We start from the raw sequence: 72,089 nt of genomic DNA on the forward strand, positions 1-72,089 counted from the left end.
TGGTAACATATCTAAATGCAATTGTAGATTCTTTTTTATAAGACCCTTTGCTGCTGCTACTATTGGAGCTGCCTTAGTATCTTTCTTCCACATTGCTCTCATTTCAGCCTGCATATCCTAATATTTTATGACTTTGTGTCTCTCTATATGCAAGACACTGTAGTCACTGGGTGTGGTGATTTCAATGATCAATGTTACTTTTCTCTCCTTTTCATGGACCACTATATCCAGTTTTCTAGCATCTATCTTTTGAACTCTTGGTAATGGGTGATCCCATGTGATGTAAACTTCATCATTTTCTATGATGCTTTGTGGCTCATCTTTCCAGTGTTTTTCAGCCACTTCAATACCATAATGTTTGCAAAATCCCCGGTGCAACAGTCTTGCCACATTATTATGCCTTTCAGTATACAATCCTTCTGCCATTAGTATAGCACATCCAGAAACAAGGTGTGAAACCATTTCCGGTTCAGTTTTACAAAACCTACATTTGTCTGTTTCTCCCACATGTTTAATGGACTTTATAAACCAGCATGCACAGTTAGAGTGTGCTAAACAATGAATAAAGGTTGAAATAAATTCTGCTACAAAAATGCAAAATAAATAAGGCATACAATAAAGCTTGCTTAAATGTAGGAACAGAGCTTAGCAATATGTAATGAGCATCCATACTATGTGACATAGCTCTGACGGTATCTATTAATAGACATGCTTTTTATAATCTCAGCATTACATGCCCTCTTACAAGCTGTTTCCTAAAAAAATGTTCTTCCACAGTATCAGCAAAGAAGTTGACAGATGAATGGACATGTTTTTATATAAATCAGCAGTATGTGCTTTTTAAAAGATGTTTCCTGAAAAACATGTTTGTCACAAAATTAGAAAAAGCTTGATGTACTTTCTCACAGATAAATGGACATAGTCAGCAAAAAAAACAATTTGTACATGCTTTCTCACAAGATATTCCCTTGAAAAACAAGTCTAATAATACAAGCATCAGCAAACAGATGTTTTGTACAAAGTCCAAAAAGAAGAAAAACAGGATCCAAGAAAAGTATAAATAGACTGTAAAAATCAAGTTGTGTTAGAGGTATTTGTAGGAACACACTTGTTCTGAGGTATTGTGTAGGAGAATAATCATTTATACTGATGGTGAAGTAAAACCTTAAACATCTGTGCTACAAGCTGTCACAGTAGTAAGTGTTGTTTGTTATAAGAATAAGTTATGTATTAGTAACTGTGCTTACAGTAAATTAGTATTGTGCTGCAAAGTATATTTCTTCATCTGTGTGCAATTGCAAGGCTCTGTGCCTTAAACAGACTGTAGATGCAGTCATGCAATCCTCTGTGTAACAACCAGACTCTGATTCAGCAGTAAACAGCCAGCAAGGCTTTGTGTTTTAAGAAGACTTTGGTTTCAGTACAGTATGTACAGCACAGCAGCACCTTCATAAATAATTTTTCACCCACTATCTTGGACCACCAATATTAACCTTTCATCTCTTGGTTTGAATTCATCTCTCCTTAACCATTCCTGCATCCCTTCCTGATCAACATGAGGTTCTTCCAAGTTTTCCATACTTGCAACTATATTTATGCATTTTCCACATTACTTGCCTTCTCATCTGGTCCTTCACCTTATATTTTTTCTTTTTTTTGGCACATTCAGTTGCTGTCTGATTTTTATCTACTTTTGGTTTGATTTCCATTTCTACTTTATGCTAATATGCTTCTGCTAGATTAAGCAGAGAAGTCATCTTGAATTTATTCTCCTCATGTTTCAAAACTTTCACTATGTTTGGGTCTTGTGAGGTCAGCAGATATGTGCAGAGTCCAATGACTGCAGATCTATACATGTAATCAATTTCAAGGAGGTCCATCCCTCCTTTGGAATGGGGAATAGATAATCTTGGTATGCACTGATTTTTATAAATCATTTGGTGAGCATGAAGCATCCTTCTTATTTTCCTATCTAATCTATCTAACATGTTTTGGGGCCAATCAATCACTCCAAAACTGTAAGGACAGGAAGACCAAATTGGTTTATAGATTGGATTTTGTTCCTAGATGTCAATGCTGTTTTCAGGATTAATTTAAGTCTTCTAAAGTGTTCCTTACTAAGTTTTATTCACATTTATTCATGTTTTATTGTTGATCCTTCATCAATTTCCAAATATTTATACACTCCCTCTTGCTCAAGTTTTTTTATATCACATTCTTGTCCCAAACTGATGTTTTCCTGGTGCTGCAGTTTTCCTGTTTTAAAGGTTGCTTTTGCACATTTATCAAGACCAAAGAACACTCTCATATCATCTGAAAAAGTTTTGACAACTTGCAGTTGTACTTTCAGTTCCTCATCTGATGAACTATGCAGTTTTAAATCATCAACAAAGAGAAGATGAGAAGTCTTTGCACTTGGTTATTTTCTAGGAGCCAAATTATAGCCATGGCCTAAGCAGTTAAGTAGACAGATTAATGGGTTAAGTGCAAGGCAGAATAGCAGTGGTGACAGAGAATCACCCTGGAATATCCCCCTTTGAATTTTTATCCCTGGGATAATAATTTGTCCTTTATCATAGCTTAACTGCAAAGTGGTCTACCACTGTTTCATGGTCACTGTAATGTAGTTGATCAGTGTAGAGTGTATCTTATACAGTTTTAAGTACTCTTTTATCCATGAATGTGAGATACTATCAAATGCTTTTTGTACTCAATCAATCCATGCCATACTTAGATTCCTTCCTCTTTTTAAAGTTCTGCACTATGACTTTATATAACAACAAATGATCCTTTGTTCCATATGGCATTCTTTTATTGCCCTTTTGTTCTACTGCCATAATTGAGTTTTCTTCTAAATGACTATAAACTGTGCCGGCATCAATTCCCATGTATAGTTTATACATTGTTGGAAGGCAAGTTATTGGTCTATAATTTTTAGGGTAGCTTGCAGGTTCAGTCTTAAGTGGGAGCATTGTTTTTCCTGTTGTTAGCCAGGTTGGTGTCTGTTTGGGGTGTGCATATAAATAGTTCATACTCATGGCTAAATCTTCGTGCAAAGATGTTAATACTTTTAAAGTTAGGTACTGCATCTGGGCCTGAGGTTTTCCAATTAGAGGCTTTTCTTAACTTTGTTTCAGTCTCTCTGGCTGTTACTTCATTCCATTTCATATCCTGTACATTTAAACTTCTTATTCTTTCTTTTACTTCTTCTATCCATTTAGCATCTTTGTTATGTTCCACAGGAACTTCACAGGTACTTCTCCAAAATGTATCTGTTTTTTTCTTTTTTTGGTGGTCTTTCAATTCCTTTTACCTTGTTTCACAATTCTCTATAAAACTTTTTTGGGTCATCAATAAATTGCTTATTTTGTACTTTATATTTATCTGCATATCTTCTAAGTTTTTTTCACCTGTGCTGTGATTTTTAGTTTGTTATTTGCAATAGTACGTGATAGATCCTGGTCTGTTCTAATACTGTACATTGCTTTTATCACGTCTGTCTTTCTTAGTAATTTTGTTGATCTGTTCCCTCTTCTATATTCTTCTAACAGTGTCACTTCTTGTCTTAATTATTGTATTGTTTTCTCTGCTCGATACTTCCATGATGGTATTTGATTTCTCCTCTTCCTTTCCCTCACTACCCTGTGTTCTCTGCTCAATACTTCCATGATGGTATTCAATTTCTCCCCTTCCTTTCCCTCACTACCCTGTGTTCTTGTGGTTGAACTTTATCAGTTATTAATTTAGCTGCACAGTAATATATCCTATTACTTCTGTTATATTGCATGGATCCCTATGGACAGTCCTAATTACTGTGTTCATTTGTTTCATCAAACTTCTGACTTTTTGGGTTTTATTGACCTTCTGCAGTCTATTTCTTTCATTGATCTTAATATGTCTATCTATGTCTATTAAATCAAGCAACTCTTCTCTTAGCTCATTTTCTTCTAAACTGAGGGCACATTTTTGCTTTTCATTTCCTGTGGGCATTCTATAGAAAGTTCTGTAGCATCTTCCTGTGGCACATTTTCTTCAGTTTCATCCTGTGCCATCCATTGCTCTGTCATATGGAAACTCACTGACCTATCACTCCTCAACATTGACTGCATCAGAGTTTCCACAGTTTCCTGTTCCTTTCCTTGCTGTCCAGCTTCAAGTAAACATTTATACTGGTTTCCTGTAGAAGGCTACAAAATATCTTCATATGGCACCTGCTCAATTCCTTCCCATTCCACTAGTTTCCCCTTAATTTTGATATCCATTGCTCTATCCTGTTGTGGTGCTTTCTAAATTAGATTTTTCTACACTGAATCCTTCACTGAATACTTCGCAGGTACTCCATAACCTCAGTTTCTATTTCTTTAACTTCTCCATTACCAATCTCCTTTTCTACTTTTCCTCTTTGTCTTCATTTTTTTTTTGTATTGTAAAGTTTTCCATGTCCAGATTCCTTTGCCTATATTTCTTTTAGTATTGGTTAGTTTTGCTTTCTCCTTTGCATAAATAATACACCACATTAAATCTATTTTTATTTCCCATGTCCATAATTCTTCTTCAGATGTCTCCTGATCTTCCTTCTTCTCCTTACTTTGGGGACTTGTTCCCTCATGCTGTGATGTAACCTGTGTTAGACCTGCTACACCAAATCCTTCACTTCGCAGGCACTCCATAACTTCAACTTCTATTTTTTAACTTCTACTTTGCTAATCTTCTTTTCTACATTCCCTCTTTGTGATATTATTTTTTATTGTGGAATTTTCCATATCTGGATGCCTTTTCCTGTATTTCTCTTTGAATATCTTCAGGGCTGCCTTATTTATATTAATTAATTTGGCTTTCTCCTTTGCATAAATATTACACCATATCAAATTTCTCTTTCTTTCCCATGTCCATATTTCTTTTCTATACTTTTCAAAAATCTCTAAGTTTTTGTCATTTATGTTTTCACTCTTCCTCAGATGCTTCTTTTTCCAAACAGATCCAAGTTTCTTTCTATATGCTGTTTTTCACAAATCGGTTGTATTAATTCATACAGATTTTCATTTGAAACTTCTGACAGTTTTTCTTGTGGAAGTATTTTTCTTTCCTCTAATTTCTCTCTTAATTGTTTTGTATATCTTGTAAAGTCAAAAAATAGAGGCTAGCACCTTAACAGTGATAACTCGGTTTAATGCAAATAGTAAAAAATCAGACCGGTTTCGGAGTCTTTGCCTTCATCAGTGATTATCATCCATCTCAGAAATTGTTTCATTGTATTCATCCAGCTTCATCAAACATTTAAAGGGATAGTGATTAAATACCTATATACATTCCAAAGAAGTATGTCAAAAATATAACAAAAATATATTCAAAAAAATATATATCAACCAAAAATTACAAATGGTCATTAAGACCTGGGGAAAATAATGCCCCTAGCTTAACTATCCAGCTTTTCTCTTTGTCATTTAGTATACTGTGCCACCCAAGTTTGTGTGATCTCTCTCCCCATATTGTCAATAATGCAAAAATAAAAAGTGGCTGTTTTATGAACACATACATGTCTGTACAATGCATTAGTCATACGTCTGTTCCTAATGTCACCTAAGTGCTCAGAAATCCTTATTCTGAATGGCCTGGAAGTCAGCCCAACATAAAATGAGGAACATGAGCAGGTGGCCAAATAGGCCACCCAGTCCGTTCCACAATTGGAAAATGTTTTATACTATACACCAATTTGGTGTTCATACTAGAAAACTCCTTGGATTTTGGCATATATTTACAAAAGGAGCAGTGTCCACAGGAGAATGATCCCACCAGTTTATCTCCTGTGATAGTTAATTGGTCGCCCATGATTTGTTGTTCAGTCCTGGATTGGTAATGATTGAGGTGAGATCCTAATGTCCTACCTCTACGATATGAAAATTTACACTCATCTGTCAGGAAGCTAGATAATTCCTGATTAGCCATAAGGATATTCCAATTCTTATTAACTGCATTTCTGATGGCATGAATGTTTCTACCATATGTAGTTACAAATCGAATAGTATTGTCTGTTGGCATTTTCTCATGATATCTCAATAAATCCAGTCTATCCTGCCCGGTAACCCAATTGCTAGCTGAAAGGATATGTCCTGATTTGTAACCCCTGGCTTTGAATCGGTGTATCAGGTCATTCTTATGATGTTCATAATCATCATTGGAAGAGCAAATCCTTTTAGTACAAAGGAAATGGGATTTGGGAATATTCCTTATAATATAATTCGGATGTAAACTAGTGGCTTCCAAAAGGCTATTGTACTGCGGATATTTGCAGAACACCTGTGTTGACAATGTGTTGTCCATATTCCTACAAATCTTGACATCTAAGAAATTAATTTCTTGTTGGTGCATATTGAGAGTAAATTCAATACCCCACTTGTTATCGTTGAGGTATTAGACAAACTCTAAAAGATATGCAGTGTCTGCACGCCAAACCAGCCAACAGTCATCAAGGTATTGCCACCAAATGTCCATAACATCCAAAAATATGTTATGATTGTCATCATATATAAGGAATTCCTACAAGTACCCCATAAAGAGGTTTGCATAAATGGGGGCAAATGATGCCCCCATGGCTGTACCTCTCACCTGCCAGTAACATTCCTTCTGAAAATAAAAGATCTTTTTTGTTAGGACATGTTCTGCCATACAGACCAACAATGTATTGAAGCCTGGATGATAAAGATTTGCTTTGTTTAGCCAATATTCAAGGGCCTCAAGCCCAGCCCAGTGTGGAATGTTTGTGTATAGAGCCGTAACATCCAGAGTACACATTATCCATTCTGGTTCTAACTGTGTATCACTTACAATTCTGAGGAATTCCATAGTGTCTTTGATCTTTGATCTGACCATAGTCAGAAGTGGCTGTAGATATTTGGTGAGAAATCCTGATAAAGGTTCCGTGAGTGAGCCCATGCCAGATACTATTGGTCTGCCAGGTGGATTTTGCAAATTTTTATGAATCTTTGGCACAAATACAGTATTTGTTTCTGAGGATCATCCACCCTAGGATGATGTAAAACTGATGTACTAATAATACCTTCCTCAGCAGCCAGCCCTAAGAAGGAATCAATTTCCTTCTTGAAGCGGCTTGTCAGGTCTAGAGGCATTGGCATATAATGAATGGCATTTTTAAGTTGTCTTGTAGGCCTCCGATAAGTAATAAACCATGTCCATAACTATGACTGCTCCTCCTTTATCAGCAGGAATAATAACTATGTTCTGATTGTTCTTAAGTTCCCTAAGGGCTTGTTGTTCAGCCCCTGATAAATTATGGCCTAACATACGAGATTCATAATCATGGAAATGTAGATCTTTGAGAACAGATTTTTGAAATATTGAGACATATTTGTCCATGGGAGGTTGAAACACAGATTTCTTAAACTTGAAATCAGTGGATGTTTGAGAGTTCTCCTGTTGGCCAAAAAATAATTTTAAAATTAACAGCCGACAAAATGAAAGGACATCCTTAACCACAGTGTCTTCATGGACATAAAAAACAGGAACATATGTTAATCCTTTCTTTAGTAGTTTAATAGCAGTTTCAGAAAGAGTTACAGATGAGATGTTAAGTACATTTGAATATTCCACTATTTGGGAATTATCATTTGTAACAATGTTTCCAAATTTTCGACATTTTTGATGTTTTCTCCCACCCCTATGTGTCCTAGATCTAAAGGGGCGGCAACACTTTTCTGTTTTTTGTGGGCTGGGGACCCCTGAGCAAGCCCTTTCTCTGTTTCAGTAATGCATGATTCCTCCCCTGAGGTACTGCTATAGTCCATTGTCGATTTCTTTAAAATCGATCTGGGTCTCTTTCTCCTGGACCTAGCCATCCTATGTTCCCCATCTGAAAAAGCAACATTCTTTCTGAAACCAAAGGGTTTGCCTTGCTCACTGACTGCTGAAACTAGTCTGATGTTTTACTATTTGCATTAAACCGAGTTATCACTCTTAAAGTGCTGGCCTCTATTTTTTGACTTTACATGCATTTTTTGGCCTGGTGCACCTGCCTTATGTGCAAAGTTTGTCTTGGGTCTGGTTTGTACATCTTGTGTCTGGAAATTCTGGGCTTTTTGCATAATAGTAACAATACATAATTTCTTACTTATGCTCAATAGTCCACTTTATTGTCTTTATGGCTCTTCTTTGGCCTATCAGTTTTTGTGATTTTTTGTGGACTACTACTTTCTTCTAAAATGGGGGGGGGGGGGCACCCTCCTCCTGGACCTGGCCTGGCCCTACTGTAGGAATGTTTCCATATTTTGAGGATTCTAGACTGTCATCTTTTCCAGTCCTAGCACCAGTGCACCTTCCAGGATTGGGATTTTTTTAATCCTGGGTCTTGTGTACCCAGCTATCTTTTTTAATGTTTAATCTACTTCTGTCCATGATATATAAATACAGTCTATATATCAGTGTCATCTTGGTGAGATTTTGTGAAAAACAGGGTCTACCTCATGAAGGTACTTACCAAGACTTGAGGATGAATTCAGTTTCAGTAATAATACTCTTCTTTACTTGCTGATTTATAATCTCTCCATTTGGACCCCTATGTGGTATGTTTGGATAATACTCAGATCTGTACGTTTTCCTTGGAATGCTCTCAAGGTTCAAATCCAGATGTATACAAAATTGTTTTTGAATGTCTTGTATGCCTCCTGTGGCTGTAAATGTTGGCTACACCTTTCCTTAACACGCCATTATACTGTTGCTGTATTAATATGCCTGCTCCCTATTGTGAAGCCTATTTTGTACAGATCTTGCCTGAATAAATACGCTGATAAAGCCGAGAGTAACTCAACACAAATATGTGCAGAAAAGAAACATGAACTAATGTGTTATTATGTCTGATTTGTGTATTCTTGTCACCAACTGTCCACCTCTTCCCATCACTTCAGTGTCATCCAATAAACCTCCTTGATTCCAAACTGTTTCATAAACCATGTTTCCATCAGTAGTAACATATTTGGTCCCTTGTGTGCTTTATAATACACCTGCAGCATTTGTATCAGAATTTACTAAGTGCAACTGTCATAACAAATGTGTAAATCATGACACATGAAACATGACTATAACACTTATCTGTTATGTATTCCAACAGAGTCATACATGGTTGTATGTGTATGCTGCTTCTTTGCACAAAAGTCACCAAAGAGCACCACAGACTTTTAATTCCCATTCTAAGTTTAACACTTCAAGATATGATCATGCATGTGCTAATACTTGGCCATCAGCAGCCCGATTGGGCTTGCCAGTGTTGCACTTCAGGCAAGAGAGTACAAAAAAATTTACAACAAATAATTCTTTGTTTAGGTTGCACAATGTTTGTATGTCTGTATTGAATTTTGGCAACAAGTTGCCTTGATTTCAAAGTTATATTGGCTCAATTAATTCAGTCTGTTAATGTATGTCTGCACTACTGAGGTTACACTTGCAACTGTGTTACAGTGTTGGTTAACCTTTTCACACAAAATTCATCACTGCCATATGTAGGAAGTGTCTGTTTGTCTTGTCAAAGCACATTATGCAAGCCTGAGACAAGACAAGTGTGCATTCATCCCACAATGAAGTGGCAAATTGCTTGATTGGTAATCCTCTAGTTTACAGCTATGATTGTCATTGGCATCCCATACTGTGAAACAGGAACATATCCCTCACATTAATACAATGTACACGAAGGACAGTATATAACTCTTCACAGAGAAGTATGTCATTACCCTCTTCAAGAGAAATCTTGATGAGTGGATGGGAAATAGAAAATTCACCCCGGGGATCACTCCAGTTGCTCTGCACGACAGAGGCACTGGGAACTAAGGTTGGGTGGCACTATGCCAGGGTAATCCTATGGACTAGGCTTGTAAAGGATCCAGGGCCATTACCCTAGTACACACTTATGAACCTATGAACCTGTGAACAATCACAGTACTCTTATGTTGTCCTGTGCACACATATATATTTGTCCCAGAACCTGTGATGCACAGTATCAGCTGTTCCAAACAGTACATTTTACCAATTACAAATGTGCTTTTTCACATCATTAAATTCAAACTTCGCCTGTGGCATTTGTGACTAACACTGTGTTCTCTAGCTTGTGTGATTGATAGGTAGGAGGTTCAGTTCTCACAGTGAGAAACGTGTCTGTGTGTGTGTGTGTGTGTGTGTGTGTGTGTGCGCGTGTGTGTGTCTCTGAGGGGGGTATAGTGACAGGTAAGTAACACGTCAGTGTCAAAGGTGCTGTGTCCACCTCCCCTGAGGAAAATACATTTAACTATGTGCACAGCTCCCTTTGCACTTTTTCCCACATTTAACAGAAACATTGTCTCTGTAACATAATGACGAGATCATCCTGTCAAAAGTGTACTCTCTGCCCTTAAGAGTCAAACTTTTCTTGTGACAGTGCTTTCTAGATTGTGTAACTAGATAGGTAGGAGGTTCAGTTTTCAATGTGGGAAACGTGTGTGTGTGTGTGTGTGTGTGTGTGTGTGTGTGTGTGTGTGTGTGTGTGTGTGTGTGTGCACATGTGTGTTCAATCAACTTCCACTCTGGAGAAAAGTTTTAAACTGCTAGATGATTCCACCATCCCCTTATCCCACCTTTCACAACAACATCTTCTCTGCAACGCAGTGATGAGGTCATTTTCATACTATGTAAGTCAGACTTCTCCTGTGGCACTTCCAGTCCATGCAGTGATCTCTATTATGTGTAACTAAATAGGTAGGTGGCTCGAATATAGTAGTCACTTGACTCCCATGTCTGTGTAGAGCTCATAATACATTGTTATGCTTTCACTCACACTTGCAGTTTGCAGCATTCCACTCAAGTGACATGTTTTGCCTAGAACCGTCATCCAACATCAGTGTATTCAGTTTCAACCATAGCAGTGTTTCTAGAAAGAAATGGTGATGTCATCCCCTCAAAGGTGATGCATGCCTCTCTTGTATTCAGACTTCTGCTGTGGAGCATGTGTTTAATGCAATCACCTGTAGATTATATAACTAGATAGGTAGTATGTTTGAATCTTACAGTGATGAACGTATCTGTGTGGGGCTGTAGAGTCAGGTAGGTATAACATCCACAGCAGCAGAAATCAATTCGCTTCTACCTGGCGAAACCTTTACACAGGTAGATGAGTTCCCCATCCCCTTATCCCACTTTTCATAATAGCATCTTTTCTGCATCATACTGATGAAATAATTATTTCTAAAGTGCACTCACATCTTAAACGTCAGACTTCTCCTGTGGGGCTTGCAGTTCTTGTGCTGTTGTCTAGAATGTGTAAAAAGATAAGTAGGAGGCTCAAATACAGCAATGATTACTTTCTAAGAGTGTGTTTGTGACTGTAAATGGATCCAGGATTGGTTTCCACACATTTGTACTGACCAAATTTACAACCCCATATGGCTGTAAAAGTCATTTTAACACACAAAGCTCCTTGGCAATACACTGCTGATGTCATCCCTTCATAGGTGCTGTATGCCTCACTTATACTCAGAATTCTCCAGTGGCACTGGATGCTGATACTGTGGTCTACAGACTGTATAACTAGATAGGTAGGTGGTTCAAGTCCACCCTTGCCTAAATAGTGTGACTGTGATTACTGGCATATGTCTTACACACATACACCCCAACTAGAACCCTCTGGTCTTCAGAAAGGACACTTTTAAATGTAGTTAAACCCAACAAAAGAGCAGGACAATGCCAATATTCCTACAACACTGACAAACTATGGACTAGGCTCCCCTCATACATTACTCAACTTGACTCCCTAATAGCCTTTAAAGCTGCACTAAAAATGCACTATTTAAATAATCCCAGCTGCACCTGTGTAATACAGTGTAAGCCCCCCTAACTTCACACACATAACGGCTCAGATCCCACTCGTTAACCCTGTTATATTATGCACTATTTAAATAATCCCAGCTGTGCCTGTGTAATACAGTGTCAGCCCCCTTAACTTCACACACGTACCTGCTCAGATCCCACTCGTTAACCCTGTTATATTATTCTCTTCCTCCTCTATATGACTGTTTCTCCTACCTACGATGTGTGCAGTTTACTAATGACTATGATTACTTTATTGTGATTGAAAGTATATTATGTATCCATACAGTCTGATAATTATGTATTAACTGTATACCATTAATCCCCACCCTATGATAATGTATGTATATCTCTTTCCCTTTATATTTGTTCTGTACAATATTTGATTACCTGTGGAGCTTTTCTCCCCGGGCCTCCACTGAAAATGGGTTTCTGACCCAGTGGACTTTCCCGGTCAACAAATGTCAATAAATAAATAAACAATACATAAATAATAAATATACATTTGGCTACCTCACACCAACAGTTATGCACACTTCCACCTATGAGATGCATTTTCAATGGCACAGTGTTAAAACTAGTGAATTCTGTCATCTCCAGTGAAAATACATTTTTGGCAACACAGTGATTACATAATGCTTACATAATTGCAATGTCTCACAGTTGTAGTGCAACTCCTCCTGTGGTGCATAACTTTGATACAGTACTTTCTAGATTTTGTACATACACAGGAAAGAGGTTTCAGTCCAGCTGTGATTGTGTCTTTCCCTCTCATACTGTGTAGACTACTCTTCAAATAGATATATGTTGTGCAGCTGTACAGTACTGGTGTGCCTTTTGACCAGTTTTAGCATATACAACCAGCTAATAAACAATGGTGGTGTCATACATTCAACTGTGCACTGTACCACTTGTACAGCAATATGTAGTGTACAGCTTCTGATTCAGGCTCTTCTCTGTAGCTTATGATCTTAGGTAGTTACTTCAAATCCAGGCAGCCAAACACATCTAGGTATTGATTCCTGTTACAAAAAGCTATGATAATTTCTCACATAGTAAAGCTTTTATTCAAAGTAATAGTGACATGTGATAATGTTTTCCTCACATAACAGTTAACGTAAGCTTTCACGTCTGGCACAAGGAAATGAGCCAATATTCTGTATGTTGTTGAATTACTACATCAATTACAGGCACACACATCTCTTGCAGCAGTAACATGATGTAATGCCTTGAAATACCAGCACATCTCTCATTTGTAGTGACACTTCTACCGTGGCACATTCATTCTCTACAAGATCATGTATTTTCTGTAATCAAATGTTCTGGTGTTCAAAACCTGCATTCAGTGACTGGTAGCTTGCGTGACATTCTAATGTAATGTATGAATGGCATCAGCCACAGTAATAATGTGTACATTTACAGTGGGAGAGGCCTCCTCCATCCTTTTATCTTAAAGAGATTGTTTGTAACACAATCATATGACATAATGACTTAGCATAGGTGGATTGTCACACTTGTGTTAAGACTTCCACTGTGGTGCTTGTGTTTCATCCACATGTCACTAGTCAGTGTTCTTACATAGCTTGCTGTTCAGTTCCAGAAAAGGTCAATATTATATGAATGTACTGACATTACATAAAAAAACACTTTACCTAGTTGTACTTATCCATTTTTAAGTTGGACAATGATATATAATCATGTGTTGTGAGTGCATGGTACTGAATCAGTTATTCAGGGCATATCATGCTGTGAGTGCTCCTGTGGTAAGTGCATAGTGTGTTTACTACACTATTGAAACAGCTTCCATGACAAGAAGTATTGATAATGCTCCATGTTGTGTGGCAATAACATCCATAGCTCCTTGTTACCATTCTGATTAAATCAGATTATTCAAATTATATTTGTAACTCCTTTTGTACTTCACACATTGATTTCAGTTATTTGTGATGGCCTCCATTGCTGTCTCCTGTGGCACTTGTAGTCAATACAGAGGCCTATAGAGAGCCTAATATCATAGGCAGGGGTTTCAGTTTGGTAACATCTGTCTGTTAGACAGTCAGACAGCAGTGGCTTACACACAGAAGTAGTTATAGCAGGGTCAGAGGGCCACCTTTATCATGCCTTGCACTACAATGTAGAGCAGCCATACTCCTTATGTTATGTTCAAGGGTGTTCTTCATGACACAACCGATATGTGTATTTCTGTGGTGTCCATGACTGATATGTGCCTCTCTGATATCTGTCCTGCCATGTGTTCAAAAATGACAAGATGTAAATGTTTAGTATGTCATTCATTGCTCACAAACATTACTTAATTTTGAAATAATTATGCTTTGTATTATGTCTTCATCCAAACATTTCTTTATTATTGCCCCAGGATTCCCACTCCTCATTTCTTTATACACTGGAAAATATTAGGGTACAACCCAACACCCTAATAATGGGCGATTTCAACTATCCCACCATTAACTGGGAAAACTACTCATGTACCAACTCTTTTGCTCAACATTTTCTGGAATTCATAAATTCCAATGCCTTGGATCAGCTTATTCACACCCCCACCAGGGGCAGTAATATCCTAGACCTGGTCATTACCAACATGGGCAACTGGTGTTCCACACCAGAGGTCAATTCCTTGTTGGTCAGATCTGAACACAAGCTAATCACCCTAGACATCCACACCCCGCCTCCACCCCCATGAGGGAAACCACTGTAAACGCTTCTTAAGACAGAAGTGGCAAACTTCACGACACCCATACAGATGGACAATAGAGGTACGACCTCTGAATCCTACACAAATGCACTTTATAAGCACTTACACGAGTGCATGGATCATGCTATCCCTAACAGAACCAAGATGTTATCCACCAAAAAAAGGAAGCCAATCTGGTGGTCCTCTGCCATAAACAAACTCTACAACAGAAGAACGAAACTGTTGCAAAAAAGAGTAAAATCCCAAGATTGGAGGAACTCCCTGGTCAGCCTCAGTAAGAAGCTGAGATCCCTCATAAATCCTCCAAAGCTAGTTACGAAAATAAAATCGCCACTGATTCTAAAGACAACCACAAAGCATTCTACAGCTATGTCAAGAATCTCAGTGGCAACACTCAAATCTGCTCTGAGTTACAACACAATGGCACTAAATATACAGAACCAACTGATATTGCCAACATCCTGGCAGATAGGTTCAGTGCTAACTTTATCCCCTCTCACCCCCTAAAGGGCCCATCTCTATATCGGAAGAATGCAAAGTTCCTGTAATCACGACTGCACAGGTAAAAAACACACTCTCCAAAGCCAAGAACACAGCATCCATGGGACCTGACAACATCCCAAGCTGTGTTGTACATGAACTACAGAATAAACTGGCACCTCACCTAAGCACCATGTTCAATCATAGCCTCACCTCAGGCTTTGAGCCCACTGAATGTCGCACAGTGATGGTTCACACTCCACAAAGGGGGGAGCCACCACAGACCCTGGGAACTACCACCCCATTAGTCTAACAAGCCTGGTCTGCAAGGCCATGGAACATATCATCATGGAACTTATAAACAAAGACATTGGTAATCTCCAAACTCTGGACCCCACCCAGTTCAGGTTTGTAAAAGGCAGATCATGTCTCCTAAACCTGATAGACTTCTTTGAAGCAGCCACCAAAGCCGTAGACGAGGGTAATGTGGTTCACACAGCCTATCTAGATCTCACCAAGGCTTTTGATGCCATCCCCCACTCTGGAATTATAGATAAATTCACTAAACTCGGTATAAATCCCTATGTCAGAAGATGGGATGCCAACTGGCTCACTGACAGAGCCTACACTGTGAAAGTAGCAGACTCCAAATCCAAATTCAGACCAGTGACAAGTGGAGTACCACAGGGTTCAGTCCTGAGTCCTCTCCTGTTTGGTATCTACTTTTCTGAAGTACAGGCTAACACAGAAGGTCTTTGGCTAACGAAGTTCGCAGATGACTGTAAACTAGGAGCCATAATTGAAACTCCTAACGATGTGGACATCCTACAAAAGGGCTTCACTGAGACAGATGCCTGGTGTCAAAGCCATGGCCTCAAGCTGAATGCCAAAAAGTGCATTGTCATCCCCTTTGGTAAAAACTGTGTACCCATGAGCTACCACATAGGTGGTAGTCTACTTAACACTAAAAGTGTTATAAGAGACCTTGGGGCACAGGTGGACAGTAGTCTCTCCTTTGATAATAACATCGCCACAGTAGTCAGGAAATCCTTCTACATGGCACACCTCATCACAAAAGGTTTCTCATCCAGGAAAAAAGAGGTCATTGTTCCCCTCTACTCATCACTCTCATTAGACCCATTATAGAGTACAACGCCCCTTTTGGTATGTACCTCACAAGACATCTACAACAACTGGAAAGGCCACAGAAATACCTCACAAAGAGGATTACCAACCTCAAAGAGATGCCCTACGCAGACCGTCTAAAAAAACTCCAGCTTTACTCCATCGCATATCACCTACTCTGAAGTAATCTCTGCCTAACATACAAAGCTATGTCAATCCCAGAGCTGTTGGACATGCTCCACTTAAAGAAATTCCAATCCCTCTAAGCTACACACTCTAGGGACCTAAACCTTGTCACCACAATAAACAGCACATGCTGGAGGGATAGATTCCTGTCCCAGAGACTTCCCATACTCTGGAACAAACTACCTATGTATATCAAAGCTCCTCATTAGCACTCTTCAAGAAAAAATCTTGATGATTGGATGGGAAATAGGAAATTCACCCCAGGGATCACCTCTGTGGCTTTGCTCAACAGGAGCACAGGAAAATAATTGGGTGGCGAAAGCCAGGGTACCTTTTTGGCTAGGCTTATATAGGCCCTAGGGCCAATAGCCTAGTACCTACCTATGAACCTATGAAATACTGTTTCCCATGTCAAAGTCATTATATATGATTTAATATATGTATTTCATAAATTTAGGTATTTCTTTAAATGAAGAATTGTTAATTATTCTACTTAAATCTTGTGAATATGACAGAATACTCTGTAAAGTTAGCCAGTCCTGTTGTGGAATTTTGTATGTTGTTTTTATTACTTGCATATCTAAAACTTTTAGTTCTTTGATACATTGGAGCCAACAAACATATCCTTTCTGTTCCCAGGAATTAATAATTTCTCTATATATTTTATGTGGACAGCTCTTTGTGACTATAAATGGTGTTAAAAGATCAAACAAGATTTTTAAATCTATATTTGCATTAATAACTTTCCTGAATGAGTCAATGTAATAATTAATCATACGAGTTTTAGTGGATTTAGTTATGTTATATTGTATACTAATACATAATATGTGTCATGGCAAATTGTTTTTATCTGTTATTTGAACATTTTTTTTGTAAATCAAATTCATTTATTGATATTACAGTTAGTAATTCTTTTCAATTTGCAGAGTAATTTGGACTTATCCAATCTGAGATTGTTTTAGATATTGATGCTTTAATAAGTATATTCCTTTCTGGTAACAGTTGTATTGCCAAGGCTATATATAGGATCTTGGGCAATAAAACCGTTTTATTAAAAGTCTATCTTCAAATGTTAATATTATTTTGTTCCATTTTTCCACAGAAAGTTTATTGTATTGATAATATTATTGTAGTTTTTTTAGATTAATTCATTATTATAGGTTTATAGGTTCATAGGTGTTTACTAGGCTAACGACCACAAGGGCCTTTCTAAGCCCAGCCTCGTATCCCAAATCTCTGACAAGTTCTGGCACCCTCGACAAGTGTAAGCAGGGGCCTGGAAGGTGAAACATTTACAAGCTAGGACCTAGTAGATGAACCATTTACAGGTTGCCTGTGTCCATTACAGACATAGGTGGCAAACTGGGGATGAATTTCCTGTTCCCCATCCAATTGACCAAGTTGCACTTGAATTGGGTTAGGGAGGATCTCTGCATCACATGGATAGGGAGTCTGTTCCAGAGATGGGGTAATCTCTGTGATACATACCTATCTCTTCAGCAGGTCCTATTTATATTTTAGAAATTCAGTCACAAGCTTTCATACCACCCTCTTAGAGATATTCCTTAATCACACCAATCCTAAAGGAAAACAAATCCTCAAACCTCAGTACCTCATTTAGACTTATATCATTATTAAATAATGACTATAAGATGTTTATGACAATATTAACTAACAGAACTCAATTCCTATATATTTTAAGGTAGATTCTTGTTTCCCTATGATGAGATCCCCCTTAGTCTGCAGTTATTTTTTTATTTAAAAATAAAAAATGTTATTTTGATTTATTGAAATGGAGTCCTGAAGTCATGTGAAATTTGTCAATTAATATATCCAATTCTTTTAATGTCTCTTTTGTATTAGATAATGTTAGTAATATGTCATCAGCAAATAGAATTACTTTAGAATTGTACTGTTCATAAACATCTATTCCTTTGATTTTTATATTGTTACGAATTGAATCTGCCAGTATTTCAATAGCCAGATCAAATAGAATTGGTGACATGGGACATCCTTGTTTAGTACCTTTTGTTATATGTATAGATTCAGAGGTAAAAGGACTTAACTTGACATCCTCAGAATTATTTGTATATAAATTCTTTAGGAGAAGAACAAAAGGATGGAGGAAATTCAAATAACATTAGGATTTTGAATAAATAGTCCCAATTTAGGGAATCAAAGGCTTTCTCTATATCTAAGCCAATTATGAGTGTTTCTTTATTTTCTTTATTACCATAATCTATAAGAGAAATTATCCTTTAAATATTGTCATGTGTGTGTCTATGATATATACAGCCAGTTTGATCATTATTAATTGTTTTGGATAGTGGTATTTTCATTATGTTAGTTAATATTGTCATAAATATCTTATAGTCATTATTTAATAATGATATAGGTCTATATGAGGTACAGAGGTTTGAAGATTTGCTTTCCTTTAGGATTGGTGTGATTAAGGAATATCTCCAAGAGGGTGGTATTAAAGTTTGTGACTGAATTTCTAATAGAGTTTTATGGAAGGGGATAGTATCTTTGAAGGAAAAAGTTTATATATTTCCATAATTCTGCCATTTATACCTGCAGCTTTATTATTTTTACCCTGTTTTATTGTATCTGTAATTTCTTTGTAGGATATGGGTGCTTGAAGATATAGTCTCATTTCTTATTATAAAATGAGTGAAATTATAGGTTAAAAACAACAAATTCACTTATTGTGATTAATGATTACAAGTTCCCTTCCCATATTCATAAATTGCCATTTTATGACATATACTGAAAGTTTTTAGATTTAAATGGCAACATTCTATTTTGTATAATCAGCAAAGGTTAAACTGAGTGATTACTGTCAATTTATACTATTTGTTCAGAATGTGATTGTTACATTCTGTGACATTCCTAGTTCAGGCTTCTATTGTTTCCCTTGAACAACTTTGTCAGATTGATGTCATGTATAAAACATTAGTTACCTTGGTAACAGCTTAAGTATTATGTATGGTCAATATGGGTTACAAAACCACAATTCAAGTTAAAGCAATTATATCACTTGTTATGCACATTTACTTATATGAGAAAATCATCATGTTTCCCCTTGATGTTCAATATAGTGTATGTCATTTATGACAAGTTAAAACAGTAGTGTTATTAGACACAAGCCCATGTTATTAAACTGAGTGTCTGTTGTCAATTTAATACTATTTGTTCAGAATATGATTGTTACATTCTGTGACATTTCAAGTTCAGGCTTCAGTTGTTTCTCTTGAAAAACTTTGTCAGTTTGATGTCATGTATAAACATTAGTTACCTTGGTAACTGCTTAAGTATTATATATGGTCAAGATGGGTTGCAAAAACTACAGTTCAAGTTAAAGGAATTACATGACTTGTTTTGCATATTTACTTATATAAGAAAATCATTATGCTTCCCCTTGATGTTCAATGTAGTGCATGTCATTTATGAGAAGTTAAGACAGTAGTGTTATTATACACAAGCCCATGTTATTACATCCTGTTTTTAATATCTAAATTCAGCAGATTGCTTCATCTTATATGATGATCATATATTTTATGTCTAGCTTTACTAACTAAAATCATAGTGTGTGTGTGTGTGTGTGTGTGTGTGTGTGTGTGTGTGTGTGTGTGTGTGTGTGTGTGTGTGTGTGTGTGTGTTTTTGGTTGTTGCTTAGTTATTTGAGAGATCACAAGCTGTAATGCTTATTCGTATTATTAGCTCCTTCCAAGCATGTTTATACAGTCCATAGACTTTACATTATGAGACCCTTCTAGTTTCTTATTTGTTATAAGTATATTTCCATCCTTACATACACACATATCAGTACTTCAAGCGCAGGCAACAATGCCCATCCAGTTTTGCCAGAACACCATTTGCTAGTTCCCGTGGTGTGTTTCCAGGCTGTTCTTAAAATATCCAAACCAATATTTGTCCTGTTCCATTTTACAAGCCTGTTCCATGCAGTGGCCACTCTGCCAGTGAACCACTCAACACAGCTTCCATTACCACAGAAATTTCCATGAAGGAAATCTGATGACTGTCTAGCACTTCCCAGCAACCCCAAACACCCCTACAATCAGCTGTCCTCATATGCCTAACACGTCCGAGCAAGCTCACCTCCCAGACCACTGCAAAAGGTACTGCACAAGACCAAGTGCTCTTAGTCTTTCACAATAACTCAGACTTCCACTCTTATGTAAATCCTTTATGTGTTTGGACCAAAATACATTTTAAATATAAAATTGTGCCTATTATTTATTTATTTTTTTTTATTAAGAATCAGCTTAATGAGCTAAATGATGTTTTGGGAGACTATCAGTATGTGTACATGTGGTTTAAAACAGCCCCTTTATTATATATTTTTTTTTTAAACCAAAAACTTCATTGCCGAGAATCATCTCAAAGTTTCCTCAGAGCCATTAAGCATTATCGTCACTCTGTCTCCATTACCATAGCAACCTGGGAGCATCTGTTTCTGTTAGTGTGTCTGTGTACTGCATACCAGAGGCTCGCAATGCACCTGAAGCAAAACTTCACTTCACTGCACCTCCAAGCATAAATTCCCTCCCTTTCAGCAATGCAGCAGCCAGGAAAAGAATGGAGAGCAAACAGATCCAAGAAAAAAAAACCCTCCAACAAGCCGCCACAACAACAGATAACACATTCTTCCAGCCTTCCCACCTCTCACTCAGCAGATGTATATATTCTCTGCCAAAATATCCCAAATCACAGTTTTATCCACCACTTCACCTGGATCCAGGCTAAAACACCAAATGTCTCTTCCTAATACACAATCATCAGTAAACCTCGATCACAAGCTGCAACCCACAGCTTCCCAGAGACGAAAACGGGAACATACAACAGCTGACAGGAACAGCTGCATCCACACACACCATGTTAGGCTTAATCAAGCAGCACTTGAAACTATGATACCTGCCATAATTGATATTAACTATGTTTAGACAGAATATTAATGACATTTGTACTAGCTGCCAGACACAGCTGCAGTCACTCACACCATATCAGGATTGATCAAACAGCACTCATAGCTTTGATAGCTGCCATAATTGATATTAACTATATTTAGACAGAATAATGATGACATTTTGTACTAAGAGCTTGATACTATTATTTAACCAGGATATATATGACATTTCTAAATCATACATTAAGAAGGCATTAGTCTCCATGACAGCATTATTTTTTTCAAAACACTCTACTGTTACTGCTATTATATATAGTTAATTTGTTGCATTTGAGTCTGAACTCTGATGAATGGTACCTTATTGAATTAGTTAATTAATTACTTAAATTATTATAAGTAAAACAACGAAAAATGAACAAGATAAGTATTCATGGGTCTATATTAGAAGACTGAATGTTCAGGTGATCGAACACCTAAACATCGATCTTCTAATACCAAACCTAAGAATATCGAACCCCCCCTACGGAAACACGGGCATCAGCCCGTAAAAAAAAAACTTTACATCCAAACTAAGTGGGGGGCTTTGCCCCCCCCCCACACACCCATGTAGGAGGCTCACATTCCCCTAACTAAATATAGCAACTCTGAGATCGCTCAACAGTATGGAAATTACAAAATCTGGTAAACGGCCAAGGGAAATCTTTCCCTGCATTAAATCGGCCATTTGCCATTTTTTGCTTTCGATATTAGAAGAACGATGTTTAGGTGTTTGATCACCTAAACATTTGATCTTCTAATATAGACCCGTATTCACTGAGTTCAAGTTGGGGAATAGAAACTTCCCTGTTTGTATTGTATGTTGCTTTGTTTGGCTTATATATAATGTAAATAGTAACCCATCTTGACCTACCTTGTTTGTTTTATAGGACTCTTTGAACATTTTGAATAAATCATTACTGTTTCTCAGTTGTTTAAGAAACCCTCTTTTTTTTAATAAAAACAGATTACAAGTGATGTACCATATCAGATGATACTTTGAGAGATGTAGTTGTATGTTTTTGGGACAGCTATCTTGGAATCAGTTTTTTGTTTCTTCTTTCTAGCATCAGTCCAAGGATTTGTTTCTTTTACTCTTTTAAGAGTAGGGGACATCCATTCCATTTCTTCTGGGATAGATGCTATGTTGTTGTTTTTGATGAATATAGTAGCTTCTTCTAAGTCATTAAAGGTTCTCATCTCATTGGCAAAAAGTATTTTTAGCTTGGCTGGAAAGGCCAGCTGTGCTTTAATGTTGTTTTGTTTCAATAGTTTTATTATTGGCCAGATTTTTTTTTTCTTTGTTCTAGTATTCTGGAAGAATAATCATTGTCAAACCTTATCAGGCTTTGATTGTATTTTAAGGGTGATTATCTCCAAGCAGATTTTAATAGTTCCTTGTCCAGAAATGAAATAAATTTTATAACTGTGGCTCTAGGTGGAGTATTTGATGAGTTAGAAGTAGGTTTCCTCAGTGCTCCATGCACCCTTTCAATTCCAAATGAAAGTCCCTCTTTCAAGTCTAAAAATTCAGGAATCCAGGTTGTTAAGAATGAAATAATGTTTTCTCCTTCAGTGTTTTCATTCAGACCAAAGATCTTTATGTTGTTTCTCCTTTCCCTGTTTTCTAAGTCATCTATTTTGTTAAGCAGCCATGTATTCTGTTTAAGCAGAAATTCTTTTTGGAATTCTTCCTCTTTGAGTCACCCTTCAATGTCATTCAGAGAAGTCTTTATATTTGTTATTTTTGTATGGTGTTGCTGTAATAATTCCTTAAGAGTATGTCTGTTTTTGAGAATTTAATTTGAGGTTTTCTAAGTCATTTTTAAAGCCATCCATCCTCAAAGATAGTTCCTGTAAGGTAAATGTCATCAATTGCAATTCTTTTTTCAAAGCAGCATCTGGATGAGAATTCCTTGAGTTGTTCATATTCAGTGACTCAATATATCTCCAAGTAACCTGACAGGAAAATTTTTGTATATCTCCACCAAAATTGATATTTATGTAGTTAAGTAGTTTATCCATAGATTTCTGACATTTTAAACTTGAAAATAATAACATTTTCTTATATTATTATACATGGAACTCTCAAAATTCACTGCTCTTGGTTGGCCATCTAGGCTCCGCCATACGTTTCCTTTCTGATGTGCATGACACAACAGCTGTAAGGTTAATTTCTTCTTATGCATATATGCTGAAGTGGAGAACACAGCAGTGGTGTTGGATAGCATACATAAATCCTCTGTTTATACATATTATATGCAATAACTGCAGTATCATTATAAGGTATCTACTGTCCTTGCTAACTGTTATCTCATCTCAGCATTTTATTAACATGTATGTCACATTAACTCCCCTTTGTTACACTGTAGATTTATGTCCCTCTCACATCCTTTGTTAGCATGTCAGTTTTTAAGTGCATATTTCATGTATTGTCATTGAGATTAATTATCATTACATCAATATGGCATTATTTATGTTACAAATGTTTCTTTGACAACTAGCGCATTTATCTGCAGTATATGAGTACATTTTCCCTATTCCCCCTCCCCTCTTAATTAGTTCTTCAGTATAAACAATATTATGTGTATACAAGTCCCCCATTTAATTTTCCCTCCTTCAGAATTCTTTCACTGTTCTTGCCCTTAGCACTTCTGGGCTACAGTGTGTGCTGATACATTAGGTTTGCCTATAGGCAAGCTGTTTTGTTTGCATTCTGTGCTTATGCTTGCAAACACCTTTCCATGGCCATGAAGACTATTTCTGGCCAAGAAAAGGTGCTTGCAAACATTTAGGTACAATAAGCAGCATACATATTCAATTAGCACTATTGCTGTTCATGCTAACATGTTTAAATGAATCTCAGTGACAGTCTAAAAAATGAAACGCAGTTCTCTAGATGGCTTCTTACTAACTCTGTGTTTGAAATGTAATAACGGTGATGATAATAATATTTTAGTACCACAACTACAACAAATAATAATAATAACAATAAAATACTTACATTGCTTCCACTTGATACATCTTTCTGTGTGCTCTACTATCTATACAAACTATTAATTATAGCCTTCTCATGTTGTTAGTTTATTTTTATGTCTTCTGACATGATGATTCCAAAACTCTTTCCATTTTTGTTGCATTTGATAAGCACTTTTCTCCAGCCTGCGCTGATCATCACAGCTATATACATTTTTTCTTGGTTATTCCTTCCACCTGCATTGTTGCATTCTTTGTACTGACTCTGAAATGCCATGTGTCTTGTCATTTTCCTTTACCAGATCTTGACTTATTGTTTCCTCTGCCCCCATACTGCAGAGGCCAGCATTTTTGCAAATCTTTGCACCCTCTGCAAAATATATTTTCATTTCTAATACCGTGATCACATCATTACTGAAGAAAAGAAGAGATGCATGCTATAGCTTACACTACAGGCACCCCACTGTAACTCACCTTTCTTATATGTAACCTTTTTTATTGTTCTCCTCTTTCCTCTTCTCCTATCAGAGTTTAACCCAAAATACTACACTTGAACTCATTCTTAGGCTCTCCAATATGTTTTTGTTTTTACCACAGTATATTGAACATTCCTCTAAAGTCTGAAATAGGCTATGTGTTTAGCCAGCCCATGACCACTCAAAAAAGTCAGACTCACCTGAAATGTCCTTTCAGTTGTAAGGGTTCACTGGTGTCTGTCACACCACTGACCACTATATGGTCAGTGACAGTCTATATACTCAGTGACAGACACCTTCAGCCATCGGCCAGTAGTTCCCTTTGTCTTTCTCCTGCTTCCAAGAAGGATAACCATATCTGTATTCCTCCATGCTCCATTTTACCTTGGTTTGTTACAGTAAGTAATCAGTTGTGCTGTTACTTTTCCGGTTAGATACATAACTTACTTTGAGGTTAAGCTGCTGTGTAAGTTTCTTTTCTACCTGCCAGTTTCTGACACATGCCAGACCAACATGAGTTCAGTGTTTTCACCCTTGGCATCACAGCTCACACTGTGGAATCATAAATTCTAAATCTACTTGTTAACCAGATGAATTAGCTGAACCAAATGATCTCAGCTATGGCATCGACCATAAGGCAAAGAACATACAATTACATACACAGTGATAATTTATGTACAGAGTTATAATTACAACTTTGTTGCAATGCAGATATATCATATAACAGTATAAAGCAGTCTTGAAATACTACTTTCTAAATGTTCATTAACCATTAGCTGTTAATACAATATTAATTAGGAACCAACAAGATCTGTCAATGAACAAAAGTACAAGTAGAACAAATGAAATTTATAAAAAGCCCTAGATGTCCATGAAAGTTTTATTGTTCATAAACTACCAATATTTTTGAAGCACTATAGAATCAGTAATTATGCTACAAATGTTATAAGGGGACTAAAATACTATGATGTTCATTTAGTGTTGTTTCATTACCCACAATCATCCATGCTCATATTTTCTAAACCGTCTTATTCTTTCTCTTTATCTACTGTGTACCATTTTATGAAGCTATCTTTCCTTATGTGTTTTCTATTATATTTTCTGAATATACATTGTTTTCAGTCATTACATGCCATTGTATATGACAATATAATAGCTTTAATGCTAAAGAGATAGCTATAGTGATTTGCATGTCATTTGGTACGAGTTTCTAGAGAATTCAGAATGCATGCATGTATCGAGGCAAGACTACATCCACAGGTTATCTGTGTTATTATTCATCCTGTCATTATATGGTATCAGAACTGAAACAAATACAAGGATTGAATGGTTCTATCTGCAGAAATGAAGAAATATATTTGGTTTCAACAGCATATACATTTACAAATACAGAAATAAAATTCTCAGTGGAATTATGTTCCAACTGCAAACCCCTGTAACTTTGTAAATGCATAGAAACTTGGCAAAACACTAGAATTTTTTGAGTGATATATTTTATTTATTCTTCATGGTGAATGGATAAGAGAGAAGCCTGAAAAAGTGTTTTCTGATTCATTCCTGTGGGTCAGTGGAGGAAAAGCCTTAAAGATATTTAACACTTTTACTTTTCAAGAAGAAGATCAATACACAACAATACAAGAGATGTTCAGATATCATTGTTAGCCAAGAAATAATTTGCTGTTGATTTGCCATTTGTACTTTACAGATGCACAAAGTCATCTGGAGACTGTAGATGTTTATGTTACTGAACTGAACACAGAGCCAACAACTCTAAAATGAGATAAAACTCATGATGGGGAAGAAAGAGATAATCGGTAACATATATTCTGGGAGTGTAATGAATTAGCAGACTTTGGAGATTCCATGCGGACTACTGGGAACTATTGCCCCATTAGCCTGATGAGTCTAATATGCAAAGCTATGGAATGCATCATCATGGACCTAATAAACAAGGATACAGGGAATCTCCAAATTCTGGATCCCATGCAGTTTGGTTTTGTGAAAGGTAGATCATGCCTGGTCAACTTCTTTGAGTCAGTCACCAGAGCTGTGGATGAAGGCAAGGTAGTTCATACAGCCTGGTCTTGGTCTACATGGTCTTGAAATACAATTTCTTTACATTTCATGGTGAATATTACCAACAAATTCAAGGCATAGCAATGGGCGCAGCTTGTGCGCCCACATATGCCAATATAGTTTTAGCTAAATGGGAGGAAGATTTTATAATAAACTCAAAATATAAGGAATGTTGGACATTATATCGTCGTTTTTTGGACGACATAGTTATTTTTTGGATAGCAGGTATAGACAGATTTAAGGAATTTTTTGAATATATAAGTAATTCTACTCAATTTCTGAAATTCACTTATGCCACTTCGAGAGAGAAGTTACAATATTTGGATATAGAGGTGTACAAAACGGAACAGGATTTTGTGACCAAAATCTTTAGAAAAGAAACGTTTTGTAACTCCTTTCTTCATTTCACTAGTGCACACCCCTCACATTGTAAGAAGAACATTGTCAAAGGACAATTTGTGAGGGGTAGTAGAATGACTAGTGCTAGGGAGGATTTCATTGCAGAATGTAATTTACTTGATAAAATGTTTGAAGAAAAGGGGTATCCTAACGAATTTGTGAGGAAATTTAGAACAGAGGTGGAATTAGGTAGAGATACTAGATTTCAACCCATTAAGGGAAAAAGGCTTGTCAATACCTCTACCCACAATACCATTCCTGATACTAAAATTGAAGCTAACTACGAACAGGCTTTAACCATGGAATATAATATTTTTAACATAAGATTAAGTGAGATTTTTCGGAATGAATGGGCAAAATTTTCTAGTTTATCTGATATAACAAATTTAAATAATTTGGTACCTAAAATAGTATATAGAAATTCTTGGAACATCAAAAGGATTTTAGAATCTCATAGTAAATATATTAACATTGGTTATGGGATAGATGGGCAGAAAAGGAAAGGGAGTTTCAAGTGTGGCCACTGTAACCAATGTGAATACATGATTAATGCTAGTGAAATAATTATCCCCAGTCGATGTAAAATAATAAAAAGCAATGGTTTTCACAATTGTGAGACAAAAGGAGTAATATATTTGGCATTATGTAATAAATGCAGTTCATTTTATGTAGGGAAGACCGAACGAGTCCTGAGGAGAAGAATATATGAACATATATACGAAATTTCTAAGGCCAAGGACACCAATGCATTATACAAACACACAAAAGAATGTGAAGGGGGAAAATTTCAATTTTTTGTTATTGAACAAGTGAAAAAAGAACTAAGAGGAGGTTTATGGGAGGAGTGGGTGGGGTATAGGGAGTTATGGTGGCAAATCAAATTAGATGCCACAAAAACACCTGGATTAAATGACAATATCTCCTTAACCCCAGTGTTAAAATTGAGAGCTGCAGACATCTGATAAATTATTTTTTTGCAATATATAAAATGGTCAACAGATGGCAGTATTTGCTTATTTGATGGAACAACTATAAAAAGCAATAGTTCAAGCACTTTATAATGTTTTTCGTTTTTTAATGTGATTTTATACAAACAATTTTAAAATAGAATTAATATATCAGTTTTAAACATTATCAAATATTTCATTATATTATGTTAGCAGTTTATTAATACTAAATATATTGATTTACAATCAATAGTATTAAATCTGATGGAATTTGTTAATATTTATGAGTGGCAGCATTGAGATTGGTTATTTATTGATGCTTTTTATCTGATAGGGTATTTTTGTTTAAATTGTACTATATAAATGACTTAGTTAATTAATTGGATTATTATCTGATGAAGTCCTATCTGGTGAGGACGAAAACGCAATTTGTTTGTCAAGAGCGTTAATGTGGATTTTTTATTTACTTGCTTCCTGGTTTATCGAATAAACGGTCAATTCTGCTGTTGGTGGTTCCTACTTTCGTCCCTTTTTTTTGGATTTACTACCTTGATCTGTCCAAGGCCTTTGATACTGTTCCCCACTCAGGAATCACACAAAAACTCACTAAGCTAGGCATCAACCCCTATATCACTAGGTGGGTTCCAAACTGGCTCACAGATAGAACCCACAATGTTAAGGTAGCTGACTCCAAGTCAGACTGCCCACCAGTCACGAGTGGAGTCCCACAGGGTTCGGTCCTGGACCCTCTCCTGTTTGGTATCTACTTCTCTGAAGTCCAGGCCAACATGAAGGGACTCTAGCTGACAAAGTTTGCAGACAATTGCAAGTTGGGAGCTATTATTAACTCCCCAAGTGATGTTGACATCCTGCATTAAGGCATCACTGAGGCCAACGACTGGTGTGAGAACCATGGCCTTAAGCTCAATGCCAAAAAATGTGTCATCATCCCCTTTGGGAAAAACTCAGTTCCCATGAATTACCACATCGATGATAGTCCCCACTGAACACCGAAGACATGATAAGAGATCTGGGAACACAGCTTGACAGCAACCTCTCTTTTGACCACTACATTGCCACTGTGGTCAGAAAGTCCTTCTATGTGGCACATCTCATTACTAAGGGTTTTGCATCCAGGAAGAAAGAGGTCATTGTCTCCCTCTACTCTTCCCTCATTACGCCAATCATTGAGTACAATCCCCCATTTGGCATGTACCTCACTAGACACCTGCAGCAACTGGAGAGGCCATAAAAGTACCTCACAAAGATTATTCTAGGCGTTAAACAGTTGTCCTATATGGACAGACTCAAAAAATTCCAACTATTCTGTCTTATATTGCCTACTTAGAGGTGATCTCTGCTTGACTTACAAAGCCATGTCTGACCCAGCTCTGTTAGAAATGCTGCATCTAAAGAAATCCCAATCTGTCCACACCACACAATCCAGAGACCACAACCTCATTACCAGAATCAACAGAACATGCTGGAGGGACAGGTTCATAACCCAGAGACTGCCCATGCTATGTAACAGACTTCCCAAACATGTCAAACAGAGCACCTCACTGGCCCTCTTTAAGAGAAATCTTGATGAGTGGATGGGAAATAGAAATTTCACCCCGGGGATCACTCCAGTGGCTCTACTCAACAGAGGCACTGAGAATTAATGTCGGGCGGCACAATGCCATGGTAATCCTATGGGCTAGGCTTGTAAAGGCTCCAGGGCCATTAGCCAAGTACACACCTATGAACCTATGAACCTATGAACAGATGGGATGCTCATCTTATCTATAACCTGAGACAGAGGCATTTGTGTGCTCTAATAATTTTCTAGAAAAGTCTTGGTTCTAAATACAGCATGTATTTTAATTGTCTAAAGGCTTGTTCTGCTTCATCTATCCACTGAATCTTCAAGGTTGTCTTACCCTTGGCCAGATCAGTTAAAGGACAAACAATAACAGCAAAATTAGGAATACATTTATGATAAGAGCTATCCAAGCCTATGAAAACCTTAACCTGTTTCTTAGTTGTTGGCATGGCCCAGATTTGTACTGCATCAGTTTTCTCAGCCTGTAGTTTCACCATCCCTTGGCCTATTGTTGTTTAGTCATTTAGTTGAGTCTGACTCTTTGTGATCTCAAGGACTTTAGCACGCAAGGCATATCTGTCAAGAACCGCTTCTTTTAGTTTTTACAAATTCATATTCATTGTTTTAGTAAAGTTTCTAACCACCTTTGTCTCTGTCTTCCCCTTCTTCATCTTATTCCTTCGATCTTTTACAGCATCAGGTTTCCTCTAGTGAACCCTGTCTTCACATTACATGACCAAAACATATGAGTTTTAGTTTTACTATCAGGCTTTCCAGTGAGCAGTCTGGGTTTATTTCCTTTAGTACTGATTGATTTGATCTTCTTCCATTCCAAGGAATTCTCAAATGTTTTCTGCTGCACCACAGTTCAAAAGCATCAATTCTCTGGCACATACCCTTATTTATAGTCCAGCTCTCGCAGTCATACTTTATTACTGAAAAAAAAAAACAACATAGCATTGACCTTTGTTGACAATGGAAAGATGTCTTCTCTCTTTAGAATCTTATCCAGATTTATCATGGCTTTCCTTCCAAAAAGTAAGAACTTTTTAAGTTCATGGCTATAGTCAATACCTACAGAGATCATTGAGAACAGAGAAACAAAATGCCCCACTGACTGCATTTCTTCCTCATCTGTTTTCAAAGAACTGATGAGACTAGATGACATACTTTTATTTTTTATGTTGAACAGGTCAGGTTTTGCATTTTCTATATTCACCTTCAACAGGCTTTTCCACTCTTCCTCACGTTCAGACATAATAATCTTATCATCTGCTTACCTAAGGTTGTTAATGCTTGTCCCAGCAATTTTGATGCCAGCATCTGATTAATCTAAACCAGCAATTGGCATGATATAGTCAGTGTATAAATTTAACAAATAGGGTGCTAATATACACCCTTGTCCTATTCCTTTTCCAATCCAGATGAAGTCAGTTGTTCTATTTGCAGTTCTAATGGTCACTTCTTGTTCTGTGTACAGATTCCACAGAAGGCAAATAATATGACCTGGTATCCCTATTTCTCTGTGAACTTGATGTAGTTTGTTATGGCTGGCACAGTCAAAGGCTTTAGAGTAGTCTATTTATTTATTTATGTACTTATTTATTCATTTATTTACTGTCTGTTCTTTCAGTAATGGACTCATCTATTGGCCGTTTTCAACGATGACCAGAGCTCAAAGAGCAGTAAATACATCACAGCCTTTCAATCAACAATATTATACACAAAATGTGTACATAGTAACATTCATAACATAATGGTAAGGTTGAATGCAGATAGTGTAAGATTAAAAGATCCAGTCAGAGCACAATGAGAAAAGACAAAATAAATAAATACAAAATGCAAGCTATGCATGAAGTACAGTGCAATCAAACATATAATACATAAACTCCTATATGTATGTGAAATATATGCATATAAGATCCCACATTAAGAGGCTGAGAAAAGTTTCTTAAATGTATTATATTATTCATGGTCTGGGATGGTAAATTACCTAACCATTGTCATGGTCCCAGTTGCAGGTAGATTTAATAAAGAGAGACTGTTTAAATGCATCTTTGAAGCTTTTAATGGTTTCTAGATTTTTGATGTTTGTAGGCAGGTGATTCCAGGTAGCAGGTTCCACTCTCAAGAAAGCTATCACACCTACAACAGTTCTAAATGGAGGGTGTACTAGAGAGAAATTATTGCTCTGTGTACCTATGAGTACACAGGGGTTGTCTTATAAATGTAGTTTCACTCTTAAATGGGGGGGCAGGGACCATGTTTTAGCACCTTGTAAATTACAGTACCTAGACAAAAATGGCCTTATGAGACAATGAAAGCCATTTGGAATTTTTTAACAAATTGCAATGGTGCATCTCAAAGTCTGCTAATAGAATGAATCTGCAGATTTTATTCTCAGAAGTTTGTATCCTGAGAGTATTGTGGGCTGTATGCATAATGAACAAAGGAAGACCATAATCAAGTTTGGGAATTAAACTTTTTTTAGCAATGACCCTGCAAGCAGTGGGTTAAAGGAGGTGACTGATGTAACATAGTTGTAACTGAGCAGGACTTTATTAGTTACAAAATCTGTATATGTGTGGTAAACAAAAGATGGTGTCAAGTGTTCAATGGCACTGGGGGTTACATTGCCATTAATATCCTTTAAGTAAACAAGAGGAATAGTGGGTCATTTCTTGGCTGAGGCAAAAACCACAACATTGGTTTTATTGGGGTTATTTAGTAGTTTGTTAGCAGTGGACCTGGTGCATGCATAAGTGAAACGGTCACAAATAAAGCAGAAGATAACATTTTTCTGGAATTCCCTTGCTTTTTCCATTATTCAACAGATGTTGACAATTTGATCTCTTGCGCATCTGCCACTTCTAAAACCAACTTGTATATCTGACAGCTTTCTGTCCATATATTGCTGGAGTCTAGCTTGCAAGATCTTGAGTATTACATTGTGGCATGAGAAACAAGTGTAATTTTTCGATAATTTGAGCATTCTTTAGCATTGCCCTTTTTGAGATTTGACTATAAACTGAACTTTTTTAGTCTAAGGGCCAGTGTCCTGTTTTCCACATTTGGTAGCAAATTGTAGCCAGCACAGTAACAGCATCATCTTACAGGATTTTAAACAATTCAGCTGGAATTCCATTATTTCCTTCAGCACTGTCATCAAGATTTTCCAATGCCCATTTAACATCCCTCTCCAGGATTTCTGGTTCTAAATCAGTAATACATCATCATATTTGTTAGTGATGTAGGGGGGTCATTGTATTACAATATAATTAATATTAATTATTTTAATTAATAATTATTAAGTAAATAATAATTATTATTAATAAGTTAATTTTATATATATATATATATATATATATATATATATATATATATATATATATAAAATGTTATAATATTTAATAGTACAATATTAAATTACATTACTATAATAATGTTGTTTTGTTGTTTTATATTACTATAATAATGTTTAATTATATTATTTAATATAATCAATACATATATTATTTATGAATAATATCATTATGTAATAATAAATACCTAAATAATGTATATTCCTGCCACCTTTTCTTAATATCTTCTGCTTCTGTTAGGTTCCTCCAATCTTTGTCTTTTATCATGCCCATTTTTATCTGGAAGTTTCCCTTAACATCACCAATTTTCTTGAATAGCTCTATTGTGTTTTTCGTGTTATTGCTTTCTTTCACTTCTTTGTAATTCTCATTTAAATTTGCCTCCTTATCTCCTCTTGCTATTCTTTGAAACTCTGCATTCAGTTTGACATATTGTTTCTATCTCCATTGCATTTTGTTCTCCTTGTTTCCTCAGCCTCCTCTAAAGCTTCCACAGACAGCCATTTTGCCTTCTTAGTCTTTTCATTTGGCATATTTCTGTTGCCACCTCCTGGCCATTATTTTGAACTTCTGTCCACAGTTCTTCAGGTCCTGTCTGTCAAGTCTAACCCCTAAATCTATTCTTCACCTAAAATATATATTCATTTGGAATACTGTCAAGCTCATATGTCTCAGTCCTAGACACTTTTCTTGCTTTTTTAATTTAATTCTAAACTTTGTGATAAGAAGCTGACGGTATGAGCCTCAGTCAGCCCTAGGTCTTGTTTTTGCTAATATGGAACTCTTCCATTTCTGACTACAAGATATACAGTCAATCTGATTTCAGCACTGACTATCTGGTGATATCCATGTGTAAAGCTTTCTCTTAGGTTTCTGAAGGAGTATTTACCGGGACTAATGAATTATCTTGGCGGAATTCTACCAGTCTATTACCCATTTCATTGCACAATCCAAGGCCAAACCTGCTCATTATTCCAGTTGTAATATGACTAACAACTTTAGCATTCCAATCACATATGATGAATGTAATACTACAGATGTGATGTTTGCTCTGAGAGTGTTGATGGAGAAGTACAGAGAAGGTCAAAAGGAGTTGCATTGTGTCTTTGTGGACATAGAGAAAGCATATGACAAGGTGCCTAGAGAGGAGTTGTGGTATTGTATGAGGAAGTCGGGAGTGTCAGAGGAGTTGTGGTATTGTATGAGGAAGTCGGGAGTGTCAGAGAAGTATGTAAGAGTGGTACAGGATATGTACGAGGGTAGTGTGACAGTGGTAGTATCTGCGGTGGGAGTGACAGATGCGTTTAAGGTGGAGGTGGGATTACATCAAGGATCCACTCTGAGCCCTTTCCTATTTGCAATGGAGATGGACAGGTTGACAGATGAGATCAGACAGGAGTCCCTGTGGACTATGATGTTTGCAGATAACATTGTGACTGCGGTGGTGGTGCTACGGTAGCATTGTCGCCTCACAGTTAGACGTTGCCCGTTCGATTCTCAGTTGGAGCGTCTTCTGTCTGGCGAAATGCGTGAATGGGCATTCTGTCGTTGAATGTTGTACATTAGGCCCAGCAAGCCAGTACGTAAAAATCTACTGCCAATCATTAGCGGACCGGAGTTCCACTGTGGCGACCCCTAACCGGGAAAAGCCGAAAGACACAAAACAATTGTGATCTGTAGTGAGAGTAGGGAACAGGTGGAGGGGACCCTGGAGAGATGGAGATATGCTCTAGAGAAAAGAGGAATGAAGGTCAGCAGGACTAAGACAGAATATATGTGTGTGAATGAGAGGGAGGACAGAGGAATGGTGAGGATGCAGGGAGTAGAGTTGACGAAGGTGGATGAGTTTAAATACTTGGGATCAACAGTTCAGAGTAATGGTGAGTGTGGAAGAGAGGTGAAGAAGAGAGTACAGGCAGGGTGGAGTGGGTGGAGAAGAGTGTCAGGAGTGATTTGTCACAGAGTACCAGTAAGAGTGAAAGGGAAGGTGTACAAGAGGGTAGTGAGACCAGCTATGTTATATGGGTTGGAGACGGTGACACTGACAAAAAGGCAGGAGTCGGAGCCAGACGTGGCAGAGTTAAAGATATTAAGATTTGCACTGGGTGTCACGAGGGTGGATAGGATTAGGAATAAGTATATTAGAGGGTCAGCCCAGGTTGGAAGGTTTGGAGACAAAGCCAGAGAGGCAAGATTACGTTGGTTTGGACATGTGCTGAGGAGGGATGCAGAGTATATTGAGAAAATGATGGTAAGGATGAAGCTACCAGGTAACAGGAAAAGAGGAAGCCCTAAGATAAGATGCATGGATGTGGTGAGAGAAGACATGCAGGTGGTTGGTATGACAGATCAAGATGCAGAGGACAGGAAAAAATGGAAACAGATGATCTGCTGTGGTGACCCCTAACGGGAGCAGCCAAAAGAAGAAGAAGAATATCTTTTTTGGTGTTATTTTCAAAAGGTGCTGCAGATTGTCATAAAACAGGTTTATTACAAAATGCATATAGTGGGCTTCTGTCATGCTGGATTTGCACTTAGCTGGGTTAGTAGTTGACCCATCTTGATGCACACCAGCTAAGATGGCTTGAACTTTAGGGAGATGGCATTTCCAATCCTCAGAGCATATTCCCACATCATCCAGGTAAGCTATTGCATATCTGATATGATGCTTTTAGAATTTTGTCCATCAATCTCTGGAATGTATCAGGTACTCTCTGGAGACCAGAAAGCAGGACTCTATAGTAAAAGTGCCCATCTAATGAGGAAAGTTGCTCTTTTTCTTTAGGATCTGGTGCTAGTGGAATATACCAATAGTCTTTCTTTAGGTTCAGTGTAGACAGAAATCTACCCTTGCACAATTTTTCAATTAGTTTGTCCATTTGTAACATGGTATACAAATCAAATTTAGACATGCTATTTAATTTTATGAAAACTGGGAAAAAATCTCAGGCTTAGAAAACTCTGCAGTGAGGTTATTCCACTCACTTCAGGATTCTTCTGTGACCCCAGATGTGAGTATTTTCTGTTCGTCTTCCCTTAACTGCTTGGTGCTGGGATTCTGATGTTCAATATGGTTTCATAATTACCTTTTCATCAAGCATGCTTTTTATGTCGTGCTGTATTAAACTAGCTCTTCTAGACACTTTAAAATACATTTTTATTGCCAAGTACAGATTTCTTTACTACTTGTTTCTGGGACATTGATATGATCTACTTTACCTTTAGTGCATGTTCTAGGAGTCTTAACTTCCTCTGCAAATACTACAGAAATTTCAGTTTCTTTCCACATTTTTGAAGCGTATATGTGGTAAAATTGTTCTGGTGTCTTTTCTCACAATTGTTTCACCCTGTAATTCACTTCACTTACTTTTCTCTGCAGTTTCAGAATGTGCTTGCCTCTGTAGAAGGAATATATTTGTTAAATGAAGGCCTTCCATATCCACAAGCGAAACTGTTGTCATTGTACTGGAAAATATAAATCTGGAATCCAATTTTAACAAAGACAGATATTATTGTCACACTAAACCTCTTCTTCAGTACCCTCAGTTTAAGATAAGTTTCTTTACCAGATTTAGAAGACTAAAAGGGGGTAATATCCCTGGATCAATAGTACTTTAAAATCACAAATGAAAGTAAAAAAATAAGAAAGATCTCATTTGGAGAGAATCTACTTGGGGTTGAGGCTTGGCATAGTGGTTACCTTACAAACACAAGGTACAGGGTCTGATTCTCACCTTTCAGTATTGTTGGGTTCTAGCTAGGTGTGCAATAGTCTGCAAACTGAATGCCTAGTTTGTTCCTATGAACTAATAAAAGGAAGCTCAAGATCATACCAAGTATCCAGAATTCTGCAGCTTAGGAAGTTGCAAAATAAAGTAACAAAAATCTGTGTCAGGAACCCTAACTGTTTTAGAAACCTTTTAATAGCTAACAGGAGAATCTCAATAAAGGGCTCCCCAGTTAATATTATTAGTGATTCCTAGTAATGCACTGCAGCTAGCAAACCTATTAAGAATGCACACTGCCATGACACATAGACTCACTATTAATTTCAATGTTGTTACGGACAGTCATTCACCCATTGTGTCTGGCTCAGCCTGATCATTTTACCTAATGTCCACTTTAAGGTAGTGAAGGTAAAGACAACCCGACAACCACAAAAATAAGCTGTGAGATAAAAGTAAAGCTATGGAAGTTATCCAGTCATACTTTTTGAAACTGGCAACCCCCTGACCCCCTGACTCTATCAGTAATCTGTCTGTCTGTCATATCATATGAAGCACATACTTACAGGTCCTTAGACATGTTAGGTTTATTCCCTTCCATCAATGGTCAACCCTAACAAAGTGCAGGACTTTGGGTCAATTTCATATATAAAGCCATGAGGAAAAATGGTGGAGAAGTTTATTTAAAGTGAATGTTGGTAGTATAATAAGAAATACAGAGTACTCTTCTGTTCTCAGCAGAGTGTTAGGAAGGGTTTCAACAGCTGATTAGCTATATATACTGTCACAGATGACATTATATGAAAATGAAGGAAAAGATCTGCTTAGAAACACATTTGTAGATCTAAATGTGGCATCTGGCTTAGTGGGGCATGCTTTGCTTATAGATAAGTTCAAACAGTTCTGTTTTTGAGATGGACCTATTGCTTAGTTCCAGAGCTACCTAAAAGAGACAGAACATTTTGGGTAATGGTCAATAAAAGTTTTAAATCTAATATAATTTGTGACTACCTTTAAATCTAACATTACTTGTGACTACTTTATTAACTATCTTATATTATAAAAGCAAGGACTCCTACTGTTAACATACTGCTAAGATGTTTGGATTCTGCATGCAATGGTCCCAGTTGCATGTACTTTATAACACTGCAATCGAGTATTCTGGGACTCTTCCCTTAATCTTGAAGTAAACTCAACATGAGACTTTAACTTAACTCTTTAGCTGGTTTCTGTGCCTTATTTGTTTTTGTTTTTTTCTTTTCCTGTGCTGTTACCTTTACATGAAGTAACTCTACACAGCACAGTAAGGTAGTGGGTTGTTCTCACACTGGTAGAATTTGGGTTTCACTTCCCCCTCTCACTGATTGGTTCTGTGAAAATACTCATGGGTGAAACGCCATTTTGCTTAGCCATGCCACGTGTAGTTTCTCTTCACTCTCCACTCTTTTTGCACCCTTCCCCATATAATTTTCTTTACACTTAGTCAATCACACAACCCCCCAACAAGAAATCTTCCAGTTTAAACAAACTTTATCTGCTAGCCAGCTCTCATCCAACCATATACTATGTATTCATTACCTAAGCAATTACATTAGCCCTTCCACGACATCTACCCCATATACTTCCTATATTCCTTAACGCTGACTATATTCCTTTAACTAATACGGGTTAACTTCAGTTTTAATCAACATGGCCCTTCACAATATCTTGTTTGTCACACTTACTACATTTACTTTACTATTATCCTGTGTGTTTCTTACACACACCTTATCACTAAACAGCTATCACACCTCATGTGAGCTAACTACTCCACCCACTGCCACTAACTGTGTTATTGCTCCTGCCACACTCTTCAAAGACTATGCACCAGCTTAACACACATTATTTATAAGTGATACATGGCACAGATAGTGCTCCAAGAGAAGCACAGTATGTCAGCATGTCTATTAATACATTTCTTGCCAGACTATATCACACACTCCTTATAATTCTTAGATCTAGTGACATCCACACCAACCCAGACCCACAAACTTTAACCAAAAACAATCTCTAACCAAACCTCAGTTTCACACCTGTAAATTATCTGTACCAATACTGCAAACACAAATAATAAATGGACTACTCTGAAAGCACAGTTACTAACACAGTTACTAACACAGCAGCCACATATCATAACTTAAACCAAAACCTGGCTTAAAGAACATTTAATTTCAGCCATTTAATACCATGTTAAATGACAACAGACCAGAACTAAAATGGTGGTACAATCCTGCTAATAAAAAGTAACTCTTCTGTTCAAATAAAAAACACTACTAAATGTTAAAGTAGCAATGGTAGAGGTCCAAACTTAGTGCATGAAACTATTCTGCTGCAGATATACCTACCTACCTATCGACCTGCAGTGACATCAGTTTATATACCCTCCTCCTCCTAATTAGTCTTCTATAATGTTATACACAGCATCCACCCCTGTGGAATTTGAAACCTGCCATTATAGTATGTGATTTCATCATAACTGCCACAGAGCCCCTGTGAACCCAACTTACAGCAAAACTGCATCTCCTTGGAGTGGAACACTGGTTAAGTGACCACTTAGACCCAACTTCATCACAAGCAACAACTTTGTCTTAGACCTTTTGATAACAAACACAAAACATAGCTGTTTGCAAATCAACGTCACCCTTAACAACCTTAGTGACCACTTTCCTATCACATCCTTGTGGTCTTTAAACATGCATAAAAATCCTGTGCAAATTAGCACTACCAGAATGATAAACAAATCCAACCAAGACAACCTTGACACCACCTGCAAACCATAGAGTAGTCCCCACTGTACTTACAAAATGACTCTGATTCAGCCCTTAACTGGTTATGAATCAGCTCAGATCTATCCAGGATGGTACCTTCCCCGTGTCCCTGTGAATGCTTAGAAGACATTTTTTTGTCCTTCATTATCTACACATTTAAAGAATAAAATGAAACAAAAAGACAGCACAAAAAATTATTGTAAGTAAAACACTCAAATGAAAACTTGCACTAAACTTATCTTGCTCTATGGAAAGCAATTAGAATTAATACAAACTCAGCCAAGGCCACCTATCTAAGAAAACATCGGGAATCCCATTTTACATCCCCCAAAATTTCTGGAACTCAGTTGAGTAGCTGACAGGACAAATTACAGATACAAGCTATACAGCTGTCTCACCCAAACTTGATAACAGCAATATATCATTTGTTTCCAGATACAAACAATTCCTGATTTAAAATATCCACAATCTAACAAGCACTCTCCTCCACACTCAGCAACTCACTAACCACTTTTTTTAACCTTACAGCCTCCTAATTCTCTTCCCTCACCAAATATAATGCTATTTTCTACTTCAAGGAGCTCTCTGCCAAAGTAATCAAATCTAGATACCAGCTTAGAGCCTAAATTTAATTAATTACATCCTGCATTCCAAAAGATGGCAACCGCATACATTGCCAAACCTCGAACTTTTATTTAAAACTCTCACTTGCCACTAGTATAGCCCGAGCCACTTTCAAGCATGTGATCATTATTCCCTTACCTAAAGCCTCTCACTGCAAAGCTACAAATATTTCATACCCAATCCCTTTTACCCCCAATTCTCCAGACATCCCTGGACCACCCAATATATTTGCTCTGATCTCCACCCACTGTCATACCCTACAGACACATCTCTTAAAAAGACACCACCATAGAACCACATAATTCTCATATCTCACCACCCTCATAGTCAGTGCTACAATATTATGGAAATCTTAACTCCCACTTAGAAACTCCTGTACCAACACAACACACATTCAATCGGTAAAATGTTCCTCCTTCCACAATTTTAATTATTCTACCTCCTTCTTCTTGCCTCTTTACTTCTCTCGCCCCTACAGCCAACACCAAACATCTTTATAAAACACTTGCAAAACCAGTCATCCCCTCACCATGTATTACCCCTAATTCCATAACTCATCACAAACAAACCACCACCACAACCCTTCAGTGATCAGACCAAACCCACTCTCCAGCTTACCGCTGTCGAGATCACTCTTCTGTATAATTATCAAGACATAGAAGAAGTTTCTGTCTGCCTAGAAACATCAAAGACCTCCTAAGAGTATTCTTCACAATCTTTATACTCCTTCTAAAGAGTTCCATTGAACCCAAGCCAAGCCCAACAACTTTCGTTCCTCAAGATCAGAACTACTTTCTTCCTACACTGACCCATGCCCACCTCAATGCACATAGCATCAGAAATAAGCCACATAAGTGGTTTTATTTCTCAGAACAACCCAGACATTCTAGGAGTCACAAAATCCTGGGTCAAACAAGACTCCCCCAATTTCCAATACTTTCTCATCTCATGCAAGTATGCCAATGATGCGACAGTCATCCCACTCCACAAAGGGAGAGCCACCACGGACCCTGGGAACTACCGCCCCATTAGCCTAACGAGCCTGGTCTGCAAGGCCATGGAACGTATCATCATGGAACTTATAAACAAAGACATTGGTAATCTCCAAACTCTGGACCCCACCCAGTTCAGGTTTGTAAAAGGCAGATCATGTCACCTAAACCTGACAGACTTATTTCAAGCAGTCACCAAAGCCGTAGACGAGGGTAATGTGGTTCACACAGCCTATCTAGATCTCACCAAGGCTTTTTACACCATCCCCCACTCTTGAATTATAGATAAATTCACTAAACTAGGTATAAATCCCTATGTCACAAGATGGGTTGCCAACTGGCTCACTGACAGAACCCACACTGTGAAAGTAGCAGAATCCAAATCCAACTTCAGACCAGTGACAAGTGGAGTACCACAGGGTTCAGTCCTGGATCCGCTCCTGTTTGGTATCTACTTTTCTGAAGTACAGGCTAACACAGAAGGTCTTTGGCTAACAAAATTTGCAGATGACTGCAAACTAGGAGTCATAATCAAAACTCCTAACGATGTGGACATCCTACAAAAGGGCCACACTGAGACAGATCCCTGGTGTCAAAGCCACGGCCTCAAGCTCAATGCCAAAAAGTGCATTGTCATCCCCTTTGGTAAAAACTCTGTATCCATGAGTTACCACATAGGTGGTAGTCTACTTAACACTGAAAGTGTGATAAGAGACCTTGGGACACAGGTGGAAAGTAGTCTCTCCTTTGATAATCACATTGCCACAGCAGTCAGGAAATCCTTCTATGCGGCACACCTCATCACAAAAGATGTCTTATCCAGGAAAAAAGAGGTTATTGTTCCCCTCTACTCATCACTCATTAGACCTATTATAGAGTACAGCACCCCTTTTGGTATGTACCTCACAAGACATCTACAACAACTGGAAAGGCCACAGAAATACCTCACAAATGGGATTACTGGCCTCAAACAGATGGCATACGCAGACCATCTCTCTGTCGCATATCGCCTACTCACAGGCAATCTCTGCCTAATATACAAAGCTATGTCAAACCCAGAGCTGTTGGACATGCTCCACTTAAAGAAATCCCAATCCCTATGAGCTACATGCTCTAGGGACGTAAACCTTGTCACCACAATAAACAGAACATGCTGGAGGGATAGATTCCTGTCCCAGAGACTTCCCATACTCTGGAACAAACTACCTATGTATATCAAACAAAGCTTCTCATTAGCACTCTTCAAGAAAAGTCTCGATGATTGGATGGGAAATAGGAAATTCACCTTGGGGATCTCCTCTGTGGCTCTGCTCGACAGGGGCACAGGAAAAAAAATTTCTTGGGTGGTGAAAGCCAGGGTGCCTTCTTGGCTAGGCTTATTTAGGCCCTAGGGCCAATAGCCTAGTACCTACTTATGCACCTATGAACCTATGAACCAAACCAGGCAAAATATCTGGTGGAGACTTTCTAATTATGCACAAAGATAACCTCCACCCAAAAGTAATTGCACAAGGAAACACCTCCACAGACTCCATTCCTGAATGGATCTCTTATTTCCAACCATTACTGATCAGTACAGCTTATCTACCACCCCTTTCTTTCCTTAATAAATTCAAATCATTTATTACTAACATCCTTAACAACTGTCCCAAAAGTAATAACATAATCACTCGTGGTGACATATTTCTTATTTATTCTGGCCCTCTTTCATCTGACATGGGTACTTTCCCAGCAGACCTTGCTCATCTTCAACTTATAAAAGAACCAACAAGACCTAACCTCATGTCCTCCAAACATTCCACACTCAGCCTGATTATTACAAACATACCAAACTCCATCACCAACATAAGCATTCGGCCACCATCATTAAGTGACTTTTACCAAATTACCTTTACAATTGTCAGCCATCCTATAAAACTGTCACCAAATTAAAAGCCTTAGAGACTAGAGTAGCACTAATATTGACAAAGTCAGAACCTTTCTCACAGCCCACAACTGGCATCATATATTCTCCTTACATGACCCAAGTACAGCAGCTATAAGTCTAAACAAATTTTTACTCAATCTGCTAGACAAATTCTTCCCACTTATCTACAGGCTTTATAAACCCAACTGAATGGCCATCCACTGAAAACAAAGATCTGTTAACTCTGAGGGATGAAGCATAGTAAAGATGGAAACAAATCCTCACAACTGACAACTGCACCTGCTTTACAGTCTTATGTAACTTAGCCAAGACGTCCATCAGAAGGCACAAAAGAAATCTCCAACCAAAGATACAAATTACTCTCTTGCATTCTCACAAACACTTTTGAAAGAGGTTAACCATCTTACAGAAAGAAAACCTTCTCATGATGCCCTACCAACAAACACCATTCATTGTGGTAAAACAAAACTTCCTCCAGAATATTTCCTTAAAGACTTTAGAAATCTCTCATCAATAAACTCCACATCTCCCACATATCATGCATTGCTCACCGTTCCACCATTCATCCCCCTTTTCCACTTCAAATGATTATGTCCCAAAGAAGTTTGTCTTCTACTTGAATATATTTCCACTAATACCCCCTCACTGAACTAAAAGCATAAACCCCCATTTCATATATCACTGCAGACATCATCTATACCTTCCTCTCACTCACATATATATAATCTATATCTCACACAAACCATCATGCTACAGATTTGGAAAACTGCTCTAATTAGAACCCTCCCAAAGCAAACCAACCCAAAATATACCTCTCACTTCCATCTAATATCCATCCTCCCAATTCTGGGCAAACATCTAGAAAAGATAGTCTATACCCAGATCTCTGTATATATATCCAGTAGTACCTCCTGCTCTCCTCCATGGATTCTGGCCTGTATGAAGTACAATGACAACACATTGGTGTCTTAACAGATGACATCCTGCAAAACTCTGATAATGGCCTCCTTACAAGTGCCCTATTTATAGACCTGACAAAGGCATTTGACCATTATATTTTCTAAAACAAACTAACTGAAACTGGTAGCAGTCCAAATGCCACTCCCTGGTTTAAAAAAGTCCTCATTGACAGACAGTTCAGAGTTAAAATAAGATCCTCCAATTCAGAATATGCACCTATTATCACAGGGATCCATTTTTATCCCCTCTGCTTCTCCATATTCATTAACAAACTTCCTTGCGACCTCCCCCATCTCCTACTTATCCTCTATGCCAGAGGTTCCCAAAGTGTAGGTAACAAGCTTATTTTGGGTGGACGTTAAATATTAAACAATAATAAAGTATGAGAATAGTTTACATAGCCCCTTTAAAATCCCAAAAAACATTCATGGTGGAGGGGTTTTCTCCTTTAAGGAGGACCATGCGTGCTTCACATGCATGCACGCCAACACAAATGTAAACTCTTTCTTCTTTAAGGAAGCAAATGTCTGTGCATGCGTCTGTCATACAAAAGACGCACACACAGGTTTTAACCATTTGAACTTGTGTCTGTTGCTTTCTTACCATGTAGGACCAGACCAGACAACAGACTTTCCTTCCTTTGAAAAGCTGCTACATTAATAGCTACTACTAGTACAGGACCTGAAAGGTAGGATGACTGGACAACAAACCTGAAGTGTGTGTGTGTGTGTGTGTGTGTGTGTGTGTGTGTGTGTATCTTTAGTACGACAGACGCACACACAGATTTGAATTGTGTGCTTTGCTTTTGCAGTATGCAGGACCAGACCAGATAACAGACCTTCTTTCCTTTCAAATGCTGCTACATTAATGGCTGCTACTTAGTAGTACTAGTACAGGATCTAAAAGATAGGGTGATGGGATGACAGAGCTGAAGTGTGTGTGTGTGTGTGTGTGTGTGTGTGTGTGTGTGTGTGTGTGTGTGTGTGTGTGTGTGTGTGTGTGTGTGTGTGTGTGTGTGTCTTTAGTACAACGGGCATGATCAAGCAAAGCATAGCAGCTAAGGAATGATTGACAATCATATAATTAATGTACTTGTGATTCTCTTAAGTAATTATTTAATGACCATGACGGTTAAGCTCAAGAGGTCATTTATGGTTACCTAAGAACATCAAAGAATATGTTTTTTCTAGTATTAGGTGTGAAGGTTCAATCTGATGTTGAAGTTAAAGAGAGCAAAGGAGAATAAGAATTTCTACATAAGTTCTGTTTTAATTTTATTTAATGGCTGTATTGGCACAATCCTGCTGTTTTATTATGTTTGTATTCAGTGTACCTAGACAGTGTGTGATATCTTTTTGATTGTGATACAGTGCACGATAAGTATGTATTGCACTCTTTTTAGTTTTTGTAATGACTAGAGAGAGAAGTCTTGTAAACAGTGTAAAAAGATAGTGGCAATCTCAGAATGAGAGAGTCATTTCTGTGAAACAAACTTTTTCATCCGTACGAAATTGTCAAGGCAGGCATTTAGGCATTGTGCCTGAGTGAATCCTACAATTGCATCTGTATAGTTTCAAACATGTACTAATTTTATATGGCCATGGGAATTGAACTAAATGCATACCAAACACAAATTAATGTGCAAGTGGTACTCAAACATTTTGACTCCTGGCAAAGAAATATATTCCTTCTTTCAATGTATTCATTCCTTCTGTTCATCCTTTTCATTTTTCAGCTCTGACCACACAGGAGTGGACATAGATTGCAGATGCGCATGAGCTGGAGTTAAAGACAGCATTCCCTAGCGCCAGCCCAAGCACAGGATGAGCTCTTAGTGTGGTGCCTCCCAGCATGAGTTGGTCGGGGCTACGACTGCACGTTGGTAATGTTTGCCACCTCCTGCATCTGCTCCTAGGGCTGAGGAGAAGCCAATGGCTTAGTAGTAGCAGTAGAGAAAGTAGGTCCCCAGGCACAACTTCTACTGAATGGCGCTGGAGTCAAGGGACTTGCAGCAGGACAGGCACAGAGACCTGGGGTAAGACAGTAGGAGGAAAGACTTTTAAAAGATGGAGTTTTTTGTTTCGGCTGGAGGTCTATATAAGGAGGAATCTCTCACAGGCAGTTGTAAAGCTAGAAGTAAAGAGAAAACCAGACTGCAGCAGCTGATGGAAGGGGTTGGCACTTCACAGTTGCTTTTGCTGGGATGGCAGTTCACTAAGAGTTGAGGAGGTATGTGTGTGTGTGTGTGTGTGTGTGTGTGTGTGTGTGTGTGTGTGTGTGTGTGTGTGTGTGTGTGTGTGTGTGTGTGTGTGTGTGTGTGTGTGTGTGCACGTGCGCGTGTGTGTGCATTGGGGGGGAGGTAATGGCATAACCTGAAACTGATAATTTTTAACAGTAGTGATATATGTCAATATGGACATCAAAGATGTCATCAGCAAAAGTAGGACACAACCCCATTCTTCACATACACCTCATTATGCATCTGACTAATAAAGTTATACATTAAAATTAAGTATATCAATTAAAATTTTAAAAGTAGTAAAGAGATTTTTTTTTTTATTCACCCTCCTTCCTTTTAAAATATGCATTACAACTGAGTAGTAGGTCACGAAAAATTACTGTTTTCGAAAGTGGTTCTCGGCCCATAGGTTCATAGGAGTGTACTAGGCTAATGGCCCTGGAGCCTTTACAAGCCCAGCCCACAGAAGTGCCCTGGCATTGTGCTGCCCAATATTAGTTCCCAGTGCCTCTATCAAGTAGAGCCACTGGAGTGATCCCCGGGGTGAACTTTCTATTTCTCATCCACTCATCAAGATTTCTCTTGAAGACAGCTAGTGAGGTCCTCTGCTTGACATGTATGGGAAGTCTATTCCAGAGCATGGGCAGTCTCTGAGTTGAACCTGTCCTTCCAGCATGTTCTGCTGATTGTGGCAATGAGGTTGAGGTCTCTGGAGCATGTGGTGTGGAGAGATTGGGATTTCTTTAGATGTAGCATTTCTAACAGAGCTGGGTCAGACATGGCTTTGTAAGTCAAGCAGAGATCGCCTCTTAGTAGACGATATGAGACCGAGAATAGCTAGAGTTTTTTGAGTCTGTCCATGTACGACATGTGTTTAAGGCCTAGGATCCTCTTCATGAGGTACTTTTGTGGCCTTTCCAGCTGTTGCATCTGTCTAGTGAGATACATGCCAAATGGGGCATTATATTCGATGACTGGCCTAATGAGGGAAGAGTAAAGAGAGATGATGACCTCTTTCTTCCTGGTTGAAAAACCCTTGGTAATGAGATGCGCCACACAGAAGAACTTTCTGACCACAGTGGCAATGTGGTGGTTGAAAGAGAGGATGCTGTCAACCTGTGTCTCCAGATCTCTTATAATGCCTTCAGTGTTCAGTGGGCTCCCATTGATGTGGTAATTAGTGGGACATGAGTTTTTCCCAACCTGCGCAGAAGACTGAGGTAACAGAGACTGTTTTAAATTTGAGATTGTTCACTAGAAACGTTTTATTAATATTAATGTATAGCAATGAATCAAACTTAGAAGGGGTTGGTTTGAAGTATTTGACATATTTAAAAAACCTAGCACTTTTATTCCACCCACTAACCCAGTGATTGATGTGTTTTTTAATTTATGTGAAAATGAGCTGTTTGCTACCTTGAGTAATGATAAGAAAGATGGCCATTTTCATAATATAATCTTGGATGAGAAAAGGGCTCTAAAAGATTTGCAACATGATTGTAACATCGTTATAAAACCAGCAAAGAAGGGGGGACCGGTGATAATAATGGATAGAGAATATTATAATCATACTATGACAGAGATGCTAGCAGATACTAAGACATATGGCATCATCAGAAACAAACAATTAGATAAGTTAATTAAGAATTTTGAAGATACATTATATGAGAATTTATTAAACAATTATATTAGTATAGATTTGTACAATTATTTAGAGTCCCCAAACCAACTATACCCATTATACGAAAATTCATAAAGATCCACAAAACCCCCCTTAAGGCCTATATTGTTAGGATGCAATTGAATAACCGAACCTATTTCAATATTTATATAGAAAACTTTAAGGCCCATTGTGGATAGGAATTAATTTATCTTAAAGGACTTTAAACAATTTTTACAAGATCTGTATACATTTATAAACGAATCTGGAATTAATATGGCAGCAGTAACTCTAGTAATGCTCAATGTGCATTCCCTTTTCACATCTATCCCTAATGAAGAGGACATAGAAATGCTTGGCCAATACCTAGTAGAAGATGGTATTTTGGCATATAAAGATGTGAGATTGATATGTGATGTTATGGAGTTAGTATTAACCAACAATGTCATGTTATTTGACCATACACTTTATTTACAACGAGAAGGCGTAGCTATGGGCACTTCCAGTGCGAATAGCTATGCCAATTTGGTTATGGGCTGTTGGGAGAAGAAATCGGTTACTTCATCTAAAAGATGGCTCCAGATTGTATTTTATAGACGTTTCGTAGAGGATCTCTTCCTGTTATGGGAAGGGGAGTTGAAGGACCTGGACATATTCTTTCAAGAGCCCAACAATAATACTACGTTCTTCAAGTTTGACATCCATAGTTCCAACAAAGAGATGGCATTTTTGGATGTCAAGATTTATAAAAATAAGGAAGGGAACATCTTTAGTAATATATATATATTGGAAAGAATGTCACAGAAGCACCCTTTTACAAAGGAACAGCATGCATCCTTTGCATGTATTTAAAAATATTATGAAGGGACAGGCATTAAGAGTCTCTATGTTAACAGCAGATGATGAAGAATTCCAGAGGACTATGCAATCTGGGAAATAGATTAACACAAAGGGGTTACCATGGCCAAAGAGTTAAAAAAGTACTTGATGAGACTGTGGCTAGGAGGAAAGCTATAGGTAGACCATATTTTTCAGTGAAAAACAGGATTATGGAGAAAAGGGAGACTATGGATGGCACAAATATAATTAAAAGGTACTGGCCTTTCCTTACACTGGATCATAATATTAGGAAAGTGGAAGGTGATAGACTACGTTTTAATTATAAAAATAAGAAATCTTTGAAGAAATTGTTGTGCTATCCTAAAAAGAGACACGAACAGACACATAGCTTTATATCAGGTACATTTCCATGTACTAAATGCAGTCAGTATCAATATACAGATAGTTCAGCGAAGTTTCAACATCCTGACTTTAATAAAGTATTTACATTTAATATGAGAGCCAACTGTGATACTATAAATGTAGTCTATCTAGCTGTCTGTAGTTCATGTTCCTCTTTTTATGTTGGCAAAACTAATAGAAAATTAAGATTTAGAATTAGGGAACACCTGTTCCACATCAGGAATGTAAACCTAACCAATGCCCTAGCGAAACACGTTGCCAAGGAAGGTACAGCACATGTTTTCAAGTTCCAAGTAATTGAGAAAATCTATGAAAATGAATGGCGGGGAGATATGATCAATAAAACAGAATCTGCAGAAATCAGATGGATTACCAGACTGAGGGCAGACAAGGTACCCTTGAAACCTATCTTAAAAAATAGGAACCTACCCAAATAACACATATTTAATTTCATGCATTTTTTTAGGGCTGATATATACTTGTTGACACATATTTCTTGGCTGTGATATGAACTATGTCTTATGTTGATATTCTATTTGTGTCTATTCACTGTGAATTATTTATGTTTTATGAATGCTTATATATCTATTAGATGAAGAAACAGTTATTTTTTTCATTTTTAACATGGTTTTATGTACATACATAGTTTTGTAGTTTTAGAAACTTTTAATAGCACTTTCACTGATGATGCTCTCAGATAACATGATGCAAGGAGCTATTTGATTGGATTATTACCTAATTGTTACTGGTAAAAAAGGATTGCTGTAAGTCTGTTAACAGAAAGGTCTAAAGAAGAGGTGTGTCTACATCTTGAAAGCACTTACCTGTTTTATTGAAATAAACTTTGGTTTTATGTAAAGATACGGCAAAGATTTTTATTGAGAGCTTCCTGGTACATTGGTTGGAAAGTTAGCACTTTTTTCACATGACTGATATGAGACAAGAATAGCTGGAGTTTTTTGAGTCTGTCCACGTAGGACATGTGTTTAAGGCCTAGGATCCTTTTCATGACGTACTTTTGTGGCCTTTCCAGCTGTTGCATGTGTCTAGTGAGGTACATGCCAAATGGGGCATTATACTCGATGATGACCTCTTTCTTCCTGGATGCAAAACCCTTGGTAATGAGATATGCTACACAGAAGGACTTTCTGACCACAGTGGCAATGTGGTGGTCAAAAGAGAGGTTGCTCTGTCCCCAGATCTCTTATAATGCCTTCAGTGTTCAGTGGGCTCCCATTGACGTGGTAATTAGTGGGAACTGAGTTTTTCCCAAAGGGGATGATGGTGCATTTTTTGACATTAAGCTTAAGGCCATGGTTTTGACACCAGTCACTGGTCTCAGTGAGGCCTTTCTGTAGGATGTCTACACCACTTGGGGAGTTAATAATGGCTCCCAGCTTGCAGTCATCTGCGAACTTGGTCAGCCAGAGTCCTTCCATGTTGGCCTGGACTTCTGAGAAGTAGATGCCAAATGGGAGAGGACCCCAGGACCAATCCCTGTGGGACTCCACTTGTGACTGGTCAGCAGTCTGACTTGGAGTCCACTACTTTCACACTGTGGGTTCTATCTGGGAGCCAATTTGCAACCCACCTGGTGATATAGGGGTTGTTGCCTAGTTTGGTGAGTTTATCAATAATTCCTGAGTGTGGAATGGTATCAAAGGCCTTGGCCAGCTCTAGGTAGGCTGTATGAACTGCCTTGCCCTCATCAACAGCTCTGGTGACTGACTCAAAGAAATCAACCAGGTTGAGCAGGCATGATCTACCTTTCACAAAACTAAATTGCATGGGATCTAGAGTTTTGAGATTCCATATGTCCTTGTTAATTGGGTCCATGTTGATGCACTCCATAGCCTTACATATCAGACTCATCAGGCTAATGGGGCGATAATTCCCTGGGTCTGTAGTCACTCCCCCTTTATGGAGAGGGATGACTGTAGCAGTGCGCCATTCGGTAGGGACAAAGCCTGAGGTGAGGTTGTGATTGAACAGGGTACACAGATGTGGTGCCAGTTCACTTTGTAGTTCATGTAGAACACATCCAGGGATATTGTCGGATCCCATGGAAGCTGTATTCTTGGCCTTGGACAATGCAGCTTTAACCTGTGCTGCAGTAATGCTGGGTGCCTGGCATTCCTCCAGTATTGTGATTGGTCCTTTAGGGAGGGCACAGGGGTAAAGTTGGCACTGAATCTGTTGGCCAGTATGTTGGCAATATCTGTTGGCTCAGTATAGGAGGTACCATTGTGCAGTAACTCAGAGCAAACCTACGTTTTGGGAACCACTGCTCTATGCTGATGACATGATCATTTACTGATTATGTCATTCTCACATCAACATTAAATGCTAACTCTAGTTAGACTTACATGAGCTCCACCAGTGGCTCATAAACCATAAACTGCTTTCCAGTACCACCAAGACCAAAACTATGTTTTTGGAACTCCACAAAAACTTCACCAAGTACCTCACTCTTAACTATCTTTGATTCACACAATGACTCCATAGTGACAACCTTCACCTTCACCTTCAAATACATAGAATTATGTCCTGATCAGTCACTAAATTTTTATTTTCACATAGACAAAGTGAGAGCCAAAATAAACTCTCTGCTCTTTTGAACCAAAAAGATCTCCCCTTTTTGATCCCAACAAGCCAGAGCAGCCACTCACAAAGGATTACTCCTTTTTCATCTTGAATTTGGTCTTCCAGTTTTTTCTTCTGCTTCCAAGAAAAACATTGCATCACTCCAGACTATCTCTAACAGCATCTGCTGATTCATTACAAACTTACCTTTCTGTGAGCATCACTGTATCCATCCATCCATCCATCTACAATCCCTTTTTCTCCACTTCTGCAGATGGGGTCAGGGTGTCGCCTCAACAGTGACAATCATCTAGAGCCAAGGTTCACACTGCCAGGTGGCTAGCCCTGCCATGGTAGAAAAAGCCAAACTACTACCCATAAATCTAACCTACTTCTGGGATCCCAACTCTGCAGACTACTCCAGCTTCACATATTTACTCCCCTTGCAGCCTAGACTTCATGAAAAACCTCCCCATACAACCGGAGACACTACAACTGGAGACACTACAACCGGAGACACTACAACCGGAGACACTAGTCACAAGCCACACCAACTCTCATTACCCCTAGAACCAAACTCCACAGCACTGCACATGCTTTATCCTCTCAGGCACCTACTCCCTGGCAAGCTCACTGCATTGACATTAAGGTAAGTCAACAAAGTCAACATTTATTCCAAATTTAGAATGCAACTCAGAAAGTACTTCTTCATCCAAGCCAAATGCTCCTACTTCATCACAGGACATTTCACCTAACCTATCTCCTTTCAGAGTCTCTTCTCCTCTCTTACAATTTACTGAAGGTTGTCCCGCTTTAGAAACTAATGTATGTATTCTACATTACACTCTGCTTGATTGTACATTGTATTATGCTTGCTCACTCGAATGTCTAAATACAGATTTTTTTTTGTATGCAATTAGTCTGAACTGATCTGTTATTACTTACATCTCTGTATTTTTGTATGTGAGTTGTTTTGTATTTCACCCGGCTGAGCCTGAAATTGTTCAGTAATGATCAGTGCACTACCCCAGTAAACAAATATAAATAAACAATACTGATCAGTGCACTACCCCAGTAAACAAATATAAATAAACAATACTGATCAAAGCACTACCCTGATAAACAAATATAAATAAACAATACTGATCAGTGCACTATCTCAGTAAACAAATATAAATAAACAATACTGATCAGTGCACTACCCCGATAAACAAATATAAATAAACAATACTGATCAGTGCACTATCCCGGTAAATAAATATAAATAAACAATACTGATCAGTGCAATACTCTGGTAAACAAATATAAATAAACAATACTGATCAGTGCAGTACCCCGGTAAACAAATATAAATAAACAATACCAATCAGTGCACTACAGTGGTAAACAAATATGAATAAATACATAAATAAAATTCCATCCTATGTCCTGTTACAAAACTGCCTAAAAACATATACAAACAACTTTTGGAACACATAGTCACCTACAGACTTTAGCATTCTTTGTCACTGGCTGCTTAGTTATAACCTGAATGTAAATCTGAGTAAAATCACTTCCATGTTATTCCGTAATCCAAAGATGTTTAACAGCTCATCAGAATTACTATCACAAGCCTGTGCTGGTGGCATAGAGGGATAAAGTCTTGACTGTAGCCCAGTCACTCCAGTACTTGACATTGCAGGCAGGGAGGATGGAGCATGCCTATACTAAGGGGGAAAGAACATGACTGGGGCATCTTTTGCTGAGCACTGCTGGAGGCCAGAACTCAGGTGAGTGAGACTGCCAGACTGGGCTTATGAGAGAGCCGAAGATATAGGCTGCTCTAAAAGTCCAGGGTAGGCACACCCTCAGGCCACTCCCTATTACCTTCCCAGTCCACTGCTTGATGCCAGCACACTCAAAGGGATTTTAGGCAAGTAAAATGCCTCACTGTGTAGCCATAGTATGATGGCTCCTTGCCTGTCTTGCTCACTGTATAGTGTCTAAAGGTGTATCCCCTATAGCCTGCCATGGAGTGGAGGCCACATTGAGCAGATGCTCCCAAGGTAGGGGACCCTCCTGATGTGAGTCATATAAGGGAGCTGCCAAGACATTAGGAGCTGTAGGGACAGCAATCTCTAGGAGCAGGCACTTGGGAATCATGAAGTGAGTGACAGGACCAGGGTACCAAAAAATAAGCATAAAGAAATATACATAATCTACAACCCAATAAATAAAGACTTTTGTCATATTCAGAATTATACATACTTGGGACTCTGGTTAGAATAAACTTTAATTCTTAATTGTCACACATATGTGGTTATGGATAAAATTGTAAAAAATCTGAAACTAAGCTACATGCATGTCAACTTTTTCACACACAGTTCTGGAAGACCTATAGCAGTTGATCTATTAATACTGAAATTATTATATATCTTTTCATTAGTGGTTCTAAACTCTTCCACTACTATGAAAGTCTTTCAACAAAGTACATAGCTTCTGACTCAGTAATGAGGAAACACCACTGCCTCTCAAGACACAATGCTAGTATTTCGTAATGCCAGGGCTACCATGTTCTGCCACTTTGATATTCACCCTTTAAATCTTAAATGCTGCCCACCATTTCCTTATATGGTAAACATTAACAAATAAAAATATTCATTAAGATCACAAAATTAAGGACCTTTAATGCTGTTTGAAAAGACCAGACTTCGGTCTCTAAAGTGGGAGCATTTTTTTTAGAATATTTAGTATTCAGTTATTCAGAATCATTGAGTTTAATGCCTCTTTCCATATGTGCCTGTCCAAACACTTGTCAGATATGGAATTACCACAGCACTTTCTCACCATAGAAAAAAAAAATCAAGGCCTGAATCATAAAAAAATATGCAGACCATCTCAAAGCCTTGTCACTCTTATCCATATCATACAGGTTAATGAGAGGCAACCTCTGTCTTGTGTCCAGAGCTTCAACAGACCCAATTCTGTCAAACCTATTACAGATTCACAAGTCCAATGGTATCATAAACACCCACTCAGGGGATCTCAATATTTTTTACAGAATAAATAGAACAGAACATTCTGGACAGATAAGCCTGTATCACACAGAAAATCACTTCTGTGGAACTGTCATTTAATCCACATAAGGCAAAGTGCTTCTGATTCTCTATTCAAATATTATTTTGATGATTGGATGGATAAGCAAAAATTTATTCCAGTTTAGCACCCCTGTCCTTCATGGATAGGGGAAACATGTAAATGTTCCAACATATCCTTATTTTGACCTATCTCGGGGTTACTTTTATGCAAAATATGAAGATGAAAGCTATCATGGGAATGTAAGGCAAGACTTCTTAAGATCCCTTACAGATCAATAGCCTAATAAGTACCTCTGAACATATAAACCTAAGGAGACTACACCAGCCATTTGGTTCCTATCACCAACTCACATTAGAAATTAACAGTAACTGTATTTAATTCTAAACTGATGAATCACTTATGAGAAATATACAAATGCAGGTGTTGCAAAGATGTTCAACTGACTGCTATACACCAGATGCTGATTCAGTTTGCTTTCAAGTTTTCCTCTTTGCTTAGTTATATTTGTTAATATAGTATTTTTAATTCTGTATGATATTCTGTGTTAGTCTTCTTATGGAATCCATATTATAATTATCTAAAAATGTTATACATTATATCTGTGAAGACGATATGTTATATTTACAATGGCTGGAATGTTAAATTGTTCATTACTCATATGATTTATGTCTAGGCCATGACTTAAAATGGACCACTGGATCACTCCACTTGCCCAGTAAAGAAACAAAAATAGTATTCTTATGACAGCAGCATTTTATACTAGACAAAATAATTTAATAAGTAAGTAAATAAATACATAAATAAGAAAAAAAATCAGCACAGCATAAACATTATATACAATGGTTTAGGCAATGTAAAGTTTAACTACATTACCAAAAACCAACAAACTCGAAAAACTGTAAAAAAACAATGCACAGCAAGTGTATAAAACACAGAAGAGTCCCAGAACTCAAACAATTGAAATTGCAAGCCTTTAATGTTAACATTAAAGGCTTTCAATTTTCATTGTATGAGTTCTGGGACTCTTCTGTGTTTTATACGCTTGCTGTGCATTGTTTTTTAACATTTAACTACATTGTCAATTGTTTCACCAAACCAATTTGGCTGTTATGGAAATACTATGCAGATAAAGATAGTAGGGGGTTACTTCTATTACATTCTAGCCAGGGGCGGCCCGTGCTATTGGACTGCCGGACTGCAGCCCCCTCAACTGTAAAGTAAAAGAAATAAAAATAAAAAGAAATAAAAAGAAAAGAAAAAAAATGTTAAAATTCGCGGACTTCACGCATGCGCACTAGTCCGGACTGCTGCTGAGAGTCTGGAGCATGCGCAGATTGTCTCAGCAGCAGTCCTGACTGGGAAACATGAGGAACGGAGCTCCCAGAAGTCTATGCAGTTTTAAACTGCATAGACTGTCCTGGAACTCGCTGGGAAAACGCGTCGGGGTTGGACTGCAACGTCAGCAGTCTGGAGTTTGCTGCAGTCTCGTCGGGGGAAGATCTCACGGGTCTTTTTGCGCACAGGGTCAAGATCTCACGGGTCTGGTGTGGATTTGCGCGGGGTTTGGATTTATGGTGGTTTCACTTGTGGGGATTGGATTTATGGTGGATTATGGTGGTTTCACATGGTTAAACTTTGCGGACAAGATCTACTACAGGTAAGTGTGTGGACAGGGATTTGGATGTATGGTGGTTTGCTGTAAGGGGTGTGTGTGTGTGTGTGTGTGTGTGTGTGTGTGTGTGTGTGTGTGTGTGTGTGTGTGTGTTTTCATCTGTCCTTGATTTTTACAGAATGGTCTGGTTTCTATCATATTTTTTGTACTGTTGATTTATGCTTATTAGTCAAAGTGCCTGTTGCTCTGTGATTAAGTAGTAATACTTTAATGACCATCAGGTAAGCTTGGCTGAGATTGCAAGATGCAAGTAAGCTTTAATAAGCATACTGTTAAAGAATTGCCAACATTGAAAGCCTTTCTGTTGCCATGTAGAGAATACTTAACTAGATAATGTATAAGCCTTGGGTATTGAAATGCATATGCCAGTATTTGTAATAAAGGACAGGATTACATTATTTTAAGAGTCTCATTACACTTGGAGACTTCCAGTCATCTCTGCAGGCTTTACCCGTAAACAGAATGCCAATCGTGTGGTCCATAACCTGTACAGTAATCCTTTTAAGCAATGTATCTTGAGCTTATTTCTTGTTTGCTTTTCATTTTTACTTTGATCATGTTTTCACCATGAAACAAGTAGATGTCAGGCAGCAGGTCTTTTTGGATAAGGAACATTTTTTCAAGTGGGGGCATCAGAGATTTCTACTTTCAGCATGTTACTTGGTACTTTAATAAAGCTGAATATAAATTATAATTAGAACAGCAGTGCAAGAAGTGGTTTGAGTTGAGTGCTGCTTGTTTTTCTTATACTTGATTTTGACTGGCATTCCATTAATGTATTTAAAAAAAAGTAATTTATTTTTTCATGCCTCACAACCTTTTTTGTTTCCATCTAGATATTAAGCTGTCATGCAGCCAATGCATTGAAATATTTTTATTCTTCTACACTTCATTTTGTCTTGATTGGACTCTCATAATGACAGTTTGGCACCCGGGGCAGTATATTTAGTTTTTGTGGTTTGCTACTACAGGTGTGTGTGTGTGTGTGTGTGTGTGTGTGTGTGTGTGTGGTAGGGAATACCTCAGGCTTCAACCCTGTACCTTGTATGCAGGTGTTAAAGACCTGAATTCCCTACCCACCACCATTTGAAAAAAAATGCAGATTTTTGCCTCATATTTGATCTGATCTGTTCCTCATAATATCTTTGGTTTGTAAATGCTGCAATGCTTGATATTTGATGGTGCAGTGGTAGCATTGTTGCCTCACAGCTGCAGGTTCTCAGGTTTGATTCTTGGCTGGGGTGCCTTCTTTGTGGGGGTCTGTATCTTCTTCCTGTGTTTGTGTGGGTTTACTTTTGTGTCCCCCCATGTTACAAAGACATGTCTGCATTATTTCTTCCTGGGCCTCTGCTAAAAATTGTTTTTTTGTTCCAAGTCAGACTGTCCTGATTAACAAATGTTAAATAAAATTGACAGGCATTTGAATTTCAGACTTCAGGTTTCTGAATGTTTAATTCCTTACATATTTGATGGTGCAGTGTTAGTATTGTTGCCTCACAGCTATAGGTTTTTCTGGTTTGATTCTTGGCTGGGGTGCCTTCTGTGTGGAGTCTGCATCTCCTCCCTGTGTTTGTGTGGATTTGCTCTGGTGCCCTGCCATTTTACAAAGATGTGTCTGCAGTATTTCTCCCTGGGCCTCTGCTGAAAATTGTTTTTGTTCTGTCAGAAGTAAAATTGACAGGCATTTGAATTTCAGACTTCATATTCTTCAGAAAATACATAGTAACACAACCTTTTATTCTAGCAATTTTCTAAGTTTATAAGATGAATATTTGAAATTTGTCCCTATTTTTGGGACTGTATTCCTCCATTATTGGCTTTGTCTAGGTTTTTTGTGCTAAGGTTGACAGCTATGGCAAGAACTGAATTCACTGAATATGTTTGAGGGCTGTATTCCCTCATTACTGGGTTTGTCCAGGTATTTTGCACTAAGAGGTTGACAGCTATGGTGAGAACTGAATTCACTAAATGATAGCCATTTACATTTCAGTCTTCCTCTCTTTTACAAAGCAGCTGATTTGGCGTAGTGGTATGTTGCTCTGACTGTTTTGCATAGGGACCTTGGCAGTAAAATGTATGGTGGTAACACAGCATTTCTCTTTCACAAAGCAGCTGATTTGGTGTAGTGGTATGTTGCTCTGACTGTTTTGCACAGGGACCTTGGCAGTAAAATGTATGGTGGTAACACAGCATTTTATTCTAGCAACTTTCCAAGATTATACAAGCAATGTTTAATGTGTCCCTGGTTTTTGGTCTTTTGACCCCCCCCCCCAATAAATTTTGGCCTTTTCCAGTTTTCTTGTGCTGCGAAGTTGAGATGAAGTTGAGTATTGAGTAGATTTTACAAGGAGCTGAGAGCTGCAGGGGAACAGAAGTTTAGTGTTGCTTAAGTGAAGTTGGTTTGCCTTGTTAATAGCACAACAGGTTGTGTACTTGCTTTTGATGCAGAAGGCTGTGGGTTCTACTCCCACAAGGGGTGGATGCTGCCGTACTGAGAATGTTCTCCTTGGTGAAGATACTAACTATGAGTCTGTTATTAGTTTGCCATCCATTTCCTCTTGCAATATTACTAGCTTATCATTTTTTTAATGTAATATAGGCAATTTATTCCTGAGGGGCAACAGATTTTTCGATGAAACCATGAAATATAAAGGTGTTTGCTAGCAGAAACCTCTTCATTAGTTACAGATTTCTTTAATGTGGAATTATTTAGATGACTTTTACTTCTTCAGAGATTGTGCATATTTACTGATAATGGACTGTAGAATTGTGCATATTTACTGATAATGGTGGACTGTGGAAGTCTGAGTAGACTTTTATGATGGAAATGTTCTGAACTGGGCAGTTTTGTCATTATGGGTGCATGCGTTTTGTTTCATTGCTTACTGGAAAAATGTTCAAAACAAATTTAAAATGCCCTCTAACAACTGTACTGTATTGTACAAGGAATATAAATTTAGTACAATGAGGAAGGTGTATCAAACAGCACATGTATGTTTCATATGCAAGGGGCCTATGATTTGAAAACAGACCAAAATTAATCTTTATCTGCCACTGGCAAAATGTATTTTCTTTGAATGTGGGTTTCAATGCTGTTTCAATGAATGTGAGTTTCAAGGGCAGAGAAGTTTTAATGCTAAGTCTGTTTTTCATTGTGAGACTGCATTGCTTTGTTTAGCAGATGTCTTAGTGTTTGTGCTGTAAAATACAAAATAAAACTTTCAAATGAAGTCCAACTCATCATAGAAGTAAATCAGTATGCACATTAGTGTTTATGGCAAATGGAGTGAAATAGCCAAGTAATGGATCATTGGAATGGCTGCAGAGGCACCATTCAACCATGATTTTGTCAGGGGGGAAGGGCAGCAAACTGAGACAGGCCCAGCTGAACGATACCTCCCAACTGTCCAGATCTTCAAAGAATGAATAGATTTTTGCTTCTTATTTTTGGTTTGTTCTTCATAATTCCTAAATGATTTGCCAGAAAACTATAAATTTTAAGTCACTAAATACTGATACACTGAGTTTCAGACTTCATAACCTTCAGAAAAATGCATGCTAAAGTAAGAACTGTTATTCTATCAACTGTCTCAATTTATACAAGAGCAATTTTTAGTACTGTTTATATGTTCCCCCAATATATTTGGCCTTGTTCAGATTTACTGCATTAACAGGTTGAGAGGTACATGCAAATAAATTGCTTTATAGAATTAGGCATAGCCAACCTCTCAACTGTCCCCGATTTTGAAAATGTTGCTCTTCCCCCTAATAATCCCTCCGCAAAATAGCAATTTTGGAAGAAAACATGGGGGGTTTACAATTAAGAAATAACTATAATAATCAAAGTTATAGATTACTTGAAATGCATGTAAATTCTTTTATTTTGTCAGCTGCTCAAGTTAGCAGTACTAATATTAAAGTGTCCCTTCTTTGACAGGTTCCCAGCTGTATTGTGTGGCTATTTCATATTTTTGCATCACATTTTTGGTCCATTTTTCATAAAATTGTGTGTTTTGGCAAATTGGTGACAAATCATTAAAGGCTGAAGTTAGAAAATAATGACAAACATTTCAGTTTCAGATTTTATACCCTTCAGAAAATTCATACTAATGCAAGACCTATTCTATTATCTTTCTAAGTTTATTAGAGCAATATTTAAAAATTGTCCTTATTTTTGGGCCTTTGTCCCACTTCTGTGTATGACTTTGTCCAGATTTCTTGCTCTGAGGTTGAGAGGTATGACAAATGTATCAGGGCCATCACAGTCAGCCAGAGACATTTCAAATTGTGACATACTTGTTGCACCCCACTCCCCCATGTAGTGACTCTGGATGTGTCCAAGCAAGGCAAGGAGTAGTTATGCAGTGTAAATGTGCAGTGTGTCCCCCCATCCAAAGTAGACACAAGTACTACAGTGGCTTTTCATCTGTCCTTGATTTTGCAGAATGGTCTGGTTTCTGTCAAATTTTTGTACTGTTGATTTATGCTTATTACTCAGATTTATGCTTATTACTTAAAGTGCCTGTTGCTCTGTATTTAAGTAGCAATGCTTTAATGACCATAAGGTAAGCTTGTCTGAGATCGTAAGATGCAAGTAAGCTTTAATAAGCATACTGTTAAAGAATTGCCAACATTGAAAGCCTTTCTGTTGTTGCCATGCAGAGAATACCTAACTAGATAATGTATAAGCCTTGGGTATTGAAGGACAGGATTACATTCTTTTAAAAAGCTCACACTTGTTGGAGACTTCCAGTCATCTCTACAGGCTTTACCCATAAACTAAACAGAATGCCAATCATGTGTGGTCCATAACCTGTACAGTAATCCTTTAAGCAATGTATCTTGAGCTTGTTTCTTGTTTGTTTTTCATTTTTTAGTTTGATCATGTTTTCCCCATGAAACAAGTAGATAGTTGTCAGGCAGCAGGGCTTTTTTGGATAAGAAACATTTTTACAAGTGGGGGCATCACAGAGATTTCTACTTTCAGCATGTTACTTGGTACTTTAATAAAGCTGAATATAAATTATAATTGGAACTGCAGTGCAAGGAGAAGTGGTTTGAGTTGAGTGCTGCTTGTTTTTCTTATACTTGATTTTGACTGGCATTCCAGTAATGTATTTAAAAACTAATTTATTTTTTCATGCCTCACAACCTTTTGTTTCCATCTAGATATTAAGTAAGCTGTCATGCAGCCAATGCATTGAAATATTTTTATTCTTCTACACTTATTTCTGTCTTAATTGGACTCTCATAATGATGGTTTGGCACCCAGGGCAGCGTATTTAATTAAAGTTAGACTTTGTAGTTTTGAGCATAGCTCCTCCCCTTTCTAGTTGGCCACACCCCTTCCCCTTGACCCTACCCATTCAGCTGTCTCCTGCAGCCCCCCTTTGATTTGAAGTCACCAGCCGCCACTGATTCTAGCAGCATTGTGTCTTAACTGCTAACTGCAGTACTGTCTGGCATTTCATTTTTAGCTTCCAGGAAAACACCTATTTCTACAGTTTGTGTTCATTTGAAAGACCAATAATACCTACCTACAGATGACCCATTGCTTAAGTATTACATTTCCTTGTAGATATGATTATGTAAGCTTTAAACATTAAATTGCTGTTCCCATCTCCTCAAACATGAACCTTCTGATGTCTTTATGCATCTGTTATATGTGCTTGCTTTCAGCTGAGAGCCTTCTATACTTCCTGTTTTCCACCTAATAGGTTCATAGGTTCATAGGTAGGTACTTGGCTATTGGCCCAAGGGCCTACATAAGCCTAGCCAACAAGGTTTCCTGGCTTACACCACCCAAGAAAGTTATTTTCCTGTGCCACTGTTGAGCAGAGACACAGAAGTGATCCAGGGGGTGTATTTCCTATTTCCCATCCACTCATCAAGATTTTTCTTGAAGAGTGCTAATGAAGAACTTTGCTTGACATTGATGGGTAGCCTGTTCCAGAGTATGGGAAGTCTCTGGGGCAGGAATCTATCCCCCCAGCATGTCCTGTTTATTGTGGTGACAAGGTTTAGGTCCCTAGAGAGTGTAGCTCGGAGGGATTGGGATTTCTTTAGGTGTAGCATTTCCAACAGCTCTGAGTTTGACATAGCTTTATATGTTAGGCAGAGATCACCTCAGAGTAGGTGATATGCTATGGAGTAAAGCTGGAGTTTTTTGAGGCGGTCAGTTTAGGGCATTTGTTTGAGGCCAGTAATCCTCTTTGTGAGGTACTTCTGTGGTCTTTCCAGCTGCTGCAGATGTCTTCTGAGGTACATTCCAAAAGGAGCGTTGTACTCTATAATGGGTCTAATGAGTGTCGAGTAGAGGGGAACAATGACTTCTTTTTTTCCTGGATGAGAACCCTTTTATGATGAGGTGTGCCACATAGAAGGACTTCCTGACTACTGTGGCGATGTGACTATCAAAGGAGAGACTATTGTCCACCTGGGTCCCAAGGTCTCTTATCACACATTGGGTGTTAAGTAGATTGCTGCCTATGTGGTAGTTCATGGGTACAGAGGTTTTACCAAAGGGGATGACACTGCACTTTTTGGCATTGGGCTTAAGGCCATGGCTCTGACACCAGGCATCTGTCTCAGCGAGGCCCTTCTGTAGGATGTCCACATCATTTGGGGACTTGACTATGGCTCCTAGTTTGCAGTCATCTGCGAACTTCATTAGCCAGAGGCCTTCTGTGTTAGCCTGTACTTCAGAGAAGTAGATACCAAACAGGAGAGGTCCCAGGACAGAACCCTGTGGTACTCCACTTGTCACTGCTTTGAGATCAGATTTGGAGTCTCCAACTTTTACAGTGTGGGTTCTGTCAGTGAGCCAGTTGGCAACCCATCTTGTGACGTAGGGATTTATACCTAGTTTAGTGAGTTTAGCTATAATTCCAGAATGGGGAATGGTGTCGAAAGCCTTGGCGAGGTCAAGATAGGCTGTGTGAACCACCTTACCCTCATATACGGCTTTGCTGACTGCCTCAAAGAAGTCGATCAGGTTCAGGAGGCATGATCTGCATTTCACAAACCCAAACTGGGTGGGATCCAGAGTTTGGAGGTTACCAATGTCTTTGTTTATGAGTTCCATTATGATACGTTCCATGGTCTTGCAGACCAGGCTCATCAGGCTAATAGGATGATAGTTCCCAGGATCAGTGGTGGCTCCCCCTTTGCGGTGTGGGATAACTGTTGCTGTGCTCCATTCAGTGGGCACAAAGCCTGATGCGAGGCTATTATTGAACATGGCGCTTAAGTGGGGAGCCAGTTCATTCTGAAGTTCATGTAAAACACAGCCTGGGATGTTGTCCATTCCCATGGATACTGTATTTTTGGCTTTAGAGAGTGCAGCTTTTACCTGCATAGTTGTGATTACAGGGACTCTGCATTCTTCCTGTATAGATATGGGCCCTTTAGGGGGTGAGAGGGGGGTAAAGTTAGCACTGAACCTATCTGAGAGGATGTTGGCAATATCAGTTGGTTCTGTAATTTTCTTGCCTTTGTGCTGTAACTCAGAGCAGATCTGGGTGTTGCCATCGGGATTCTTGACATAGCTATAGAATGCTTTGTGGTTGTCCTTGGAATTAGTGGCGATTTTGTTTTCATAGCTAGCTTTGGAGGATCTTATAAGGGATCTCAGCTTCTTACTGAGGCTGACCAGGGAGCTCCTCCACTCATGGGATTTTACTCTCTTTTGCAACAGTTTCTTCCATCTGTTGAACAGTTTGTTTATGGCAGGGGCCACCAGATTGGCTTCCTTTTTTTGGAGAATAGCATCTTGGTTCTGTTTGGGATAGCACGATCCATGCACTCGTGTAAGTGCTTATAGAGTGCATTTGTGTAGGATTCAGCAGTTGTAACTGTATTGTCCATCTGCATGGGTGTCATGAAGTTCACCACTTCTGTCTTAAGAAGCATGAAGTTGGCTTTGGAGAAATTTTTTACTGTGGTTTCCTTAATGGGGGGTGGGGCGGGATGTGGATATCAAGGGTGATTAGCTTATGGTCGGATCAGACCAACGAGAAGTTGACTTCAGGTGTTGGTAATGACTAGGTCTAGGATATTGTTGCCCCTGGTGGTGGTGTGGAGAAGTTGATCCAGGGCATTGGAGTTTATGAATTCCAGAAAGTGTTGAGCTAAGGAGTTGGTACACAAGTAGTTTTCCCAGTTAATGGTGGGGTAGTTGAAGTCGCCCATTATTAGGGTGTTTGGTTGAACCCTAATATTTTCCAGTACATCAAGAAAAGAGGAGTGGGTAACCTGGGGCATGGGGCGGATCTGTAGCAAGCTACAATTTGGATTTCAGTTTTGCCCAGAGTTAGTTGCACTTGGATAACCTCGGATGCATTATGCTGAGCAACTAGCCTGGAGGTGTGGATATCCTTATTGAATATGGACACACCTCCGCCTTTGGTGTTTCGGTCCAGGTTACATGGCCGAAAAGTGTGGTATGAGTTGTAGCCTGGAAGTGCAGGTGTGCTCTCTGGAGCCTTGAACCAGGTCTCAGTCACTGCACAGATATCGATGGTCTCCATTTTAAGGAGTGCCTCGTGTGAGTGCATTTTGAGATTTAGACTTCTAGCATTAAGTAGCATTACCCTCAGTTTTTGCTTGCCTGTTCCTGTTATGGTGGTGAATTTGTTATTTGAACCTTGCCTAAAAAAAGGCACTATAGGGGCAGCAAGAGCCTTAGCCAGTATCCGGAATCCCAGGGGCGACAAGTGCAGGCCATCTGTGGCAAAGCATCATGGTCTGTCGACCATGTCATCCCAAGCAGACAGATACTGGATCCCCTTAGAGTGACACCAGAAGCTTAGCCAATTGTTGAAGTCAATCATTTTGTCCTTGTACTGCGGTATCATTCTGGGTGATGGCAGAATGCTACTCAAGGCTAGGGTCATATGCCTGGGCTACAAGATCGGAGAGCTCTTCCATGTCTCTTTTCATGTAGTCCAGGGAGATACGTCTCAGGTCATTCACACCAACATGGACAATGACAGAGTCATATTTGTACTTGTTGTGGAGTGACCTGAGTGTGTGGGTTATGTGGCAGATCCTGGCACCCGACAGGCAACTGACAGTAACCTTCTCCTTGTTTAGCCTCGTGAGTGGGACATCAGTGTGCCTAATTATAGAGTCGCCTATGACTAGTGTGTTGGGTACATTGTTTTGCCTTATTGGCTGTGGTTGAGTGGCACACTGAGTCTTTGAGCTATGTGTCATTTGGGTTGTGTTGGGGGATGGAGGTTGCTTGTGTTTCTGCTTTGGAGGTCTCTGTTGCTTAGACAGATTGTTATTGAGAGCCTCCACAAATGTTTTTGTGTTACTATGTCTGGATTTTGGTGGTGTAGATTTAGTGAGACTATGTGATGAGTGTGTTGTGGTACAAAAGTTTACCTTCTCCTCATGACTGTCAAGTTCAGTCTTGGTTGGATAGAGCTTTACTTTCAGTTTGGCTAGATAAGTGTATCTCCTATCAGTAATCATACTGACTCCTGTTTTCTTCTTTCTTTTTTTGTTTTGCAGAATTAACTAAAGAACATGTTGTGGCCCTCCTTCAATGTCTTGTATGTAATTGTATCTAAGTTAATTTTGCCTTCCTTGCAGTATGTTTTCTTATACGGGGCCTAGCTCCCTAATAACAGAGCAGTGAAACGACATGTAGCATTTTAACATGGCTAGTGTATTTGGATGAAAACAATCAGTTGTCAGCACTTCTCATATGTCAGTAAATTTCTTAATCACTACAGTAAGAGGATTGGCAGAAGCATATTACAGAAACTAGTGCTGCTTCATAAAGAAATGTAAATGAATTATGGCAATTTGCATTCATTTCTTAAGACCCACTGTAAAATAGCATCACCATCAAAGTTACTTTCATTAACTTGATAGTGGCACTCCAATTACTTCACTATTGATGCAAGAAAGTCCAAAATGCTCTTCTGGAAGTCATTCATGTTCTTTTTCTTTAATTAAAACTGTCTAAATGGCTTACTTACTAGCCATATGAATATCTTACATGCCAGTCACTAATTTTGCTTAAAGCAATGAATACAAATACTTTCGCTAAGTCTTATATAAGTTACTGAAAATTACAAAATACACAAAATCGATAACTGGATGAACCGCCTCAAATTTTCTTCTGATCTATCTTGTTTTGCCTCCTTTGAGATTGGAAGGAATTACTGAATAGAGTTTTTTTTTCTTTGTCAAGCTTGTAATGGTCTGTAGACTGACTGCCTAGTACTTACCTATGAACTTTTTCTAACCTTGGGTATTTTTAAATAATAAATAATTAAAAAAAATGATAACAATAGATAGCATTTTATATCTTAACCTACTTTCAAGTATTTGCTCTTAAAGTAACCATGCTGTTTATCAGACAAAACAGTTGTTACTTAAAAGAATAAATTCTCTACAGAGGGAACAAGCTTGACCTACCTAAAATAAATGCTACTAATCCCAAACCTGGAGTATTACTTTCTGACTTTGTTTATTTGCTTTAATTTACATTTATTTATCTATTTATTTGATTAGAAATATTGCCACAGGGGAGGTATTTTATTACATAGACACATAAATAAAGAATCCAGTTTTTAAATATAATAAACTTTTAATCCATGTTATAATAACATACCTTGGTGTGGGTTATGCTAGAATTTCTATATACCTTGCCTTATGTTTAGTTACTTGGGTTTCACCCTTAGAACAAATCATGCCAAGCAAAAGTAAATTCTCTTGATAACCCACAACCAAACATGGTATACTGGTACCTTTTAAAGTGCTATTCAACTTCAACTTTTCCAAAAACTGAAAAAATATTCATGAATTCAGAAACAGTTGGCATTAGATGTACCAGCAGCATGCTCACCCTACCAGCACTACTGCTCCTACTATGACTGATGTAACTGTCTTTTTTTTCTGTAGCTTTTCTGAAAGAATGTCTCCTGTGGTCATCACATCATTAGATATTTATTATAAGCAGGACAAGAAGTAGTCCAAACCAATCATACTTACAATAATAACCTGACAAGTATATTGTTGCCATTAACATTCAGAGAAAAAGAAAGCAATCTAAAAGTGAAGAACCTATTTACTGAGGACTCAATACACAAAAGCAATTTATTCCAGCACTCTACAAACTCTACTAATAGGCATTCTTTTTTCGATTGTTTCCCAGATTTACATAGGATTTGACTAGCTGCTGAACTGGAATATACTTTACTAGAGTGGCGTGCAATATGTTTTCCGCAGTTCCATTATACATTGCAGGTTTGTGCTGCAGTAAATGAAAACATGTAATTGATCCTTTGAGATTAGTGCTTGACTCTATTTTTCATCCAGTGAACACAAAGGGGTGTATACCTTAATCGCCCATGCTTTAACAGTTATGTTATCCTTACTTCTATGAGACTGAAAATCACAGATGCACACACACAAACACACACACACAAAATCTCTTTGTCAGATACTCACTATTTTCTCCCCCCCCCCCCCGTCACATGCATAGACAATAAACACACACACACACACACACACACACACACACACACACAGATTTCTCTGTCAGACACACTATTTTCTCTCTCTGTCTCACAGATAAGCACACACTATCTCTCTGTCAGTCTTTTCTCTCTCTCTCTCTGTCACACACACACACACACACACACACACACACACACACACACACACACACACATGCAAGCACATAAATAATTTCTCTCTGTCAGACACACGCACTATTCTTGTCTCTCTCTCTGTCTCACACGCGCGCACACACACACCACACACACACACACACACACACACACACACACATGTAAATAAGCCTTTATCAGTGGGAAATCCTTGGATAATGATTATGTAGTTGCTATATTCTGAAACATTAAAGTGCATGTAGCACACAAATGAAACATTGAAATTGGAATGCAGTGGTATACCTGAAGAAGTATGTCTCCTTATCTGGACTGGAAGTGACAGACAGGCAGATGTTAACCGTCTTTTGTAGTAATGACAAACATTGTGGCTGATGTTTGTATCTGCATGATGGAAAGAATGGCAAAAAGTCAAATACATAAAAGCTAATAGTGCTTATTAGACAGACTGATGCTTACACAGACCACACACACACACACACACACACACACACACACACACACACACACACACACACACACACACACACACACACACACACACACACACACACACACTGGACACAGAGCACCCAAAGGTAAGAACAGATCTAGAATAAGAGTGCAAGTATAAAGGTGTGAATGACATTTTTATGAAACAGTGCAAAATGGCATTAGCATAATCCTGTTCGCTTGTTTCTTGGCATTTATAGGTCCCTCATTCCTCCCACAAAGATGCCTTCATTCTCTGTTCCCCATTACTTAATACAATCCATTTCTGAGGTGACTGTACCTTGGGTAAAAAAGAACTTCTCCATGAAGCTCTACATTGGTTCTCACACTAGTTATTGGACAGATGTTCATGAGACTAAAGTCCTTCACTTTGGTAACTGCTGTCAACCAAAAGCTAAAAATGGAGTCTGCCTTTCTCTAGAGCTGTAGCAGAGCTCAGAGAAAACCTGTCTCCATTTCAGTAAATGATGTTCTACACAGAGGGAAATATTTATAAAGAAGGACTATGCATGAGTAAAGACACCCCACCCTTTCAAGAGGTATTGTGGGAGATGCAGCCTTGCATTCCCTAGCCCATCGGGTAGGGCATGTAAAAGCAGATGTCACATTGCTGAGGTAGTCTGAAAACAATGTGGGAGGCAAACTACCAGTCAGAATACTGAAAACTGCATATATTATTACATTTAGTATGCCTACCTTTCCAGTTGTCTAATGATACTTTTCACATGAAAAAATTACTTTACTTGCTAGAGAAGGTAGAATTCTAGGTATCTGAATAGCAGTACACCTCTGTGTGCTTGGTGGCTCTGCTGATGAGAATGCTATAATTTCTGCTTAGTTTCTTACCATTACCCACCCTTGCCTTGCATGTTTGTTTCTGGTGAGTTAATTTTCCAGCAAAAGGAGCCAAGCCTGAAGTTGTTGTATTTTATCTATTGTGAATGGATATCTAAGCAGCATGGAACTTCCTACATGCTCAATAACCTCCATTCTGCGATACAGCATTATGTTCAGGAATACCATTAATATAGCAATAACCCACGCCTGGGTGTGGGTAATGCTAAATTTACCCACGGTTGGCGTGGTTTGGTCCCGAGGGCGAAGCCCGAGGACCAAACAAAGCCAACCGTGGGTAAATTTACAATTACCCACACCCAGAAGTGGGTTATTGCTATATATGACATTATTTAAGAAAAGAAACTGTTACTTTTCTTAAATAATGGCATAGTATAATGCCTGTTTACTGCCCTTCCGCAGATGTCTTGGCATCGCGGCAGTTCTGATGTACTGCGCCTGCGCAGTACATCAGAGTTGAGCAAAAGCAACGGAGAAAGCAAGATCTCCGTTGCTTTTATGTCTCGCTATGTTAAATGAGTTTAACATAGCGAGACAGTTTAAAATAAGCAACGGACATCTCCGCTGCTTATTTTAAACTGTCTCGCTATGTTAAACTCATTTAACATAGCGAGACTAAAAAGCAACGGAGATCTTGCTTTCTCCGTTTTTAACACTGCTCGCTATGTTAAATGGGTTTAACATAGCGAGACAGCTTTAAAATAAGCAACGGAGATCTCCGTTGCTTATTTTAAAGCTGTCTCGCTATGTTAAACCCATTTAACATAGCGAGACAGTGTTTAAAAAAAACGAGTTATACTAATGGAAAAAAGTCCGGGCGACCGGACCTTTTTCCATTAGTATAACTCGATTTACAACGGGCACGCTGGCCAATCAGCATGCACGTTTTGGGGGGATCATGATATAATAATAGTTATTGGCTGACCATCTGAAGTTCAGCGAGAGTGGTGTCCCACTCAGTCCTTTGCAGCCCTTCTTTATGATCGACTGTTTTAGCTCATCTGGGTCAATTATTTCCTCTCAGAATCTGGATCCAAGTACAGAGTTACTATCCCTATAAAAAAGGACTGGAAAATTGCAGAATAAGACCCCACACACACATATACTCATCCTTGCCCATGCCACAAAGTATATGATTTGAGATTTTAATTAATGTTTCTGTTCTTGCCATAAACTGAAACCATAATGCATATTAGAAAAGGGTGCATACTGATCAACGTAGTTAGTCAACTGTCTAAGTTCTACTTCTAAGATTTTTACCAGTAGACTCTATAAAGAACTTTTGGTCTGAATGAATCTACTTTATCAGACAGCGTTTCTCTATCTTCTGGCAGAACTACAGCTTCCTTCATAAGCCTTATCACTTGACTTTCGAACAGAAGTCTATTGCTTTGAGCTGTCAACAGGTTTAGAAATGAATTATTCTGCTACAAGCTGTAATAACCATCATTTAATCTAGTTCTTTCACATATGCTCTATTGTCTGCTGGTATTCACAGTTCTAAAAGAAAAACTAAGAGCAAGTCCTTGATCTTTGGTGATGAAGGAGAAGCAGGCAAGGTCAGCCACCATTTTGGCTGCACTAGACACATAATGACCACTGATGTTATCTGACACCTGTTCTGTCACTTTGGTTCAACAGTCCCTTTACTTTCAGACTCCTACAAGGAATCCAGCACTTGAAAATAGTGATAACTTACTAGAAACATTTAGACTGCATGAGTATCCAGATGTCCTTGAAATAATGTTCTCATTATTTATGCTTTAATCTCTGTGCCTGTTTATAAGGCTTCTATATGTCTGAAGGTCAATTCAGGGTAATTGCCAGTCTATAGTAAACCTAGGCTTGTTCTCACTATTTATGAGCATTCTGTCTCCAGCCCAATAAATGTGTAACAGATGCACTTGGCCATCAACATGTATTTTGTCATGGCTATCAAATAAAATCAGGAAGACCTTATAGATATACTTTGACTAATCATTTATTAAAGGGATCGTGACAAATGATGTCTAGTCAGTGACCTAAAGTTCATACCTAGGATACATATGGGCACTTTCAAAAGGTGCCTAGAGAGGAATTTTCTCAAAACCACACTAATCGTTTTCATAATACAAATACTAATGAGTAATAAATGTAGTTTTCTACTATGATCCCAATCATCCAGAAATACTTAGGGCAAGAGGCAATATCCTACAGAATAAACAGGTAGTTTGGGCTATGTGGTTATCCATGGTGGGGCAGCTACTAAAACAATAAGGCATTCAGCTCATGTGAAGTTGCTAGTTAAGTGGTCTTTACATCCAGCTAGCTGGTATTAAGTATCCAAACAGAAGCATTTCAACAGTCATATTGATATTATACAATTCAATGTATTAGGAAAAGGATACTTTGTAACATTCATATTATGAAATAGTATACCCTGATAGAGCCTGTTTTGCATCTCTAGTAGGATG

The sequence above is a fragment of the Protopterus annectens genome, chromosome 1.part0, assembly GCF_019279795.1.
Source record: "Protopterus annectens isolate FY-2018-M chromosome 1.part0, PAN1.0, whole genome shotgun sequence".
Lineage (NCBI taxonomy): Eukaryota > Metazoa > Chordata > Ceratodontiformes > Protopteridae > Protopterus > Protopterus annectens.